At 34.5% G+C, this 72,089-nt stretch overlaps 2 protein-coding genes across 3 annotated transcripts in view; both read left to right on the plus strand.

The window, feature by feature from the left end:
• Positions 1–2,483, plus strand: part of LOC141401462 (uncharacterized) — a 9,687-nt gene extending 7,204 nt beyond the window's left edge. Inside the window, exon 2 of the mRNA XM_073981724.1 lies at positions 2,261–2,483. Coding sequence (XP_073837825.1) covers positions 2,261–2,364 — 104 coding nt within the window. The 3' untranslated portion in view covers positions 2,365–2,483. The remainder of the gene's footprint in view (positions 1–2,260) is intronic.
• A 16,781-nt stretch (positions 2,484–19,264) lies between these two features.
• LOC141401120 (uncharacterized) lies at positions 19,265–51,411 on the plus strand. Of its 2 annotated transcripts, none has more exons than XM_073980988.1 (2): positions 19,265–21,050; positions 50,702–51,411. In XM_073980988.1, the coding sequence occupies exons 1-2, from the start codon at positions 19,304–19,306 to the stop codon at positions 50,803–50,805; spliced, it is 1,851 nt and encodes a 616-aa protein (XP_073837089.1). In that variant the 5' UTR covers positions 19,265–19,303; the 3' UTR covers positions 50,806–51,411. The 2 variants fall into 2 exon arrangements, with proteins under 2 accessions (XP_073837089.1, XP_073837090.1); XM_073980989.1 differs by lacking the exon at positions 19,265–21,050 and adding an exon at positions 44,987–46,745.
• The last annotated feature ends 20,678 nt before the right edge of the window (positions 51,412–72,089 follow it).

Genomic DNA, 72,089 nt, shown 5'->3' on the forward strand with positions numbered 1-72,089 from the left:
AAACATATTTTGCAGCAAACATATACAGTCGAAATCGCTTATAACGTCGGTCAAGGGACCGACGGAAGTTGTCGCTATAACCAATATGTCGTTATAAGCGATAGGGCTATAAAGGGCCCCAGAGATTTGGGACTTTTGGATATAGTCGTTATAACCGATATGACGTTATAAACGACGACGTTATAAGCGATTTCGACTGTATTTGTTTGCAAGCAGTCCCAAACATAACATATGTTTGGGTCCTACAAACAAATATATGTTTGGTGCAACCAATTATATGTTTAGGTGCAAACAAATTATATGTGTAGATGCAAACAAATTATATGTTTGGGTGCAAACAAATTATATGTTTGGGTGCAAACAAATTATATGTTTGGGTGCAAACAAATACAAACGCAAAAGCCACAAAAAAACAAACAGATGCACAGGTGGGCGATTACTGAGAGCAAGGGAACGTAAATTTCAATGTAAAACACACTGAAATGTATGCTCACTTGCTCTCAGTAAGCGCTCACTGGATATCTGCAACATATACACACATTTATAAATAATGTTGGCTGTTTATTTCAACGCATGGAAATAAGCAACAACAGACACATATGTAGGTACCTAAAAAGTTCCAAAGAAATACATAACATACTTTAATAAAAGAAAAACGGAATGAAATAATTTATAAAAAGTTACACTTTTAAAAAGAAATAAATATATAGAAACATCGATGAGCGCTTCTCCTTAGTTGTGAAATAAAACACATATTCCTCAAAGTTGAAATCATCAGTGGGAAATCGGCATCTGGAATTAAATTAAATGTAATAAATAGGTACATCCATATTTCAAACATACGTATGTATGTATATGAAAAATGTATTGATGTAATTGCAATTATAAAATGTATTGGGCATTTAATTTACTAAAAAGCACAATTTCTTTAAGAAAACACAAAACACTGATTTATTTACTCACATTACCGTCATTACTCAACGATTTTATTTAGGCAAATGAAAAAAAGAACAACATAATTAATTTTTTTCTTTTCCTCTTCGCTTGCTACGTTGGTTAACAACAACAAAGCACGAAACACACGTGTTTGGCCAAAGCTTCTGCGTCTCCTATTACACCATACACACAGCGCTTTGTTATTAAACAGCATTCCGCATCCGCGAGAGCCCTGTTGTTACTCTATTTGACAAAAATCCTCTCTCCACCCATAAAAAATATGTTCTAATATAAAAAATATGTTGGTATCCAAACAAATAATATTGAGATATGTTGCAAAATGTTTCAAACATACATTTGTTTGGAAACAAACAAATTATGTTTGGATCCAAACATATATATGTTTGCAACCAGTCCCAAACAAATATTTCTTTGGATCCAAACATATTTCTAACATATATTTTTCTGCGTGCATATGTAGATCGACTCAGAACTTCACCCTGATATATTTATAGGGTCGTTACAAACGAAAAACAAACATAGTATGATATAAAAAACTAAATTCAGCATAATTTTTAACATAAACTGATGAATGTTCGGTTTGGCGATTTCTGACACTTGATTTGGCGATAAGGTAGAAAAAAAGAGAGCGCCAATTTGCGCCATTTTTGTTTGAAGAGAAGTGCAAGTTCTGCTAGTTTTTGGAGTAATTGAAGACTTTTCGGTCACAAAATTGAAAAATAGTACTACACAGCACTATTTGCTAACTAGCTAATGCATAGACCTTATCCGAGAATCGCTTCCGGTTTTGAAGATCTCGACTAATAAATAATCTCCTCATAAGACTAATTATTTACTCCTCGGCCGGTTAATTGCTGTCATAACGTAACACTGTCTGGATGGAAATATGCTGTAGCATATTCTGGAATTGTTTGCGTGGCATCGTCGCCTTCGCTACAATTGTATACAAGAGCTTGCTGAAAAGTGTTCTTTCCATGACCTGAACGCACAATTTCTATCTATTGTCAAATAATCGGGCCTAGTTTGATGTTTCATTGTTTTATAGAATTTTCGGGTTACAGTCAGGCTTCTGCACTTTTTTATAATTTTCTATATACGCCATATAGACTACTGGTATCCTGCAGCTCCCATATAACGGTGACACCAGTTTTCACGTATTATATGCCTTTCCGACGATTTTGCAGCAAATTTGCTGTATTGGGGACTCATTGGAAAGGAAACTTCTGCAGATTTATATTATAACTATTTTTTACTTTTACTTGATTATTACTAAATTTGTTTTTTTTTTTTTATTTTCATTTAGAAATGGCGCTTATTCGTACAAATCCATCTGCAATTCTACTACAGCTGAATAAGAAGACTAGTCATTATCGGGCACGTGGATCTAAATTTACTATGGAAATTTGAATCAAGTGATACGTCTATCACAGTTTTTTTAATTACTTGTTATATTTAGCTGACCTTATTCGGAAAACATATGTAATAAGTTTATAATAATTACAAATATATAAAAATATTAAACAATAGAATATTAAGTTAATTTGAGCTACTGCCTAACTAGCACACCAATTGATTTCAGGTTTCATTAAAATCCAATATCACATACACCAATAAGAACCTTTAAGAAAATGAAAAAAACAAACCACAATGTAAAGTCGAATGAACCCCCATATTTTGCGATTTACGCACCGGCGGATGGCATTATGTAACAGTCTGTTTGAATAATTTTTAATTTTTTTGCATTTTCCACTACGGTTTGGGATGCTTGAGTGGTATTGAAACGGGCTGAGCTCGCCGGATTGGGGGAGGTTCTTACCAAACCAGTAATGTTAAACTGTTCAAAGAGAAAAAAAAAAATAACCACTTCAAGACTTGTTACTAGTACCTGAATTAATATAATTTTTTTGAATCACAGACTGTAAGAGTATGCGAATGATGTTTTCGCTGGGACACCTTTTTAAATTGTTCCCACCCGCTATAAAACATAAGTAACTAGTGTCCATGATATTCTGTTAGCCACTTCCCTAATCATTGATGAGTCCAACTAAACCGCCATGTTATCACTATCAACAATTCCAATAAAAAGGTCTAATTAGTTCATTTTGAATACAACTTACAATTCATTTATTAATAGGAAATTCATTAAGATGCATTGTTTAAATCGATTACACTTTTAGTGTCTTATAAGTAAATGATTTTTTTTTTAAATTATCTCAAATAATGGGTAATTTAAAGATAAAGGTAAAAGTCTATCATAAATTATATAATCTGCATGTTATACGACTACTTACACGAAGTGGTATGAAATTAGGTTAGGATGATGATTTAGGTTTTAATGAACTATTTGTAGGTTATGTTACCTTGGTTTACTGCCGATGGATCGAGCTCAATACATGCGGTGTTGTATAATTCTGCAAATATAAAGAAAACAATTAACACCTATCCAAACCCTAACCTCTTTTCTCAATTTTGATGCAAATTCTTAGATTGATTATACATTTTATTCACGGAGTAAACCGTGCAATAAAAAGAATTTACTTTAATAAACTCTAACATGCAAGTCATATAGAAATTATTTACAAATAATTACATTTTAAGATTAATTAATTAATGAAACATTCACGCAAGTGGAAATCACATGGTTATAAGCAATATTTAACGATCTGTTTCTTAGGTTTTAATTATCATGATAAAATAAATTTAGCGAAGGCTAAGATAATAATTGAAAACAAGTAAAAAAGCGTTAAGTTCGGCCGGGCCGAACTTTTCATACCCTCCACCATAAAATATTCTGAACTAAAATGGAATAATTAGTTTTCATTCCTGTCCCCAACTTCAAGTGGGTACGCTAAAATGTCAGATAATGTACATAAAATGTTTCATTCGGTAGGCCCTTTTTATGGTGCCTATATCTAACTATGTATGTTGACAATTTTTGGTGGGCTAGAAATTGGGAGGTGCCGTTATATAGGGGTTATAATAAAACATGGACCTATAGTGACAGTTTTTGATGGGAGCCTTTAATGTCAAATAACTCCTAATTCAGTTAAAAATTGTAGCCAGAATCCTCAAAATACCGAAAATAGGTATATAACGTGGGAACTTCAAATGTCATTAACAGCTAGTTCGGAGGTATGTGGGCTATAAGAAAATATGAATTTAAATGAACAATTTTTGTTGGTATTTAAATTTCAAATTACAGAAAATTCGTCCAAAAAATAAAGCTAAGGTACGGAAAATCGGGAGGTTTGTTTTGGGGCTATACCAAAACATGGACCTACGTTCGGTTAAACATTTTAAGTAAAATCCTCAAAGTACCGAAAATCGGGAAGTATCATTATATTGGGGCTATGTTGAAAATTGTTGATGTAGATGTGTGGTGACCACTACAACCTTCAAATGTCAAATTACAGTTTGTTCGGTTAAAAATTTTAGCTAAAATTGCCAATTACTGAAAGTTGGGAGGTACCGTTATATGGGAGCTATATCCGAACATGAACCTATGTTGACAATTTTTGATGGAGAGGTGTTGTGACCACTAAGAACTTCAAATGTCAAATTACTGCTAGTTCGGTTTAATATTGTAGTTAAAATCATCAAATTACTGAAAATCGGGAGGTACTTTTATATGGGAGCTTTATCAGTACATCGACCTTTCTTGAAAATTTTTGGTGGTGAGGTGTGGTGACCACTAAGAGTTTCAAATGTTCAAATTACAGATAATTCGGTTAAAACTTGTAAGTAAAATTCTCAAAATACCGAAAATCCGTTATATGGGGATACCGAAATCCGTTATACCGAGGAACCGTTATATGGGGCTATACCAAAACATGGACCTACGTTCATGATTATTTCGAATATAAGTTTTTTGCTCACTAAAAACCCTAAATATCAAATTATAGCTAATTCGGTCTAGAAATGCGACTTAAATCGTCAAAATACCTGAAATCGGGCGGTAACGTTATATGGGGGCTATTCCAAAACATTGATCTATGTCCACTAGTTTGTTATATAAGTTTATTGACACTTAAGAACCCTAAATGTCAACTTATAGCTAAATCGGTCTAAAAATGTAGCTAAAAACGTCAAAATACCGTAAATGGGAGGTACCGTTATATGGGGGCTATACCAAAACGTGGACCTATATCCACAACTTTTGTTATATAAGTTTAGTGACGCCTAAGAGCCCTAAATGTCAAATTAGAGCTAAATCAGTCTGAAAATGTAGCTAAAAACGTCAAAATACCGTAAATCGGGGAGTACCGTTATATGGTGGCTATACCAAAACGTGGACCTATGTCCACAACTTTTGTTATATAAGTTTACTGACGCCTAACTCCAGTGCATTAAAAGTCTTTATTGGAATCAGTCGGTACGAATTGACGTAAGTGGAGAACCCACAAAAGAAATTGCCATATCAAGGGGTGTTAGACAGGGATGCCTTTTATCTCCCCTGTTATTCAACGTGTATTCAGAGAAAATATTCCAAGAAACACTCGAAGGAGAAAACATCGGAATCAGAATTCATGGGAAACTAATCAACAATATAAGGTATGCGGACGATGCTACGTTACTGGCAGGGAGCATATCCGGTCTACAAAAACTAGTAGAGAAACTGGCACGTGTAAGTGAGAAATATGGTCTTAAAATCAACATGAAGAAGACGAAGTACATGATCATTAGCAGAAAAAATCCCCATGCTGAGGTGAACTTAAAAGTACAAGGTACACAAATAGAAAGAGTGAGAACCTTTAAATATCTTGGGATGTTAATAAACGACAAATGGGATCCCTCGAAAGAAATAAAAAGTCGAATAGAGATGGCGCGAGATGCTTTCTGTAAATATAGTAAAACCCTGAAAAGTCATGACATAAATATAACAACAAAAATACGTTTTATAAAATGTTATGTTTGGTCGGTGCTGTTATATGGAACAGAAGTTTGGACGCTCAAATCCTCTGATGAAAGAAAATTGGAATCCTTTGAAATATGGATTTACCGGCGAGTACTGAAAATACCATGGACTGCGAAAATTTCTAATGACGAAGTACTAAGAAGGATAAATATAAGCCGGCAATTAATAACAACTATAAAAAGGCGCAAAATAGCTTATCTGGGACATGTATTAAGGAACAACAAATACATAATTTTACAAGCAATTCTGAAGGGAAAAATTGAAGGAAGGCCAGCTAGAGGAAGGAAAGAAACATCCTGGCTCAAAAATATCATGGACTGGACAGGTTATACCAACGAAACCGATCTGCTGAATGCTGCAAAACACAGAGAGCTGACAACCACTATACAATAAGATAATAATTAAAATGCGATAAATATTAAAAAAAGATGAATTGTACGATCACTTATATCCGGATAACGGATGAGTAAATAAAGAAGAAGACGCCTAAGAGCCCTAAATGTCAAATTAGAGCCAAATCGGCCTCAAAATGTAGCTAAAAACGTAAAAATACCGTAAATCGGGGGTACCGTTATATGGGGGCTATACCAAAACGTGGACCTATGTCCACAACTTTTGTTATATAGGTTTAGTGACGCCTAAGAGCCCTAAATGTCAAATTATAGCTAAATCGGTCTGAAAATGTAGCTAAAAACGTCAAAATACCGTAAATCGGGGGGTACCGTTATATGGGGGCTATACCAAAACGTGGACCTATGTCCACAAGTTTTGTTATATAAGCTTATTGACACTTAAGAACCCTAAATGTCAAATTATAGCTAAATCGGTCTGAAAATGTAGCTAAAATTGTCAAAATACCGTAAATCGGGGGGTACCGTTATATGGGGGCTATCGAACTTGACCTGCCTGCAAACAAAAGACGCTTTTTCCCAAAATTTCAGCGTCCTATCTCCATTTTTGTGGATGCTAGAGTGATTTCCACAGACGGACGGACGGACGGACGTGCACAGATCGACTCAGAATTTTACCCTGATCAAGAATATATATACTTTATAGGGTCGCAAATGAGTATTTCAATGCGTTACAAACGGAAAAACAAACTTAATATACCCTCCATACTATGGTGGAGGGTATAAAAATAGAATCACGTAAAAGCATTACAAAATTCACAATAATACTTATTAAAAGTTGTTTTTTTATATAAATTATTGCTGGCTTTGTTTAGCCGACGGCAAATCATCAAAATCATCGAAAAGCTATCATTATTTAGAAACTGTACATATCATGAACAGCAGAGCTCATTAGAAATTATCATTAACACCATTAATATGTCTCACTCCCTCTTATGGGTTTCCATTGGCAAATTTCTGATGGGCGTTGGTTATGAAAATTCGCTATGTAAGCGAGACGGTATGGAGAACCTGGATGCTTCCACGTTGGATGATGCACTTGTCAAAAAAAAAAAAAAAAAACGGGCAAACTTTTATAATATCGCTGAATTATTAGGCATTAATTAAGCCATGAAAAATACCAGTTTTTTTGTTTTAAATTTCATTTATAATTCTCACGGTACTTTTTAAATTATTTAATGTTCGTGGCAAAAACAGTATTTTGGTTACTTAAATCGTTTATCAAGGTTTATGATTTAATTTCAAAGTTCTTTCAAAGTATATTTTGTTTTTGGTTTCTTATTATACTGTTCCACTAGAAAAATGTTTTAACTTGAGTGGTCAACGATCAGAATAGAAGAGATCGAAACAGAATTATTAAATTCCTCATTACCCTAGCAACATAGCAGGTTTTCTTGTCTTTCTTTTTATTACGATTTCTACCATTACATATTGTTTTTGGCGACTACATTTGCATACAAAAAAAAATTGTCCACTGCTTGTAAAATAGAGCCACATGAAATGCCGTACATTGTACTCGATAGTATAACAGTTGGCTCTTGTAACATTACAATCAAATATAACACTTTTGATTCTGCCATGCATAGCTGAATAAAGGGAATAAATTGGTTTGTTTTGAGAGTGATGAATGCACAACAAGAGTATTTGTGGGTATGGAATATTCCATTAGTATGACAATGCAGATCTGTCCTACCTCTTTATGAATTTGCTTAATCTGCTACAATTATAAAAGGCATGATAGAACTGTTATGAAATAAGACAAGACTTTGGTTTAGTCTAACACATTCTGTTTACAAAACGGATACGCTTACCATGCATCTTGGTGGATGTCAGAATGAACGTGTTTCCCAGCTCATCGTTAAACAAGTTGAGTTTATTAAATACATCGTTTTGACATCCGAACCTAATAAGCCGGACTACTTTTGTGACAATAGAATAAATGATTCCGATGTTGGCAGTGGAGAAAGCTACATTGAGGGTAGTTATACCCTACACCACTATGTGGGGAGGGTATTATGACTTGGTTTTAGCCAAAAAGTTTGTAACGCAACGAAATAATGGTCGTAGACCGTCAGAGTTTTTTGGAGCTTTTAGGTCAATATCTCAGGAAGTATGGACTTCGGCAAGAAAAAAATGTACCGTCATAAAGGGAGCCGCAAGGAAAAATTACTGAAAAAAATTGCAAAACCATCCGAGAGGAGCCCTTAAATTTCACTTTATCCGAAGGTAGGACAGATATAGTTTATATTTAAACCAGAATTATATCTGGAAGGAATAATACGATGTGTAAAGTTTTGACCAAATCGATTGTGCCCTTCGAGAGTTCAGACCATTTTACAGAAAAATTTTGAACTTTTGTGGGGGAGGTACCAGAAGGAGTGGACGGATATGGCCCATCTTCGAACTTAAACTAAGTTTGGACAAAATATTACGATACCCAAAATTTGGTTCGAATCGGTTGAACTGTTCGAGAGTTATCATGCGCACAAGCCAGACAGACAAACATTCTTCGTACCAAAGTGTATATCACCAATATTTTGGAAAATTTAACATAGCTGAAGCCAAGGTTTACCCTTTCAGAACACGCGACTTGTGATTGTATATTATACAAATTAAATATTTTTGGATAAAATGAAATGTTGTTGGACGTGGCAAAACATATTTTCGTTAAAAAGATAATTTGCGTGGAAGCTGTGGCTATATTTATGTTAAAAAATGTGTAAAATGGGTTGAAGCCAACATGTCTTTTTTGTTTTCTCTCGATTTGTGAGTAAACCAAACTTCTCTCGGATTTCCTGTCAAAGTAAAAGTAGAAGCAAACTAAATAAGAATCATCTTACTAATGTATTACTTTTCAAAATTTGAGTTGCTTCTACCATTAAATTATGCTGATATTTGGAAGCCAGATTTACAGTGTTTTTTTTTAATTTTCTTCTAATTTCATTCGGCAAACAGGTTTTTCAAAAAATCGTATATAGAATTGTAGTACTTGCGATTCTGAGTTATTTGATACGTATACGCATACAAAATTTGGAGATTGTATCTGTAACAGTTCTAAAGATATTTGCATACAAAATCTAAATTTTTTGGAGGTACCTCCGGTTTTGATGCTATATCTCCAGATCAACGCGAAATTTCATAAAATGATATAGCCTATTTTCATTCCAGGCCATGTAGCAATGTACCCTAAACATTTCAGTAAGATCTGTTCAGCGGTTTTCGAGTCTATAAGGCACAAACAAACAAACAAACAGACAGACAAACAAATTTCAATTTTATATATAGATTTAATAGATATGGTCTTGCTGTACATGAAAATCACATGCGTATAAAATAATTTTGACAATTACGCGATTTACACGTATTTTAAAATGCATATACATTAAAGTGGATTATTTGGCCTGTATTTTCATTTCAGAAGCTTCGAGATATATCCTCATCAACCCAATTACTTTCCCTAATGGGAAAGCTTTAATACCAATGTCAATAAAGCAAAATCCGTCTATTTTATTGGGAGATTTAAACAAAATGAAGGTAGTATTCCTATAGATTTTTACAATATTTTCTACTACATAATGCATGTGAAAAAATATTTTTTCAAACAAAAAATTATTTTTTTGACCAAAATATGTGCTTATTTTGGCTGGAACATCGAAACTATAACACCAATCTGTATGATTGTAGTCTCATTTGATTCGCCGTGAAGTTTTGATTCACAACAAATTCTTATGTAATTTTATGACCACTAAATGGGCCTTAATTTTGAAAAAAGTTGACTTATATTTAATAATTTATCAATTTTATGTACATTCCGCGAATTCTGTGTAACATGTTGCAAGTATTATGCAATCTACTCGCTGAAGTCACTTTGAGAGAACTTTTTTGTAACAATTGTGCTCATTAAAATAATTAGCGTTTTTATAATATTTTCTTTCTTAGAATGCGATATAAAAGCGCCATAACTTTTGTCCGCAACAACCAAAAATTGGGTCGCGACCAGATTCGTACTGGGAATTTTTTTCTTAACCTACATATTGACGTAGCGCAAAAAAAATTATCCTTTTTTTCTGAAATGGAATATGAAATACTTGACAATATTGCCAAAGAATGTTCTTTCAAACGATGATAAACATTCCCCATTCTATTAGAATTTTCTGTGATTTCTTTTTTAAAAAAAGTTGGGAATCTCTAGTTGGATCATCCCTTTACAACGTATGGTTCGACGTTATAACCGATAGCAAAATTCAAATATTTCACAAACAAACCGACGTTACGGCCGATATGACATTATAAGCGATATTTATTTATGTGAAATATAAAGGGCAGAAATTCGGGACTTTAGGATTTTGTCGTTATAACCGATATGACGTTATAAACGACGACGTTATTAAAATTAAAACGGTCATATCTTTTACGCGCAGCGGTCAAGGTTATTAACAAAAATATATTTGGAATGGGTTTTTTTTCTTAATCTATGTAACAAAAATCATTGATGTAGCATCAATTTTTTTTTTGATTTTTTTTAAAAAGGAAAACTCAATTTTACAAATTTTTGCCCATATGTCTGAAGAAATTTTGTATGTTTTAAAAAATGGGCCAAAATGGCCTAAGCCAATTTATTTTTTTATTAACCGTTTAATACAGTCTTTATTTAAATTAATTAATACCTTATGATTAACATAAAACAAATATTACAACTAATATTTATTTACTACTAGCAGACCCCGGTCCGCGTTGCTGGACAGTCGTAATGAGTTTTAATTCAAAAGGAGGTATTTTCTACCTCACTTCTTCGGTCCATTGTCAAACCGAGAAGGAATTTAAATTTATCTACAGATTTTGTCTGTAACCTTTCTTTTCTCTTACGGACTTTGTCGGATTTTTCGCCAATTTGTGCCTTTTTGTATTTATTATCGTCCATGTCACTGTCTTTATCCTAAAGCGATATAATAATAAAAGTTAAAAAAAAAATGATTAAATCGAATTCTCCCGCTTATTTAGACCTATATGTTTTAGCTTTTTATGGCTGATGGACCGTTGAACCTTACCATTTAAGTACATTTGTAAATATATAGTTTTTCTTGATCGGGGACAACCACCGTTGTCTCGAAAACTAATTTGCAACCTGATACACTCATAAGTTTAACAAATACACCTATTATAAAATAATAGGCCCCGAAATTTGTCTACAAATATATAGCATTTTGGACCACGGGACATTCCTGAATTTTTTAGGTTCAGTAGTTTTGGAAAAATAATGTTTTGAAAAGAGTGGGCGTGGTTATCAGCTTTCAAGATATAACATATTAAAAAAAGTTGGCCTGGTCCGGTCCTAGGGTGCACACAACTTCATTGCCTACCAAAATGTATGCTGAAACCGATATAATCATAAGTTTGGCTTATACATATAGCGTTTAACAGAAAGGCATGGGGAAGGTACCCCACATAACAACGGCAAACATTGAGCTTTTGCTGCAAATTTTATGGAAATCCCTTCAGTAGTATTGGAGTTCTGACATACTAAAACAAACAGGCTTGGTCGAGCCTATAGGCCCCAAGAAGTACCTAGATTGTAGATTAATCCGTAAATTTTTATTCCGATACATACATAATTTTTGCAAATATAACGTTTTTTTAAATATCGTATAGGGGAGGTACCCCGCCCCCTCTGGAATTCAATAAAATATGTAACCTGTTTTCGGGGGCGTGGTAAACTTTTCTTTCCAAAAAACCTAAGTTGGGTTATGACAGCATTTGATTTTTATTCAAGAAAATATGCCTGTACATTCCCTGACATTTTCACGAATATCGGTTCAGTAGTTTTGTAGATGTAACATATTTTAAAAAGTGGGTATGGTCAAGTCTGTGGTTCCTAAAAAAGTAGGTAAGGTCGGAGACACAACCACAATTGTCTCGCAAATTAACTTCCAAATAGATACATTCGTAATTATTATAAATATAACATTTTTAAAAAAGTAGGGTATAGGGGAAGTTCCCCGCCCTTTCCTTTCAACTGAATTTGTAGCCTATTTTAAGCGGGAACCATCTCTGTACATTCCCTGGCAATTTCAGGAAAATCGGTTCAGTAGTTTTTGTAGAAATGATAAAAATAGAAAATTGAAAAAAGTGGGCGTAAAAGTGGGCATGGTCAAATTTTCTTTGCATAAAAACCCATGTCGAAAATCGGTCCAGCCGTTCTCAACTGATGCCATTACCAACGAACGATATTTGATTTTTATTTATAAAGATTTAAAAGTTTAGACAAATCGCGATTTTCTTGAAAATCCCCTGTAGATATAACCTAATTAGAAAGTGAGCGTGGATCTTAAGTCACAAAATAAGTACGTAAGGTTGGAGACACAATCGCCATTGACTCGCAAATAAATTCCCAAACCGATACATTCGTATTTGTTGCAAATATTGCATTTTTACAAAAATAGGGCATAGGGGAGGTACCCGCCCGATCCGAAAGTCAAAAAAATATGTAGCCTATTTTTATCGGGGACCAACCCTGTACATTCGCTGAAAGTTTCAGGAAAATCGATTTAGTAGTTTCGTAGATATAACATATTTAAAAAAGTGGGCGTTGTCCAGTCTTAATGCCCCAAATAAGCACGTAAGGTCGGAGACACAATCGCCATTGACTCGGAAATTAATTTTCAAGGCGACACATTTGTAATTGTTGCAAATATTGCATTTTTACAAAAATAGGGCATAGGGGAGGTACCCCGCCCGATCCGAAATTCAACCAAATATGTAGCCTATTTCAACCGGGGGCCATCACTCTACGTTCCCTGCAAATTTCAGGAAAATCTATTGAGTAGTTCCGTAGATATAACATATTTATAAAAGTGGGCGGAAAAGTGGGCGTGCCCAATTTTTCTTTGCATAAAAACCTAAACTGGACTATGACTAACATTTCCACAAAAAATTATCCAAATCGCTCTAGCCGTTTTCAACTGATTCAATTACCAACAAACGACAATTGAGTTTTATATATAAAGACTAGCAGACCCGGGTCCGCGTTGCTGGCCCATCGTTTTGTTTTTAATGACAACTTTGTATGGGCTTTGCTCTTAACAATTCAAAAAATAGCAATATTCTTTCTCATTTTCGGATCCATTGTCAAACTGAGTTATTCATTGAGGATTTTATAATTATTAACACATTTTATCTATCTTTCTCTAACGGACTTTGTTGGATTTTCCCCCTAACGATGCTGTTTAGAATTTATAATCATCCATAAGTTCATCCCAACGCGATCTCTTCAAAAAATAAAGTCGTATTCTTTCGCTTATTGAGGCCGTATAAGTTATTTAGTTTTTCGTTGCTAATATATAAATCTACGCTTCTTGTGCCGTTGAATTTCAGCATTTAATGTAGTTTCTAAATATATCGTATATAAGGGGATGTTCCGTGCAACCTTCGAAATTCATACCACTACGCCACATCTCAGCAAATTTCATAAAAATCGGTTCGTTACTTAAAAGTGGCTCGAACTAAGAACATTTGATACGTTCATAGGTTTTGCAACTAAATCGACACAACGGCGAACTTCATAATTAGGTTTAGTAGGTTTGGAAGCATAATTATTGAAAAGTGGACGTGTTCATTACTTTTCAAAATATAACTTATTTGAAAATGTTTGGCGTGGTCGGCTTTTTTGCCCCAAATAAGTAACATTTGTCGGAAACACAACCCCAAAATTAATGCTCAAACTGGTATGGTCATAACTTTTACACATACATTAAGGGTTTAAAAGAAGTAGGAAGTAGGGAAAGTACCTCTACCTCCTCAGAAATTCATAAAAATATATATTACATTCGTATAAATATAAATTGCCCCGGCTAAATCATGAGCATTTTCTGCAAATTTTATGTAATTCGTTCGAGCAGTTTGTTGGTCCTAATGAAGTTGTTGGAGTTTGAAATTGTTGCATTTTCCCAAATTACGTTTCCGATACGTCCACAATTTTTCTAAATATAGCGTTTCACCATAGGAAAATTTTCAACATTGTCTACAAATATCATAAAATCCTGTATTTTTGTATATACATATAATATATTGTAAAAAGTGGGCGTAGTTTGGTCTTTAGGTCCTTAAAGGAGTACGTAAGTAGTACACACAACCATCATTGTCCCGCAAATTAATTTTCAAATCGATACACTCATATTCTTTGCAAATACTGCGTTTCGTATAAAATAGGGCTAGGAAAGGTACCACGCCCTCCGAAATTCAACAAAGTTGCCTATTTTCCCAAGGCCCGACATTGTACATTTCCTGAAAATTTCAAGAAAATCGGTTTATCACATTTAAAAAATTGACGTGGTCGGGTCTTTGGGCTCCAAATACGTAGACAAATTAATGTTGAAACCAATACATTTGTAATTTTTTCAAATTTTGCGTCTTTACAAGAATGGGGCATAGGGGAGGTACCCCGACCCCTCCGAAATTCAACAAAATACGAGCCTATTTTCACCGGGAGCCATCCCTGTACGTTCCCTGAAAATATCAGGATGATCTGTTCAGTAGATTCGTAGATATCACATATTTTAAAAAAGTGGGCGTAAAAATGGGTGTGGTCAAATTTTCTTCCCATAAAAACCTAACTTGGGCTATGACTAACATTTACCCAAAAAATTATCCAAATCGGTCCAGCCGTTTTCAACTGATTCAATTACCAACAAACGACAATTGAATTTTATATATAAAGATTACTAAAAAATATTAAAAAAACGTATTTTATTTTAACTTAGTTTTTTTCAGAACCATTTTTGGGCCTAGGCAGTTTTTGCGCTGAGCGCCTCATTTATGCCGGGTTAACCTTTTTTGTGAGGATTTATTTGACACATAACCAATGGGATTGACATTTGAAACCCAGTGAGTTTATTAAATCCAGTTATATATAAACGTGGAGAATAAAAGTTTTCGTATACTCTCTACTTAACAGACTGTTGTTAGGATATCGTAACAACAGAGGTTAACTCCATCTATTAATAATTTCTCACAATTGACTTTTCCTATCTTATTTATTTACATCTTTGTACCATGGTATTACTCCCGTTTACTTAATTTTGGTTTAATTTAGGATTTTGTGTTCCTAGATGTTAAAAAAGCATTTCATCCACAATTTTTCTATATGAGTTCACATCTGGGTATAGCCTTCATATAGCACAACGCGTCGATTTAAAATATTTTGGAGGTCCGGACCACATTTGTGCATAGAATTAAAATTTTGTGTGTTTCAGAAGTTTGAAAACATTTTTATTCAATACTGTCTATATAGGTCAACCTATTGGGGAGCGTGTAACGCGTTAAAAAATGTTGATTTGGGATTCCAGCGGTTAGGAAATACTTTCACAGAAAAATTGTCTATATATGTACGTCTAGGTTTTGGTATATTCCCCATAGAACAAGTAAAAAAGTATCAGTCGGCTTGGTCGACAGAGATATACCCTCAGCCTGTGTATATTGAAACAATTTTTTCCCATAAAACGTATGTATTTAGAGGGTTTTAAACATTTTGAACGCATGAACCGACAAATATGTTGATTAGATTAAAGAGCAGAAGTTTTGCGGTGGAATTACTTAAAAGAATGGATCGAAATTGACCATTATGGAAGTCGATCTCCAGCCACTACATACGTTGCCATAGGGGGGTTTTACTCCCTTTGGGCTGTCTGCTTAAGAAGTGTGGTTTTGCCCCTGAAAAAACTTTTACCATCATAATTGAGGCAGCGAATGGAAGTTACTTCAACAAAAATAAAAGTGATTCGATAGCAGGTCTTAAAGTGAACTTATCCGAAATTTTGTTTGGGAGGTACTGGATGAAGTGGACAAATAAAGTCCATAATTGAACCTGATCTATATCTGGTAGACAAATTAGGATGTGTAAAGTATGGACCACTTCGGCCACTCCCTTCAAAAGTTACGGTACGAACAATTTTTCCGAACATTTTTGAAATTTTGTCGGGGAGGTACCTGAAGGAGTGGACCGATATGGCTTATCTTCGAACTTAAACTATGTTTGAACAAAATATTACTAAGGCCAAATTTTGGACCCAATCGGCAGATCCGTTCGAGAGTTATCTTGCGCTCTAATCACCTCACACGGTGTCATAGGTGTTTTGTGAAACTTTCAAGCTATTTTCTCAGGAAGTTTGGACTTGCCCCTGCTGAAACTTGTACCGTCGTATGGGGGGCAGTGAATACAAGTTGCTAAAACAAAAACCAAAGCGATTCGAGAGCAGGTCCTAAACTGAACTTATCCGAAATTTTGTGTGGGAGGTACCCGAAGGAGTAGACCTATTGAGTCCATATTGGAACCTCATCTAAGTCTGGTACATATTTGACGATGAGCAAAGTATGAACCAAATCGGTTACCCCCTTAAAGAGTTATCGTGCGCACAAATTTTTCGAACTTTTTCGAACTTTTGTGGGGGAGGTACCGGAAGGAGTGGACCGATATAGCCCATCTTCGAACTTGAACTAAGTTTGGGCAAAATATTACGAAAGCCAAAATTTGAACCGAATCGGTTCATCGGTTCGAGAGTTATCGTGCGCTCCAGCCAGCAGGACAGACAGACAGACAGACGGACGGACATGGCTAGATCGACTCCAAATTGTCTGAAACACATTTCGTCCAAACATACTTGGGGTCTAAAACCATTATTTCGATGAGGCACATTTTCATCGTATCAAAGTGTATATGAGGAAAAGTCAAAATTTTTTAGTTTCCATGAAGTCAAGGTTTGCACTATTATAATACGCGAACTATTGTAGTTTAGCAGTAACTATGACTATTGCTGGATTAATTTAGATGTTTTTGTACAAAGCTCAAAAATTTAGCAAAAAAATTTAATTTACGTGGTAGTTACGACCGCGTAAAGGAAAAAACATAGGTAAAAACACGTTGAAGCTAAACAGGTTTTTTACATTGCTATTCGATTTCTGATTAAACCATTCAAATGACGGACATCTGTCCAAAGTAAAAGTTGGAGAATACAAAATGAGGATTACACTTCTAATGTATCACTTTCCAAAATTTCCACTGCATCCACCTTTTATGGATGCTGACATTTTGAAGCCGGATTTCAGGTGTTTTTTGTATTTTTTATGTAACTGGGACGCGCATTCTGATATTTCGAAAAACCAATTATAGGATTAAATAACTCGCGATTTCGCATAATCTGATATGTATATTGAGTATATAGCCCACACAGCAGCAGAGTAATCTACTGCCAAAGGCCAAAATTTAGTGCGATATTTTTTCTAAAAAACCTATTTTTTGGGTACAGTATTTACAATATCGTTTTGAGTGTGCTGGTACCCCGCGATATTTTAGTTTTTCGACGATCCGGATCATATGAATCACAGATCGTAAAAATCCATCTACTAGAACGGCGGAAATGGCTACTGCAAAAATTGAAAAATTTGCGAAAAATGTTTTTCAAAATATCGCTGACTAATTCGCGTTTTATGTGGTTCGTTTCCATTTCAATGAAGAAAGTGAATCATCACTCGCATTTGTGCGAAAACAGCGGTTTGAAAAATTTAGTGGCATGGGATCTGTATCCGATTTATCCAAAAAATACTGTGTGATGCTACATCCACGGTTCTTGATGGATTTTATTGAAATATGTTTAGATCGAGATATTTTTTCACGGTTGATAGTGAAATCGGATGCGCATAAAAAGTGTATGCACTTTGTGCAAATTATAAGCGTTATACAGTTTGTTACACACTAAACTGCAGACGACGCTACATCTTAGCGGCCAAAGTAAATCCTGACAAATGTGTACAAATTAAAAGAGAAGAATTCGCTGTGTTGGTAAATCGCATGCGCATCAAGCGATTTTGAGGATTTCGCAATTTACACGCATTTCAAAATGAACATTACCAGATAGAGTTTTATTTCAAGATTATACCCCATTTAAAGGAACCCAACATTTATTTGAACGATACCCATATCTTCCGCTAGATGTTAGCGTGTATTCGAGAAGTGATTAGAATAAAAAATGTGATTCTTTGCGTGAAAATTAACTAAAATAGAAAAATAACTCTAACCTATTTTTCCTACATTTTCTTCAACTAACTCACAAAATAAATTTTAATAAATATTTTCTCTTAGAAAAATTTTATAAATTTCCTCAATATATTTTTTTTGTTTTTGCTATAATATGAAAACCACTAAACGGATTTGTATAGTTTTGGTTTCATTTGAATCTTCGCGATGTATAGATTACGTACATATTTTTTTATATTTTTTTCAGATGCATAAACAGGTTGAATTTTGTTAAAACAAGTTGCAAAGTACCAATTTTTTTAACTCTTTCTCAATTTCCGCGAAAACTTAAAACTTTTTCACTAATGTTATGGGGCCTCAGTAATCATATATTACGTAGGGAGCCCCTAATTAAGAGAAATTCTCAATATAAGGATTAGAGTCTTTTAAAGATTTTTTTCTTTTTATCAGAATTGAAACCGCCATAACTTTTGCGCGCAACAACCAAAATTAGTATCTCGAACAGATTTAAGAATGGGATTTTTTTCCCAATCTATGTACCAAAAATCTTTCATGTAGCTTAAAAAATTTTTTTTATTTTTTTTTTATGGAAAACTAAAAAATTTTGTCTTTTCTTCATATACCCTCCTTAGCCTAAAGGCTGAGTGTATAATGAAACGAAACCGTCCGATTTTTAGTATTTTTATATTTCAGCTACATTGAATGATTGCTGAAATCTGACTTCAATATAAATAATTGTGGGGTTATATAAAACGTCGTTTTTACTTGTTAATGATATGAAATAATATGACTATATAGTTGTGCTATGTTTGGAATTATATGCGGTTACAATAGTGTGGTTAGTATTAAAAACATTTCTAAAAATTTCTTAAGATATTCAGACTCAGTCAAACAAAATGATTTGCCTTTAAAAAAAGACACAATTATTTTTTATCAGCATCGATACATGGCATAGCGAAGTCTGCGGTAGTCGTTTAAATAATTAATTGTATAGTAATGAATACAATGAGAAAACAAATGCTGTCGCATAAAATTCTTTCGGATTATTACATCTTAAAAAATATTTCGGAATATTTGAGTGTCAAGGATCAGTTAACGCTTTTGGATGTTTGTGAATCGTTTCGCTATGTAATCGTTGAATTAATATGGAAAGTAAAGTTTCGACATTTGCATATTTATGAAACACCCTATGTGAGCATTGTGGTCGAGCGTGCACACATCACTGCCTATGATGCTCTGGCAGGACAGAACAAAGATGATGCCATGGGTTTGCGGAGAATTAGCAAAGAAAAAATTGATTTGAAAACACCACAGTGTAAAAAGTTCTTTCTTGCCAATTCAAGAAACGTCCAATTTCTGAAAATTTGCTCGGAATATTGTGATTTTGTGGCCCGATTTAGTACTCTGGATGTTTTCCAAGCCCACATTTGTGAAAATCTTTTACATTTGTGTTATCATAAGATGGTGGTATCAAACATTCATTTGGCTCTCTTAGGAAAACACTGTCGTAAACTGAAAAGAATCGAATTTTTGGAATGCGTCTGTGCTGACTTGAAACCTTTGCTGCCCGGAGATAATCTCTATATTGAAGGTTTGGCGCAGATAATTCACTTGGAAGCCTTGGTTATACAAACTGAAATAGCAAACGAAGGTGGAAATTATGAGATGGAAAGCCAATTTCTATTGGAATTACTAAAAACACTGAATTTGAAATGTTTGCAGCTTGAAAATCTAAAAATTATTGGAGAGGCTGGTAAGAAGAAAAACTGGTGCAAAGTTCTGCATTTAGATGACTTAAAAATTCTCGACATTGGTTGTATATCAGAACAATTTTGGCCCACCTTTAAGAAAATATTGCAACGCGCCACTAATCTCGAGGAACTCTTAATAAAAGTGGCCAACTGTAATACAGTTATTGATTTGGAGATGATGGAAATTCTGAAAGGTTCCTCATTGAATTTGAAACGTCTCGCCATTGAGAATTGTGACCTACAAATTAAGAATTTTTGTGTGTTGGAAAAACTTGAAGAGATTTCTTTATCCAACTGTGGTGGTTTCACATTTGAAAATCTGCAGGAGATCATGGGAGGCCTGCCCCAGCTGCGGCGTTTTAATTTGATCAATACTTGGGTGTTGGGTGAAATCAATCATATCTACGTCTCACCATCGTTGCAGTACATTACGATCGATACAATTCGATTTCCCATTGTATCGGAGGCTTTTCAAAAGTCTCTTAATAAATTCGAAAACTTGCACCAACTACGCTGGTTAAATGGGGACATTAATGACAATTGGATTATTGAGAAGTGTCCCAATTTAAAGGTGTTGCACATTCCGAATGCCTATTTGCTACGACGTGTGGCCTTTACCGCAAAATTACTACAGGAGTTCACTTTTACATCATGCGAAGGTCTTTCCTGGCGTGTCATTTGGATACTTATCAAGAATTTGAAACTTAGACGTTTGAGTTTACTAACCCATGATCTTATCAATGATCCCAGCGGATTTCCAGAAAGTGGAAAAAATACAAAAACCACCTTGAGATTAATTACCATACCATATGGTATTTTTATGGGAGACCAAGAATTTTGGTTGGATTTGATGGATTATAACCAACACTTGAAAATAATTGTTTATGGTAGTCATGTGGATCTGATGCAGGTGAAATTTATTCATAATTTACTGACGCACAACCATATGCCGAAGCGTTTAAAGAATATACGAATATGTGGATTTAGTATTGGTAAGTTGAAATCTGAGGAAGTTCCGTTTTTATTTCACATTTTCCATCATAATATTGGTGATACATTATTTAATTTGGAATATCGTTGAAAGATTCAGATATATACCCTTAAAAAAGGGGGACAGTTTAATTTTACCCTCAGTTTTTATGCTAACGAGGGTATATACACTTTGATGCGACCAAAAATGTGTCTCATCGAAATAACGGTTTTAGACCACAAGTATGTTTATACGAAATGGGTTTCAGACAATTTGGAGTCGATTTAGCCATATCCCTTTGTCTGTCTGTATGGCTAGCTGGGTGGTGCGCACGATTACTCTCGAACGGATCAACCGATTGGGTCCAAATTATGGCTTTCGTAATATTTTGTAAAAGCTCAGTTTAATTTCGAAAATGGGCCATATCGGTCCACTCCTTTGGCTACCTCCCAACAAAAGTTCAACGTTTTCTGTAAAATGGTGTATACGATAACTCTCGAAGGTAACAATCGATTTGGTCCAAACTTGACACATCATATTAGTCTTTCCCGATATAGATCGGGTTCGAATAACGACTATATCGGTCCACAAAATTCAGAAAATGTGAAGTATAAGAGCTCCTCTCGGATCGTTTTAAATTTTTTTCAGCAATTTATCCTTGCAGCCCCCTTTGTAACGGTACAATTGCTTTCGGGTGCAAGTCCATACTTTTTGATATAATGGCCTAAAAGCTTCAAGAAACCAGGGCGGCAAACTAACTCTCGTAGAGAGTTTCTGATTGGTCATATCTTTACACATCGTATTGCTTCGTCCATTCATATTTCAGGTTGGAATATGGACAATATCGGTCCCGTCGTTAGGTTATCTTCCACACAAAGTTTGGGAAAAGTGTTGTTTGAGGACTCGTCTCGGTTCTATTTGAATTTTTTTCACGGCTGTTTTCACGGTCCCTATTACAACGGTAGAATTTTTTCCGGAGTAAGTCCATACTTTCTGAGATAATGGCCCAAAAGCTCCAAAGCTGCCTGCGCATATTCAAATGGATAGTGTGTAAGATAACTCTCAACATTTTCATCCAAACATAGTTTAACGTAATTTAATATTTCGAGTTCTCTCTAAATTAGAAGGTTTCTTACTAACAATTTTTGGTATATCGTCGGTGTCATGCTTAATTGTTCCATACGCCATTTCTCCGTTTTGAGAAAATCGCATTTTAATGTTTTGCGTCATAAAAGCGTTGAGCTGACTAAAGAAAATATTTATAATTTTGACTTGAATTATTAATAATAGTATATATACCATATTTGCAGAAAAATAGAGGAATATGTATTGAAGTATAAAAGTAATAAGGAATTTTTAGAAAAATATTTTTTGTCGATTTGCTCTATATCAGCACCATATAGAACAAAATGACAAAAAATTATTTCCATCTTTGCCTAAATAAATTAAAAATTTCTAAATGAAAAATTAAAGTTATGATTTTTGAAATCTGTTTTTAAACATGTAAGTTTTTATACCCTCCACCATAGTATGGAGGGTATATTAAGTTTGTCATTCCGTTTGTAACACATCGAACTTATCATTTGCGACCCTATAAAGTATATATATTCTTGATCAGGATAAAATTCTAAGATGATCTAGCCATGTCCGTCTGTCCGTCTGTTGTAATCACTCTAGCGTCCGCAATAATTGAGATAGAGTGCTGAAATTTTGCACCCGAGGGTCTTTTTTCCGTAGGCAGGTCAAGTTCGAAGATGGGCTATATCGGTCCACTCTTTGGTATAGCCCCCATATAATGATACCTCCGGATTTGAGGTATTTTGACGTTCTTCGCCACATTTGCAGACCGAATTAGCTATAATTTGGCACTTAGGGTTCCTGGAGGCCAAGAAACATATCTACAAAAAATTATGTATATAGGTCCAAGTTTTGCTATAGCCCCCATATAACGGTACCTTCCGATTTGAGGTATTTTCACGTTGTTCGCCACCTTTGCAGACCTAATTAGCTATAATTTGGCATTTAGGGTTCCTGGGGGGCAAACCACATATGTACAAAAAATTATGTATATAGGTCCAAGTTTTGATATAGCCCCCATATAACGGTACCTCCGGATTTGAGGTATTTTCACGTTTTTCGCCACATTTGCAGACCGAATTAGCTATAATTTAGCATTTATGGTTCCTGGAGGCCAAGAAACATATCTACAAAAAAGTATGTATATAGGTCCAAGTTTTGATATAGCCCCCATATAACGGTACCTCCCGATTTGAGGTATTTTGAGTTTTTACGCCACATTTGAAGACCGAATTAGATATAATTTGGCATTCAGGATACATGGAGGTCAAAAAACATATCTACAAAAAAATATATATTAAATATATATTAAGTTTGTTTTTCCGTTTGTAACGCATTGAAATAATAATTTGCCACCCTATAAAGTATATATATTGTTGATCAGCGTAAAATTCTGAATTGATCTATGAATGTCCATCCGTCCGTCTTATCCAACAAACATCGTCAATATAGGTCCATGTTTTGGTATAGCCCACATATATCGGTACCTCCCGATTTTCGGTATTTTATGGATTATAGCTGAAATTTTTAACCCAACTAGCTATAATTTGACATATCGTGGGTGTCATGCTTAAGTGTTCCATACGCCATTTGCCCGTTTTGAGATAATCGCATTTTATTGGTTTGCGTAACAACTATGTGGAGCTGGCAAAAGCAAGTATTTATATTTTTGACTTGAAATACTAATAATAATATATAGAACATATATGCAAAAATTTAGAGGAATATGTATTGAAATATAAAAGTTATAGATATTTTTTTAAAAAAAGAATTTTTGTCGATTTGTTCCATATCCGCACTTATGACACAAATGTGAAATATTGTAAGTCACATGGAACAAAGTGACAAAAAATGTTCCATCTTTGCCTCAATAAATTAAATACTTCTAAATCGAAAATTGAAATTCTGATTTTTGAAATGTGTTTTTAAACTCGTAAATTTTTTAAATATTAATTTCATAGCTGAAAAAAGTTTATGCTTTCCCGTCGAGCGTGGATATCTCGGAAACTAGAGCAGATAGGCGAAAGCCGACTAGAAATTCAGAAAGAGCATACCGAAAAACCCTAGAAACCACCTGTATCTCAAAAAGTCAAAAAATGGCGTATGGAACACTTAAGCATGACACCGACGATATGAGGTTCTATGTGGCCACGAAACTTATCCACCAAACATCGTCAATATAGGTCCATGTATTGCTATAGCCCCCATATATCGGTACCTCCGGATTTTCGGTATTTTGTGGATTTTAGCTAAAATTATTAAACGTACTAGCTGTAATTTGACGTATGAGGTTATCTGTGGCCACGAAACTTACCCACCTAAAGTCGTCAATGTTGGTCCATGTTTTGGTATAGCCCCCATATATCGGTACCTCCCGATTTTCGGTATTTTGTGGATTTTAGCAACAATTTTTAACCGAATTAGCTGTAATTTGACATATGAGGTTCTCTGTGGCCACGAAACTTATCCACCGAGCATCCTCAATATAGGTCCATGTTTTGGTATAACCCCCATATATCGGTACCTCCCGATTTTCGGTATTTGGAGGATTTTAGCTACAATTTTTAACCAAACTAGCTGTAATTTGACATTTGAGGTTATCAGTGGTCACGAAACTTATACACCAAATCGACGCCTCCAAACAATAGTATGCTAAGTCGACTTAGCATGTTTTCAAGTTCTTTACATTTTTACATTTTACGTCCTTTAACTTAAATTCTGTCAAATTTTGGTAATGATCGGTCAATCCGAACAGAAGTTATAAACAAATGTTTACTCAGAATAGTAGTGAAGGTCAAAGAAAACTGTAAACTTTGAGAGCTTCTCCTGCAAAACTCACTTTTCAGACTTAGCATACTATTATTTGGAGGTGTCGAAATATCGTCAATATAGCTCCATATTTTGGAATAGCTCCCATATAACGATACCTCCCGTTTTTCCGTATTTTGAGATTTTTAGGTACAATTTTTAACCGAACTAGATATAATTTGACATATGAGGTTCTCTGTGGCCAAGAAACCTCTCGATCAAAAATCGTCAATATATGTAGGTCCATGTTTTGGTATAGCCCACATAAACGGTATGATAAGGTCGACTCCTCAACCTCATCACTAAAAATGCAGCCCAAGAAAAGCTAAGGAAAAAACCCAAGAAAAGAAAACACGCGGGCTGATGTTGTCTGTTCTATGGCTCGAAAGGAACTCAATTTTATTTTACTACTTTGTTACAACTAGACCTTAAATCTCTAATCACTAAACAATACACATGCACTTATTTACTAATGCACGATGTGCCTAAAGGTATATGCACTCCACGCAGTGGAGTTCGGCCCGGCCGAACTTAAGACTTTTTTTACTTGTTAAAATATTAATTTAAGGTTTAATCTTTCGCGTCGAAGGGTAGATATCTCGGAAACTAGAGCAGGTAGGAGAAAGCTGACCAAAAATTCAGAAAGAATATACCGGAAAACCGTAGACACCACATGTATCTCAAAAACTCAAAAATTACGTATGGAACACTTAAGCATGACACCGACGATATGTTAATGATCTGGTATAGCCCCACATTACCATACCAACAGATTCCACGTATTTTGAAGCAAACTCGTGATACAAAATGAATATATTTTATATACGGCATAACTATTTTGTTTGCTTCTTTATTTGGTCATAGGCTGAGGGTATATCTCCCAGCACAGCTGACTGATACTTTCTTACTTGTTGGGTAATTTACATTCACTGTTTTTTGACCGTACTAGATTTATTGATCTTTTTCGATTACCATTTAGCACTCTTGGTATCACTTTAACAATAATCATAATTTCAAATTTTAGGATTCCAGCGCATCCGTTCACCCAAATATAAATTGTAGCAAATTGAGTGCCATTTAGTACTTTTCGTACCCATAAGTACGAATATCCAAAACTACCTTAATCCTACACTCCAACTGGAATTTTAATTTAAAATTTCAGGATTCCAGCGCTATCCGTTCAGCCAATTCTAAATTGTAACAAATGTTGTACCATTTAGTACTTTTCTTGCACATAAGTACGAATTTCCAAAACGTACTAAATCCTACACTCCAACTGTAATCTTAATTTCAAATTTCAGGATTCCAGCGCTACCCGATCACCCAAACTTAATTGTACCAAATTTAGTACCATTAAGTATTTGTCGTACCCAAACCTTCCTCAATCCTACTCTCCAACTGTAATCATAATTTAAAATTTTAGGATTCCAGCGCTATCCGTTCACCCAAATCTAAAATGTACCGTATTTAGTACCATTTACTACTTCTCATACCCATAAGTACGAATTTTCAAAACTTCCTCAACGCTACACTCCAACAGTAATCTTAATTCCAAATTTCAGAAGTCCAGTAGTGGAATTCTGTAACTCATTTTTTGAGTTACCGACAAAAATCGGGGCTACCCCAGGCTACGTCGGTACCCCCAAGGAAGACTTAATACCGGATATCAGTTATTTCGGTGGGATATTGAGGCCAAAACCTTGAAAATGCCGGAAATCGGGAGGTCTATAAATAAATATCAGGTGGAATGTGGTCTACCCCCAACGAACACTAAATACCAAATTTCAGCTATTTCGGTGTGATAATTAGGCTAAAACCTTCAAAATAGCGAAAATAGGGAGGTACCGTTCTGGGGGCTACATAAAAAAGGTGAACCAATATTTGCAATAATAGAAATTTCTACACCGATTTATTCTTTCTTTCTTTTAGACGTACGGACGGACATTGTTATATCGAATTTTATGCTGATCAAAATTATATGGGGATTTCTGAGTGAAGTCAGACACTTATTCAAAATGATATCCTTTATATTTTGCTCTGTTTGTCATAAGCAAAACATTTCAGTATATTTTTAGATTTTTTTGGCTAACGGGAGATATCGCGCCTTGAAAAAGTCGAATTCTGTAAAAACTATGTACAAAGAAATACTCATAACTTCTTTAATATTGGTCCAAATAGAATTTTTTTTGTATTTTCTGTTGTTTTATCTGCTATCTAAAAAAATGCACCATGGGCTTGGATGCAATTTTCGCGATTTAATATTTAAAATCAATTTTTAATTTGTATTAAACTACTAATAATTACTAACATTTAAGTCCTATTTCGTAGTGGGATTCGATTGAATACTATTTTTTTCTTAATTTTTAAAGATTTGTCAATACAAATTGTCTTTTATACCAGTGTGAAACATTTATTATTTTATTACATTTATACATTTTTTTACAAATTTTTTGTTGTTGTTTTATTTAGGAATTTATCTTAAAATTCTTAAAAACTGCGTAATTTTTCGATTTTGAAAATGGCTCAGCAATTATTGTACCAGCAGGACAATAAACTAAGTAAATTGATGATCAAATAACTAGAGCTCGGGAGTTTTAAGAATGGGCATCCGAGCCGAATAATCTAGTAAATATTAAAGTGATATTTCCTTCAGAAGGTTATTATATAAATAAAAAAGAGGATTTGAATTTGAGATATGCAATGGCTAAACCTATCGCGGGTACACAAAAACTTCATTCAGTAATAACCACTAATGCTTGTACACTTATTACTAAACCATTCGTAAAATCGCAAAATGAAGAAGTTTTTAAGATGTTTAAGATAAATTCGTAAATAAAACATCATAACAGATCTATATAAATGTAACTTAACTTATTTTTTGGTAAAATAACAAATGTTTTACAAAGGAAAATTTGTATCGACAAATTTTAAAAAATTAAGAAAAATAGTAATCATTCGAATCCCACAACCAAATAGAACTTAATTTTTTTGTATTAATCTTAGTTTAAAACAAAAAGATTTCAAGAGAATCGAAGAGTACAATCATTGTTAAAAATTGATTTTAAATATCAAATCGCGAAAATTGCCTCCAAGCCCACTGAGCAATATTTTTCTATATTTTATTCAATAGCAATAAAACTACAAAAAATAGAAAAAAGATTTTTTCAAATTGGACCAACATTAAAGAAGTTTGAGTATTTCTATGCATATAGATTTTACAGAATTCGACTTTTTAAAGGTACAATACTTGTGGAACCGTTAGTCAAAAAAAAAAAAAAATCTGAAAATATACTAAAATATTTTGCTGATGAGCAGCATCACCACAGCAAAAAACTAAAAGAAATCATCTCATTTTGAAAAAGGGTTTTACAGAATTCGACTTTTTTAAGGTGCGATATCTCTGGAACTGTTAGTAAAAAAAATTTGAAAATATACTAAAATATTTTGCTGATGAGCAGCATCACCACAGCAAAAAATGAAGGAAATCAAAAATCTCATTTTTAAAAAAAAGGCCTCTCTAACATATGTCCCAAACATATTTTGAAGCAAATATATATTTGTTTGCAACCAGTCCCAAACATAACATATGTTTGTGTCCTGCAAACAAATATGTGTTTGGGTGCAAGCAAATATATGGATGGGTGCAAACAAATATATGGATGGGTGCAAACAAATATATGTTTGGGTACAAACAAATATTTGTTTGTGTGCTAAACAAATATTTGTTTGTGTGCTAACATATATTTGTTTGGATGTAATATAAATACAAACCTAAAAGCCACAAAAAACAGACACATACATATACATTTATAAATGGTGTTGTTTTTTATTTTATTGAAATGTATAGCAACACCAAATACAAAAGCAACAACAGACGCGTAGGTATATACACAAAATTCGACATCTCACAAGAAAAACATAATAGACTTTAATGAAAGAACAACGGGATAGAATAATTTGTAAAAAATAAATAATAATGTAGTGTCACACTTTTAAAGAGAAGAAAACAAACATATAGAAACATCGTTGTACACTTCTCGTTAGTTGTGAAATAAAACACATTCTCCTGTCAAAGTTAAAATCATCAGCGGGAAATCGGTATCTGGAATCCAGTGATTATATAACGTAATAAATAGCTACATCCATATTTCAAATACATATATGTATGTATCGGCCGATTTGAAGTATTTGCGCACCAAACACGGTATGTACATTAGGGTTATTACTTTTTGACCTTTGGATGCACTTTTGCCTATTAATGCCAAAAGTAACGTTCATTCCATTTAATTATTAAAAAGATCAAGCACAAACGACTTTAATTTTTTTTAAATAAAGTATAATCTCAAAATGGGCACCACGGTGGTGCAATGGTATGTATCCCCGCCTTGCACACTGAAGGTCGTGGTTCGATTCCCCGGCCAGGCAACATCAGAAATTTTTCAGCGGTGGCAAAATGTCCCATATCATTGAGCTAATATGAATCGGGGGCACTCATTGATATGAGAGAAGTCTCCCTTGTCTCTTCAGGGATGTTTGCGGAACAATTATACCAGTTACCAGTGATTTAAACATACAAAATTATATGTTTTTGTTACTACTCGGTAATTCAAACACCGCCAAAACATGTGGTGTCCGGATTATTGAGATTATAATTACCGAGTAGTAACAAAACATATAATTTTGTATGTTTAAATCACTGGTAACGGACGTTTACTAGATAATACCAAACGAATATAAAGCAAATATTGTTGGTTGTGACCATTTTCAAAATGGGAGCAGCTTTCATGACTACCATAGGTAGTTCTTTTATTAATTCAGCGTAACTTAGGTGACATTTCCTGAGAATTTTTGTGGTCCAAAACTTCTCCACAATTGGTGTATATTTATTCACTGTTTTTGTAAAGGATATAAACTTCGTAGCCCATGTACATACATACATATATTAATTCCCCGTTTCCATGGAACATGAGCCTCCTACTACTCGCGATAGAACTTCAAAATTCAAATGCACTCATTCCATTACGGTAAATATAATTTAATTTACGTTAGAAATAAGCAAAGAAGAAGTAACCTCTTCGTAGAAACCAAATTGTTTTATCAAAATTTTATAGGCTTTCTATTGATTTTTATTTTAGAACTACGAATAAGGCAAAATGGAATTTAAATCCGTATTTACTGGTGCTTTTGAATGTCAAAGAAAGAATACACGGTGCGACACGAAAATTATTAACCATATTCTGACACCACTTTCGCGGTTATGGGCCCCTAAAAACCTGAGGCCTTGATGTCAAAAGGGATCATTTTGTCAGGCACATATATTCTAAACCACTAAGAATTTGGGTTAACTCGTAGAAGAAATGTTGTAGCTCTCGTCTTAAAGAATAATAATTGTGAACACATAAAATCCATTCACATAAATTGTGAACACATAAAATCCTTTAAGGTTAAAATCGTCAAGGTCAAATTTCCCCTTTAATTTTTTCTCGGATTTTAGTCTACAGATATCAAACCGATCAAAATTGAAGCAAACAACCAACTAGAAAAATGTACCTTAGATCTTAGTAAACAAGAACACACGAACTCTGTAGAAACGGTTCTTAATAGTCAAAATAGCAAATCAAATGCGATGCCCCCATAGAACGGTACCTCCCGATTTCCGATATTTTAAAGGTTGTGCCTTAACATTACAGCGAAAGGGCTGACATTTTGTATTAAGTCTTCATTGGGAGTATAAAACTTTCCACCTGAAATTTGTCAGAATAGGTCCACGTCTTCATATAGCCCCCATAGAATGGTACCTCCGGATTTCTGGTATTTTGAAGGTTGTAGCCTCAATATCCTTCCGAAATGGCTGACATTTGGTATAAAGTCTTCCCTAGGGGTATAAAACATTCCACCTGAAATGTGTCGGTATAGGTCCACGTCTTCTTATAGCCCCCATAGAACGGTACCTCCCGTTTTCCGGTATTTTGAAAGTTGTGGCCTCAATATCCCGCCAAAACGGCTGAAATTTGGTATTAAGTATTCCTCGGTGGTAAAAAACTTTCCACCTAAAATTTGTCGGTTTAGGGTCAGGTCTTCATATAGCCCCCATAGAACAATACCTCCCGATTTTAGGAATTTTGAAGGTTGTGGCTGTGGTTATATATTTCTCTATTTTATTGATTTGTCTGAAAATAATTTTTAACAGAAAATTTTTACACACAAACATGTTTGTACCTATTATTGAAATATTTGTTGCATATGAAATGCATAAATTTTGCATATGTCATACGTTTCGATTGCAATTTAATCAGAAGCCAAAATTTGACCTGAATCGCACCAAAAATAGGGGTTTCATAAAGTTCCGCTGTCTAATAATAAATAAACTGTTAACAAATATGTATATTAATAATGTTGCCTATAATAATAAAACACCGTTTCGTTTAAAAGTCTGTGATATTTTTTTATTTTGTATGTACGTAAATAAAAACACAAAATTTATATCTATTGGATCGATGGAATGAGTTCAAATGCTAACGAAAAGATCGGATCTTTCACGACTTCCTTTGAACCAATGCAAAAGTTGACATGAAATTACGTCATCGCATAGAATCCTTCAAATTTTGCTGGGAACCAAACTATTAATCCCTACGCTTAAGTGTTTTAAACATTTCTTGATAAAATATACTTGGAATACAGTACATGCTCCCTAGAGACTTTCTCACCAATCGGGAAAGAACACGCAATGTGGAATTTCAGGGAATTAGACTACCCAACACTAGGATTTGAAAACTGTTGCTTATTATGAAGTATAGTCAGCCAACAATGCTTGAACGGTGGAAAAGTCATTCGACAGATTCAGATAGTTTCTTATTGACATCTTCTAGTGTCCGGATTACCGCGTTGACCGGATTGATGCGACTATACTGTACTATGAAATGAAAAAAAAAAAATATTTCCTGTTGCACGAGCGAATGACCTGTTGCCTATTAATAACTAAAATAACTTTTATTTCATTTAAATATTGAAAGAAGTCACGCACCACTCACGTTCACTTGATATGATATATGGAATAATGTTATACATGATGTAAAATGATATGATGAACCTTGATTATCCGGGAACCTCCATTATCCGGGATAGAAAAGAAATGCTGGTCTTTTTTCCATTTCCTATATTTTTCGTTATAAACTTTATTATCCGGGAGTAAAAGCACACTTTCCAATAAATTTAATTAAGCAAACAAAAGGTAAACAAAAGAAAACTGGAAATTCTCCCATATTACACAATTTGTATATTAATGGTATCACAAAAACCATGGGACAAAGTCAATTCAGATGAATCTGATGATGGTATTATGTATCCTTCTAAAATTTTGTAGATTTCCTTAAGAAATATAACAAAAATTACTGACTCTATTATTATTGTAAAATACTATGCCATTTTTACTTAAAAACATGTTCAAAAACTGCATAAAAACATTGCTTCCATTATCCGTGAAAATCGATTAACCGTAATGCCTCCGGTCCCGGTCATCACGGATAATCGAGGTCCGACTATGTATATCGCCTTAAACCAAAAGTTATGTCATTTTAGTTATGTCGTGTGGCTTTCAGAGCTCCGAAATACCCATTTGAATTCTACTCGGGAGTGAGGTGGGCATGTTGTGGGTTGGGAAGTTTTGTTTGTACCGTACCTAACATGAAAATTACACTACGATAAGGTACCGTACATGTACACAAACTATAAAAAATATTTTAGCGTTTATGTATGTACGTTTACCCAACGATAATCGTAGCGTATGTCAAACACACCGTGGTGCAATGGTATACACGCCCGCCTTACACGCAGAATGTCGGTGGTTCGATTCCCCGGCCAGGCAACACCAAACATTTTTCAACGCTGGCAAAACACCCCTCAGTAATGTTGGCGACATTTCCTGAGTAAAAAACTTCTCTACAAGTGGTGTCTTAAGACACGCCGTTCGGACTCGGCGATAAACAGTAGGTCCCATATCATTGAGCTAATTATGAATCGGGATGCACTCATTGATATGAGAGAAGTCTCCCTTGTCCCGTATGGGATGTTGTGGAACAATGTTTTTTATGTCAAACACACACGTATGTCAAACACACACGTAGCGTATGTCAAACACACCGTGGTGCAATGGTATACACGCCCGCCTTACACGCAGAATTTCGGTGGTTCGATTCCCCGGCCAGGCAACACCAAACATTTTTCAAAGCTGGCAAAAAAACCCCTCAGTAATGTTGGCGACATTTCCTGAGTAAAAAACTTCTCTACAAGTGGTGTCTTAAGACATGCCGTTCTGACTCGGCGATAAACAGTAGGTCCCATATCATTGAGCTAATTATGAATCGGGATGCACTCATTGATATGAGAGAAGTCTCCCTTGTCCCGTATGGGATGTTGTGGAACAATGTTTTTTTATGTCAAACACACATTTTTGGTACGCAACCACCATCGCAATGTAACATCTACGTACCCAACCGAAATGGTTGCTTACGTAGGTTATAAAGGTTGCGCGTACATTAAAAAAGCACGTAGTGTACATCATTATGTAAATTAAAAAAACAAATAGGGATAGTGTACACCTGAGTGGTTTTTATATAAATACAACAATAAAAATAAGAGTGATTAAAAACATGAAAACCTTTACTTATTTTATAAAAAAATTAACGAATATATAAAAGATTAACATGTGTAACATATTATATAAAATACTGATGGGTACCCAGCAAAAATCCTCATTACAAATCTCCTTTCCCACCCATTATTTTAACAAGGGCATGTCGCGCGAAATATCTGGTTATTTTGTAACCACTGAACAAAGTAGTGGTTACCATCACTGAAATAAGTAGATACTGAGTCGATTCTGACTACTTATTTCAGTGGTTACAAAATAAGGAAAGGATGTTTGTAATGAGGATTTTTGCTGGGTAATTACACGATATGTTTTTTACATATGAGTTGTCACTTTTCCAATACAAAATGTATATGCAAAGTGACATCTAATAAGTAAAAAACATATCGTGTAAAGTACCCATAAAGAAATTAGGATATGACAGGAGAAAACTCAACTTTCATATCCCTATCGAAATCCCTATCGAATTTTATTATTAATATACATATGTTTAGAGATGGCATTTACCGGGTATTTACTCGGGTATTTACTATATTGAATCGCCAATACAACATCTTACACCCTATTTCTGGGTTTAGATTGTGAAATCGTCTCAAAATGGATAGTTTAACAATACTTCAAACAAGTGGGTAAATACTTGGGTAAATACCCGAGTATTTACCCAAACTCTTTATCTGCCGAACCACTTGACGTAGGCTGACGAAATTTGGCTCAAAACTTTCCTATATCAATAGTATTAAAAGTATTGAAAATGGAGTCCGTGGGTCCATGTTTTGATATAGCCCTCATTTAGCCGTACCTCCCTATTTAAAGTATTTTTCACATATTAGCCACATTATATAACCAAATTGGCTGTAATTTGGCGCAGTGAGTCCTCAATGAGTATAATATATCCTTGCAAAAATGTGTCAACGTAGGTCCACGATTTTTTATAGCCCCCATATAAGGGTACCCCGATTTCGAGTATTTACCCAAAAGTGGGTAAAAACTCTTTAATTGTCGAACCACTTGACGTAGGCTGACAAAATTTGGCTCAAAACTTTCTTATATCAATAGTATTAAAGGTATTGAAAATGGAGTCCTTGGGTCCATGTTTTGGTATATCCCCCATATAGCCTTACCTCCCGATTTAAGGTATTTTTCATCTATTAGCCACATTTTATAACCAAATTGGCTGTAATTTGGCGCAGTGAGTCCTCAATGAGTATAATATATCCTTGCAAAAATGTGTCAACGTAGGTCCACGTTTTCTTGCAGCCCCCATATAAGGGTACCCCGATTTCGAGTATTTATCAAAAAGTGGGTAAAAACTCTTTAACTGTCGAACCACTTGACGTAGGCTAACAGAATTGGAGTGAAATCTTTGTTTTATCAAATAACTTCTGGTACTGAACATGGGATCTTTGGGTCCACGTTTTGATATAGCCCCCATATAACCGTACCTCCCGATTTCAGAAACCCATATATCTGGACTTACGTCGACAATTGTTTGCAAGGATATTTTACACATATTGGGAACTCACTGTACCAAATTGCAGCCAATTTGGTTGTATAATAGGTGAAAAATACCTTAAATCCTACCAAAAATAAAAATAAATAAATACAAAAATAGCAATCTCGCTGACGATAGTTTTTCGAGAGTTCCAAAATGCTGTTATATTTTCATTTAGTGGCAATATTGATTGTTTTTCATAATTGGCAAAATCAATTTATACATGGTATAGATTGGATGAACTCCGATTTTTTGTGGTAGGATCTATAATTTGCAGACAATCGGAAAAAGAGATTTGGTTGCATGTGGTCTGCTTGGTGATGGGGTTTCCTCTTATGACTTCAGATAGATAAGATCAGGTACTTTATGGCTTTAGTGGGAAATATTACTTATACAAATACTTTCACCTACTTTTCGATGATTTTCTGACTTTTCAAAAACAAAAAATTGATAATTCTACCTGTAGAATAAACCCAAAAAAATAGATAAGACCCAAAGAACGGATGTTGAATTCATCGCTTGGTATCATTCCTTGAGTACCTCAACCTCAATTCATAATTTGGAAAAACACAAAAAAGTACTTCTTTGCTCAGTTCCAGAACCTGCAAGAAGCTACCATTTTTTACTACGATAACATTTTTTTCCTTTATGTTATCGCAAAAAATATTAAAAACAAGTAAAAAAGTATCAGTAGGCTTAGCCGACAGAGATATACCCTCAGCCAGTTTAATTTGAATTAAAGTTCAAAATTATTGCGGAGTAGGTACTTAAAGGAATGGACCGACATAGTCCATTATGGAAGTGGATCTTATTTAGGGAGTCATATACATATTTTCGATAGATATCGCGCCAACTAGTCATTTCAGTTGGTCATCGCATAACTTTTGCACCAGTATTCCAGGAAGCATGGACTTGTCCACGGAAAACATAATATCCCTAAGGAGAAACAAATTTAGACAAAATATTGGGATATCCAATTTTGTTGCTCCGTTCAAGAGATATCGTTCACACCATTTTAGTGACATTCTTTAAATATTGGGGGAAAGTACAGGAAGTTGTGGTATTACCCATCCTCAAACTGAAACTAAGTTTGTACAAAATATGATAAAGGCCAAATTTTGGACCAAATTGGTTGATCAGTCCGAAAGTTATCGTGCTCTCCAGCCACTACATATGGTGCCATAGGGGTTTTTTACACCTTTCGGGCTGTTTTCTCAAGAACTATAGACTTGCCCCTGAAAAAACTTTTACCCTCGTAATTGAGGCAGCGAATGCAAGTTCGAACCGATTTGGTCCAAAATTTGGCTGTCGCAATATTTTTTCTAAACTTAGTTTAAGTTCAAAGATGGGTTATATCGGTCCACTCCTTCCGGTACCTCCCCCACAAAAGTTCGAAAATGTTCGGAAAATTTGTGCGCATGATAACTCTTGAAGGGAGTAACCGATTTGGTCCATACTTTGCACAACGTGAAACTTCTACCAAACTTAGATGAGGTTTCAATATGGACTCAATCGGTCCACTTCTTCGGGTACCTTACACACAAAATTTCGGAAAAGTTCAGTTTAGGGCCTGCTCTCGAATCGCTTTGATTTTTGTTGTAGCAACTTATATTCACTGCCCCCCATACGCCGGTACAACTTTCATCAGGGGCAAGTCCATAGTTACTGAGAAATTAGCCTGAAAGGTGCAAAAAAACCCCTACGACACCGTGTGTATTGGTTGGAGCGTAAGATAACTCTCGAACGGATCTGCCGTTTCGGTCTAAAATGTGGCCTTCGTAATATTTTGTACAAACTTAGTTTATGTTCCAAGATAAGCCATATCGGTTCACTCCTTCAGGTACCTCAGGGTTTTAATGTACGCGTTTATGTACGCAACCATTTCGGTTGGTACGTGGTTGTTACATTACGATGGTGGTTGCTTTTGACGAATTTTTCGATTCTCGTTGGGTACACGTACACAAACGCTAAAATGGATTTTTAAAGTTTGTGTACACGTACATAAACTTTATAAATATTTTAGTGTTTGTGTAACATGTACGGTACCTTATGTTAAGGTACTGTTTGTTCCGAACCCTGGAAAACATATGAATTAGAAGGAATCTGAATTTTGGTGTTGAAACAAGTAGTTTTTGTGTATGAGGTTTTAAATTTTAGATAATCCGAATTTTTGTTTTTTTTTTCTCCAAAAATTAATATGTTATAATATGCGCAGATGTTTAAAAATTTAAAGTAACGGTCGTTACAAAAATTATTATTATATTTTCAGGGGTGTAATAAACTTGGCTACACTTTTGTTTGAATGTAAGTACTGTTCATATGATGTTTACAGTTATACAAACATGTAGTACTAGTTCATCACTTTTGAGAAGTAAATTTTAAAACAAGTAATAAAGTGTCAGTCGGTTTAAGACACAAATGTTGAACCTTTGTGGGGGAGGTACCCTTAGGGAGGACCGATATGAGCCATTTTAGAAGTTAAACTAAATTTTGACAAAATATTTGGAGATCCAAAGTTTGGACTAAATTGGTTGCCCCATTCAAGTGATATCGTCCTAGCATTTTAGTGACATTTTTAAATATTGGGGAGAAGTACCGGAAGTTGTGGACCGGTATTGCCCCATGAAACTAAGTTTGGATATAATATGACGAAGACCAAATGTTGGACCAAATCGGTTGAACAGTTCGAGAGTTATCGTGCTCTCCGACAGCCACCTATGGTGACATAGGGATTTTTTACACCTTTCGGGCTGTTTTCCTAAGAAATATGGACTTGCCCCAGAAAAAACTTTTACCGTCGTAATGGAGGTAGCGATTGCAAATCGCTTCAACAAAAATCAAAGTGATTCGAAAGCAGGTCTTAAAGTGAACTTATCCGAAATTGTGTATGAGAGGTACCAGAAGGAGTAGACAAATATAGTCCATATTCCAACCTGATCTATATCTGGTAGATATATTAGGATGTGCAAAGTATGGTTTACATCGGTCACTTTTGTGGGGGATGTACCTGAAGGAGTGGTCTGATATGGCTTATCTTCGAATTTAAACTATGTTTGGACAAAATATTACGAAGGCCAAATTTTGAACCGAATCTGCAGATCCGTTCGAGAGTTATCTTGCGCTCCAACCACTACACACGGTGCCATAGGGGCTTTTTGCAACTTTTACGCTATTTTCTCAGGAAGTATGGACTTGCCCCTGATGAAACTTGTACCGTCGTATGGGGGCAGTGAATACAGGTTGTTGCAACAAAAATCAAAACGATTCGAGAGCAGGTCCTAAAGTGAACTTTTCCGAAATTTTGTGTGGGAAGTACCCGAAGGCGTGGACCGATTCAGTCCATATTGGAACCTCATCTAAGTTTGGTAGAAATATCACGATGTGCAAAGTATGGACCAAGTCGGTTATTCCCTTCAAGAGTTATCGTGCGCACAAATTTTCCGAATATTTCTGAACTTTTGTGGGGGAGGTACCGGAACTAAACTAAGTTTGAACAAAATATTGCGATAGCCAACTTTTGGACCAAATCGGTTCATCCGTTCGAGAGTTATCCAGACAGATAGCCGTCCGTCATTGCTAAATCGACTCCAAATTGTCTGAAACACATTTCGTCCAAACATTCTTTAGGTCTAAAACAAATATTTCGATGAGGCACAATTTGGCCCGTAGAGTGCGAAAAATTTTGTATAAAAGTGTATATCGAAATTATTTGTTGTTGGAGTTGTGAAAAGAGAGTACTTCCAATGTATGAAGCAGCCAGCTCCACATATTTGCACACGAACATGTTATTTATCGTGACCACCATTATAGTCCGGTCAAAATAGACATTGAAATAGCAAAAATTCCCACAGAGCTGAATTTTGGCGGAGAGCTAGAGTTTGCCATTAGAAGCAACGTCCTAAAAGGCCCCATCGATCCCATGTGTGCAAAAAAATTATTCGGGGTCAAAGGTCAAATTTTAAGGGTTTTTAGGTTTTCGGATTTATTTTTTGATAACGGTTGATCTAATCAAAAAAAGACTAAAGTAAATATTGTAGACAGAAAAATTATCTACAAGTTTGACCTTTATATTTTTTTTCCTAGAAGGAACCATTCTTGAGATATAGCTGTTCTAAAAAACACATGATTTTTATGCACTTATAAGGGAAATATGCACATATTCAGACGAACCAGCTAAAATAAGCGAAGTAATCGGGTCTGTCCCCAAAAAAAATATATATTTTCTTGAAGAGCGAAATTATAGCTATCTTCTAAAAAAATTCCAACAAAATCGGATCGTGTTTAGAAGAGTTATTCAATGTTAGAGTCATTTTATGCAAAAATAGCCCATTTAACCCACATGTATAATCGAAAGCCCAACGGGAACGACCCCAACGAAAACTCTCAGATTTTTTTCAAGTTTTGTCCGATGGTTTGTTGCGCTGATTACGGAAATGTATAATTTTCAAGGGTTGCGGATCCGATTCGCCGGTTATTCGACCCGAAAGGCCAAATTTAAAAACCGGGTTAGACCCGGTTCTACTGAACCGATTACTGCAAAGTGGATATCGTTTGAAAGCTTACGGAAGTATCTAACAAACAGTGTCATTACTTTAACCGGTTCATAATGTACTTACGCGGCTAATTTTTTATTTGACCTTTAGATCGCGATATTTCGAAAATGGTAAGTATATTTAAGAATCATAAAGACCACTCTTGTAGACAATTATTGAATCTACAACTTTTACTTTAGCGGGCTTTTTCTAAGTATTACCGTCTTTGAGAAAAATTAAAAAAACTGAATAATGCCTCCAAAAATGACCTTTGACCCCGAATAACTTGTGTTGCACACATGGGATCGATGGGGACTTTTAGGACGTTGCTTCTAATGGCCAACCCTAGTTCTCCACCAAAATTCAGCTTTGTGGGAATTTTTGCTATTTCCCCCTTATACGCATGTCTATTTTGACCGGACTATTAAGGCCGCGGCACATACAGTCCCTTGAGCGTAGCTTAACAACAACCATATGAAAACTTCAGGAACAAACTTGGCATCACTTACACATTTTTCATGTGGTTATTGTTTTCAACGTGCAACGCGACACACAACGGACCCATTGGGAGTTACCTCTTTTTATATAAATGTTTTGCGGTGTCCAGTAAACCTCAAAAACGAATGGACTGATCCTCACATATTTTTGTGGGCTTATTAAGTACCTAATAATTGCTTTTGGAAGAGAGACTTTTAAAAATATAAATTAAAAACATGGTGAAAACCAAAGTCAAAATTAGTTTTTTTTTTATAAAAAATGGGATAGTCGGCCAAAAAATGTGTTTAGATAAAAATTCTCATTTTTAAAGGCAAGGGTATAAAATAAGCCCACAAAAAATATGAAGACTGACCACCAAATTTCAGTCATTTTGCGTGGATATTGAGGCCATAACCTCCAAAATACCGAAAATGGGGAGGTACGGTTCTGTGGGGGCAATATGAAGACGAGGACCTACACCAACAGATTTCAGGTGGAAAGTTATATACAGCCAACGAAGACTAAATACCAATTTTCAGCCATTTCAGTGTGGTAATAGGCTAAAAAATTACTAAAAAAACAAGTAAGCAAAGGCTATAGTCGGACGGGGCCGACCATGTGATACCCTACACCACAACCTCTAGGAATTAGCTATGTGCAACAACTTTGCACGCTGAATGTCCGGGTTCGATTCCCAAGCCTGGACATATCAAATTTTCAACGGTGGCATAATACCCCTTAGTAATGTTGGCGAAAATTCCTGAGTATTTTAGCCATGAAAAACTTCTCTACAAGTGGGAACTTAGGACACGCCTTTCGGATTCGGCGATAAAAACTACGTCACATATCAATGACATAACATGAATCCATTGATATAAGATAAGCCCCACATGTCACTACTGGGATATTTGTGGAACAATTATATAAATTATACATTTCTAAACAATATGCCATGAATTGTGAATTTTCACATTGATTAGCATCTCCTGCTACATCTTAAAATTGTCTTTAAATAGCAGGTTTCTATTTGAAATGCACCTAATATAAATCTTCTAATATATAAAAGGCAATGTGTGTATGTTAGTATGTTTGTTTGTTTGTATGTTTGTATGTTCCGAATAGACTCAAAAACGGCTGAATAGATTTTCTTGAAAATTTCAGATAATGTACTGGGAACACCGGTGGTGAAAATAGGCTATATATTTTTTTGAATGGTCGTCGCGGAAGTGAAATATCGCGGTCATCCCAAATTATTCAAAAATGTATTATTTCAAATAATATACCTAATTTCAGTAAGCGTGACTACAAAACCGCTATAACACTGGCTTCAATATGTGGGATAACGCGGTCAACGCCATATTCTGGAATACAGTAAAATCCCGATAACTTGAGATGTCACTATATAGAAATTCCGAAAAATCGATTGGGAAATCTTATGAAATTTTGTATGTGGAGTTTTTAGGTCTGAGTGTAGGTCGTAATCTATTTTTTTATCCCGCTAAGTGTAGTGGCCGGTGGTCCTCCCCACAATTTTTTTAAGAAAACCGCGAAATTCAAGATACTTTTAATATATTGTTTACAAATTGTTTGCAATGCTATGGCACTTACAGTCTTGACCTTGAATGAAGTCCATGATATTTTTGAACTTATTGTTTACAGATTGTTTGCAATACTACTACTGTAATTACTGTCTTGACCCTGAATGGTCTTCGCGGAAGTGATATATCGCGAAAAGTGAAATATCGCGGTCATCACAAAATTTGCAAACATTTATTATTTCAGATAATATACATAATTTTGTAAGCGTGCCTAAAAAACGCTATAAACGCTGAACACTAAACAATAAGTGGGATAGCGCGATCAACTCCACATTTTGGAATACAGTAAAATCCCGATAACTTGAGATGTCACAAGATCGAAATTCCAGAAAGATCGATTGAAAATCAGACAAAGTTATTGATATACAATACAATATCATCATTGGAATCAGAATACCGCGATCGTGTTCGATTTTTGAAAATATTATAATTACGGATAAAATCTCAAAATGTGGGAAGTGAAACTTCATGAGCATTGATTGCAATCCTTGGAATAGCTAGATAAAGATACATTTTTAAATACAGCAAAATCTCGATAATAACGACTACAATTTATAGAAGTAATTTTTTTATGAATTATATAAATGTTGCCATACATATCCCGAAGGAACATACATTTCGCTGAGTGGTATTTTACCACTATTGCATAAAGAGCGCGAAGAAAAAAGGCGTTACGTTCGATCGGGCTAAATGAGGTTAAATCCACCAAAAATAGCGAAAATCAGGCGCCACCGTTCTATGGGAGCTATATCAAAACGAGGACGTATACTGAAAATTCTCTGCAAGACTGTTTACGACCCCAACAGTGGCTATATCTCTGAACTATTGAAAATCTGGAGGTACTGTTTTATGGAAGCTATATCAAAACGTGAACCTATAACTGTTACATACCGAGCGCAAATAAAAAGGCGTGTCTTTCGGTCGATCCGAATATTTTTATTAAAACCAGATTTCAGCCATTTCGGTGTGGTAATGATGTTAAATCCTCAAAAATAGCGAAAATCAGCCGGTACCGTTCTATGGGAGCTATATCAAAACGTGGACCTGTACTAACAATTCTCTGCAGTAATAATTACGACCCCAACCGAGACCAACAATCCAATATATAGCAATGTTAATTGACGTGCACCGACCATTACATGGAATTTATGTCAAAACATTGATTTATATTATGAAGTTTCTAGAGGGATGCCTAATTATGGGTGTATCAATACTGTATAGATAACTAAAGTTTACACGGAGAACCCAAACAACGGGCCAGCAACGCGGACCGGGTCAGCTAGTATATATATATATATATATATATATATATATATATATATATATATATATAATGCACTTTGCCATATCTCTGATATCTGTCAGTAAGAGAGACAGATGAACGGACAGGACTAAATCGACTCCAAATTTTCTGAAACTAATTTCGTCCAACTATACTTGGGGTCTAAAACCATTATTTCGATGAGGTACATCTTTGGTCATATTTTGTATATATTCCCTTTATGCTAAAGGCTGAGGGTGTAAAAGAAGTGGCGAAGCGACCCCATGCTGCAATATTTGTATAAAAATTCAATTCGACAACTGAACTGAAAATTTATCTCTCATGATAGAGACAATTTTTAGTATGGGAGGAAATTGTGGTTCTCTACACAAAACCCATTATATATTAGGCAGTAGGTCCGTTATCTAGCAGACACATTATTGCAATTTACATCAGGGGAAATGCCAGTAGTTATTTTTCCATATGTAGGCTACCTTGCCGTTATATGCCATCCAGGAATTAAAATATGGACCAAAAATAACATTTTTATCTTTTTCATAAAAAAGTAATGGTTCATTTAACTCTTACATCCTGCAAAATTACGTGACTATTGAGCTATAATTGCGACGTCTAGCGTGATTATGATTACATTACAAACAAATAACTGGATATATTAGGCTGTAACTCTGTTATCTGAGCACGTAAATCAACATAATTGACATCAATGGAAAGGTCAAAAGATCGTCTTCCGATCGTAGCTTACTTGCCCGGAATGTCTCTTCCAGGAATAAAGATATAAGCTGTATATTACAAATTTTCACAAATTTCACACAAAAGTTTTGGTCCATTTAACCCTCTAAATAATATCTGATCGCCATCTCAATCTCATCTCAGTTTCTTCTTTTTCATATAATCTTACCTTATTTAAAATTTTGAGGCGATCGGACTATTATTGCGACCTACAGAGCAGCTACAAAATCGGATAAAAATTATGTTTTTGGTCCATTTCACCCGCTAAATATTTCACGATCATCACCAATTAAAATAGCGATATATTCTGATGTGAAACCGACCTCCATACCAAATTTCGTGACGATCGGTCCATAATTGCGACCTGGAGTTTGATTACAATTTATAATGGACAGACGGACACACGGACGGACGGACACACATCTCAAAATCGCTTTATCTCGCCGATATATGAAGATTGGTATACCACATTGAATTTTTACCAAAACAAACTTATAATACCCTTTCCACATAGTGGTGTAGGCTATAATGACGCTAAAAATCGGGAGGTACCGTTCTGTGGGTGCTATACGAAGGCGTGGACCTATACCGACCAATTTCAAGGATAAAGTTGTATACCCTCATTGAAGACTAAATACCAAATTTCAGCAATTTCGGTTAAAATCTTCAAAATACCGAAAATAGGAAGTTACCGTTCTATGGGGGATATATCAAAACGTAAACCTACACTCACAATTCTCTGTTAGAATGTTTCATACCTCTGCATCAGATTAAACACCTAATTTTAGTCACTTCGGTTGGTCATTTTCAAAATACCGAAAATCGGGGGTACGGTTCTATGGAGCCTACATCAAAACGTGGACCGACTATCCCAGTTTTTTGTCTTCGTGATTGTATGTCAACAATAAATACATGTACCAAAACTGATGCACCTATGATACCCCTTCTATTTTTGGCCACATTTAACATGGACTCGCGACATAGTGCCACGTTGTAAAAAAATCATAACCCTTATGTACATATGTTTAAAAAAAGCTCAAATCATATTTAAATCGTGGTGTTGTGTTCATTTACTTAAATACGAAGGGAAGACTAAAAAAACCTATGAATTAATCACATTTTAATATTCTAAAGTAATCTGACTTTATAGTTGTGCTATGTCTGGATTTATATGCGGTTACAATACTGCGGTTAGTGTTACAATTATTTTTATAAATGTCTTAAGATGAGCAAGTCCAGTCTAACAAAATTATCTGCCTTTGAAAAAAAAGACACAATTACTTTTTTAATCGAATCGATCGGTATATGACATAACAAAGTCCGCGGAAGTCGTTCAAACAACTAATTGTACAACAATGTATACAATTCTCTCGAATTATTGTATATTAAAAAATATTTCGGAATATTTAAGTGTCAAAGATCAGTTAACGCTTTTGGATGTTTGTAAATCGTTCCGCTATGTAATCATTGAATTAATATGGAAAGTAAAGTTTCGACATTTGCATATTTATGAAACACCCTATGTGAGCATCGTAGTCAAGCGTGCACGCATCTCTGCCTATGATGCTCTGGCTGGACAGGACAAAGATGATACCATGGGTTTGCGGAGAATAAGCGAAGAAAAAATTTATTTAAAAACAAAGCAGTGCAAAAAGTTTTTTCTTGCCAATTCCAAAAACGTCCAATTTCTCACAATTTGTTTGGAATATTGTGACTTTGTGGCCCGGCTTAGTGCTCTAGATACTTTCCAAGCCCACATTTGTGAACATCTTTTACATCTGTGTTTCGATAAGATGGTGGTAACAAATACATATGTGGCTCTGTTAGGAAAACACTGTCGTAAACTGAAAAGAATCGAATTTTTGGAATGTGTTTGTGCTGACTTGAAGCCTTTGCTGCCCGGAGATAACCTCTATATTGAAGGTTTGGCGCAGATAATTCAATTGGAAGCTTTGGTTATACTAACAGAAATAACAAATGAAGGTGGCAAATATGAGATGGAAAGCCAATTTCTTTTGGAGTTATTAAATAAATTGAATTTGAAATGTTTGCAGCTTGAAAATCTAAAGATTATTGGCGAGGTTGGTAAGAAGAAAACCCCACGCATAGATCGGCATTTAGATGACCTAAAAATTCTAGACATTGGTTGTATATCAGAACAATTTTGGCCTACCTTTAAGAAAATATTGCAATGCGCCACTAATCTCGAGGAGCTCTCAATAAAAGTGGCCAACTGTAATACTGTTATCGATTTGGAGATTATGGAAATTCTGAAAAGTCCCTCATTGAATTTGAAGCGTCTAGCCATTGAGAATTGTGACCTTCAAATTAAGAATTTTTGTGTGTTGGAACAACTTCAAGAGATTTCTTTATCCAACTGTGGTGGTTTTACATTTACAAATCTGCAAGAGATCATGGGAGGCCTGCCACTGTTGCGGCGTTTTAATTTGATCAATACTTGGGTGTTGGGTGAAATCAATCATCTCTACGTCTCACCATCGTTGCAGTACATTACGATCGATACAATTCGTTTCCCCATTGTATCGGAGGCTTTTCAAAAGTCTCTTAATAAATTCGAAAACTTGCACCAACTACGCTGGTTAAATGGGGACATTAATGACAATTGGATTATTGAGAAGTGTCCCAATTTAAGGGTGTTGCACATTCCGAATGCCTATTTGCTGCGACGTGTGGCCTTTACCGCAAAATTACTACAGGTGTTCACTTTTACATCATGTGAAGGTCTTTCGTGGCCTGTAATTTTAACTCTTCTCAAGAACCTGAAACTCACACGTCTGAATTTACTAATCCATGGTCTGGTTAATGATCCCAGCGGATTTCCGGAAAGTGGAAAGAATACAAAAACCACCCTGAGAACGATTACTATACCATATGTAATTTTTATGGCAGCCCAAGAATTTTGGTTGGATTTGATGAATAATAATGATTATCTGAAGATAATTATTTATGGTAGTCATGTGGATCTGATGCAGGTGAAATTTTTTCAACATTTACTGAAGCAAAAGAGTAGGCCGAAGCGTCTAAAAAAATTTCGTATTTGTGGATTTAGGGTTGGTAAGTTGAAAATTGAGGAAGTTGATTTCTTTAACATTTTCCAACATAATATTGAGGAAAAATTATTTGTTTTGTATTTTTTTGATATTGACGTCTCATCGCAATAAAAGGGGACCAGATTAAGTTAATAATTCCATTCATAAGATTTGCAAATATAAAACGAAAGTAGTTCTGATTTAGCTGCAAAACGTTTAAGATTCAATTTGATTTTTTTGCTGGTAGTTGCCACATATATATTAGGGCTATGACTTTTTGACATGATGATTTCCTGTAGTGATAATGAATGAACTTTTGCCTATTAATGCCTTAAATAAATTTATTATAAAAAAGGTTCCGCACAAACCATTTCTTCTCAAAAAATATTTCCTCTTGCAGGAACGAATGTTTTTTGCCTATTAATGACTAAAATATTTTTTATTTCATTCAAATTTAAAAAAAAGGTCCCGCACAAACCTCATTTAATTTTTATGATATATGAAATAAAGTTATATAATATAAAATGATATATATGTCTTAATACGATGATAAAATAAGGGGAAACAAACGGTTATGTCATGTACAGTGACTTCAAAAAATTTTCAAAAGTTCTGAAAATAAAAACCGCCCAGCAAAAATTTGGTAGGCACATGTCATTACTTTCTGCATTACCAGGTAATGAGTACTCATTACCCTCCGCATTATCACACAGTACATATATAACAGTTAACACATAACTAGTTACATCCTTACTTACTACTTACTTACTAAGTAATGAGTATGGTGGCACAGAGCAAGTGCGTCCGACTACAAATTCTAGAGTTGTGTGTTCAAAGCTCAGCGTCGGCATGTGTGTTTTTTGTTTACAAAATTACAAAAACATGTTGATGTACATGGATGAGTTTAACCAACCCTTGCCACGGTGCTGTTGAAACAATTTTAAATGGAAGGTGCTTACACCTCGGAAATTTTTGCGGATTCTGAAACTACAATGTTTATAGATGAGAACAATCAAAAAACAAAAAAAATCGCCGGAGCGCTTTTTAAATAAATCGCGATTTAAGTTGACATTTTTAGGGGTTGTTTAGGTTTTCGCGATTTAGCTTAGAAACCACATTTCCTATCAAAATGGGACTAAAACAAATGTTGTAGATATGAAAATTCTCTACAAGATTAACCTTTACTATATTCTCGTCGGTTTTACCGTTTTTGAGATATAGAAGTTCAAATTGGGACAATTCAAATTCAATTCAATTCTGTATCGCCCCCTTATAAAACAATGTCATGACTGCAAATTCCCAACTTAAACTTATATATCTAAAAAATGTTACAACTAAGGATAAGTTACTTAAGCCAGTCTTGTAGAGAATTTTCACAGCTTTAAGATTTTCTCAGGTCACATGTCGATACGACTTACCGTATTCAAGCAAATTCGCGAAACCCTAACAAAAAAAAAACTAAAAATGTAAACTGAGCTTCCTTATCTCAAAAATGGTACAAGCTGGGAACAAATGATAAAGTCAATCCTCTAGAGAATTTTGACAGCTACAACATTTTCTTTAGCTCCATTTCGATTGGACTTGTGGTTTTCAAGCAAAAACGTAAAAACCTAAAAAACACCTAAAAATGTGAATTTTGACCGCGATTTATTTAAAAATCCCTACAGCGATTTTTTCTTGTTTTTGGATTTTTCTCATCTACGAACACTGCTGATTCAGAATTCACAAAAACTTTCCCTGTGTAAGCGGTTTTCATCAAAAGTTAGTTAAGGCGCACCCTACATGACATTGTTTTAAAAGGGGGCGATACAGTCAGTGCATTGTCCCAAGTTGAACTTCTATATCTCAAAAATGGTAAAAACTACGAAAATACCATAAAGGTCGATCTTGTAGAGAATTTTCATAGCTACAATATTTGTTTTAGTCCCATTTTGATAGGAAATGCGGTTTCTAAGCAAAATTGCGAAAACCTAAACAACCCCTAAAAATGTCAACTTATATCGCGATTTATTTAAAAAGCGCTCCGGCGATTTTTTTTGTTTTTTGATTGTTCTCATCTATGAACATTGTAGTTTCAGAATCCGCAAAAACTTCCGAGGTGTAAGCACTAGGGTTATGACTTTTTTACAACCTCATATCCCTGTATCATAGCGTGATGAGTTTTGCCATAAGATTACATAAAATCTTAATTATAAGGTGATTCAGTGAAAAAACCTCACGCACAAAATGATTTTAAAATTTGAACTTATCAAAATTAAGGACAATTTTTTGAAGTCACTGAAAACAGATATATAATTGAAAATAAACTTTAGAGCCACATGAGATAATTAAAATTACATAAAATTTATTTCTCACTATTTTTCTTCAATTCTGAGAATCGTAAAAATGTCGTAAACGCTTTTATACAAAAATATAATTTTTTAACAAAAAACAAAACATTTTAAATTTTTTCAAAGTGACTTTTTCGCGACTTTTTTAATATTTGAATGAAATAAACGTTATTATAGTTATAAGTAGGCTTATAATTATTCATTCGTGCAACAAAAAATAATTTTTTGAACAATTTTTTTTTTCATTTCATATATTTTTTCACAAAATTATTTTTTTAAAATCGATTTGTGCGTGAACTTTTTTTATATGTCAATGGAATAAACGATAGCATAGTGATTAGTAGGCAAAAGTTCATTCATCCCTGCTACAGGAAATCATTTTTGAGGAAAAATGTCAAAAAGTCATAACCCTAGTAAGCACCTTCCATTTAAAATTGTTTCAAGAGCACCGTGTTGCTGTTCGAGCAAGTGGCCTAGTGTGTAGTGTGTTTGACTACAAATCAGAAGTTCGTGTGTTCAAAACTAGCATGTATCTAAGGAAAAAAAAAAACAAAAAATATGTAGTGTTGAATTTGAATATAATTTCACCTCAATTTTTTCTAAAAATAGAACTATGCTTTTTAACTTCTTTTCGACTGCCGGTATGTGGTTAAGTATGTACTTAAAAAACATATTTAAGGAAGTACTTCCGCCCGATGACATCCCCATGTAAAAATAATGACTTTTACGGTATATTTGTAAGTAGTTACTACTGCCAAATTTTACTGAATAAAGTCATTACTTAGTAATGACTTTTTTTGCTGGGCGTAAAAGCTTTTTGTGCGGAAGCTTTTTTCATCGCATCACTTTATAATTAAGATTTTATGCAATCTTAGGTAAAACCTCATCAAAATATCATACGGGGATACGAAGTTGTAAAAAAGTCATAACCCTAATATATATGTATATTAGGGTTATGACTTTTTGACATTTTTCCTCAAAAATGATTTCCTGTAGCAGGGATGAATGAACTTTTGCCTATTAATCACTATGCTATCATTTATTCCATTGAAATATGTATAAAAAAGTTCACGCACAAATCGATTTTAAAAAAATAATTTTTTGAAAAAATGTATGAAATGAAAAAAAAAAAAAATGTTAAAAAATTATTTTTTGTTGCACGAATGAATAAATATAAGCCTACTAATAACTATAATAACGTTTATTTCATTCTAATATTAAAAAAGTCGCGAAAAAAGTCACTTTGAAAAAATTTTTAAATTTTTTGTTTTTTGTTAAAAAATTATATTTTTGAATAAAAGCGTTTTACGATTCTCAGAATTGAAGGAAAATAGTGAGAAATAAATTTTATGTCATTTTAATTATCTCATGTGACTCTAAAGTTTATTTTCAATTATATATCTGTTTTCAGTGACTTCAAAAAATTGTCCATAATTTTGATAAATTCAAATTTTAAAATTATTTTGTGCGTGAGGTTTTTTCACCGAATCACCTTATAAATAAGATTTATGTAATCTTATGGCAAAACTCATCACGCTATGATACAGGGATATGAGGTTGTAAAAAAGTCATAACCCTAATGTATATACCACCAGTTAGAAAATAAATAAATTTAAATATAACTGAACCCCTTTCTTTTTTATATTTTTAGATTTTCAGGACCTACGTCTTAATTTTATGAAGATTATGCAGCAATTGAATCTAATTGTCAGCCATTATCGTTCCCGGAATGTGCCTTTTACGATGGAGATATAATGAAGATACCTATACATATGTACCTATATTTCACTCTAGTTCAAATAATTTGAAATTTTCTACATTAAGTTAAATATGTCAATTCGATTACTTATAATTTATTCTGTACATTAATATAGATTTATTAATCACTTATGTATTTTATTATGATTAATTAGTTTCAGAAAAAATATATATTGTTACGAATGTAACTAATAGGTTTGAATTGTAACGTAGATTTCTATTGAGCAGTTACTTTGTTGAATTCGTGTTTCAAAAACAGCTACTGAATATAATTCTCTGCATCATTCTAGTTCTTACTTTACATGTTATCGATGTGCTTTTGTTTCCATTTGTTTCGCCATAATCATGCAATTATCGCTTAGTTTGATATTTATTGTATTTGTTATGCTGTTGTTTTTCATGTTTGTTTTGATAGTTCAGTGAATCTATTGTGTTTGTATTCCGTATATTTGTGTGTTGTTTTTGTTCGCCTAATGCGAGAGTGCGTCTGTGTGTTCGTTGCTTAGTTGGTTTCTGGAAGTTGCCAGATGTCCTAGAAACTTCAACAACGAATATCGACGGGATATAAATACCAGGAGATTGGGAATCAGCGAGTTAGTTGTGTTTGAGACGTCAAATTGAATAAAAGTAATAAAGTAAATAAATTATTGTAGAATCGTAATCTAAAACGAACCCTGTTTTATTTGGTACAAATCGTACTGGGGAATAAAACCACGTCTTCACGTTGCTGGCCCGACGTAATGAGTTTTAATGACAACTTTTTATGGACTTTATACTTGACAATTCAAAAATAGGTATTTTCTACCTCACTTCTTCGGTCCATTGTCAAACCGAGGAGAATTTTAAACTTATCAACAGATTTTGTTTGTAACCTTTCTTTTCTCTTATTGACTTTATCAGATTTTTCGCCCATTGATGCTGTTTAGGATTTATTATCGTCCATGTCGCCTGTTTTTATCCTAAAGCAATCTAATTATAAAAGTTAAAAAAATAGTTATGTCGAATTCTCCCGCTTTTTGCGACTTGTATGTTTTTAGTTTTTCATGGCTCACCATTTAGGGAAATTTCTAAATATATGTATAGTTTTTCTTGATCGGTGGCGCAGCCATCGTTGTCTCGAAAATTAATTTGCAAGCCGATAGCGATTAACAAACAATAGGCCCCCGAAATTCGTCTGCATATATATAGCATTTTGGACCACGGGACATTCCTGAACATTTTCTAAAAATTGGATGAAAGTAGGTTCAATAGTTTTGGAAAAAAATATTGAAAAGAGTGGGCGTGGTCATCAGTTTTTATAACCCATTGTATGAAGGGTATATTAAGTTTGATTTTCCGTTTGTAATGCATTGAATTAATCATTTGTGACCCTATAAAGTATATATATTTTAGATCAGGATAAAATTCTGAGTAGAACTAGACATGTCAGTCTGCCCGTCTGTTTTAATCACTCTAGCGTCCGCAAAAATGGAGCTAGGGGGCTAGAATTTTCCATAGACAGGTCAAGTTCGAAGATGAGCTATATCGGTCCATTTTTGGTATAGTTCCCATATAACCGTAACTCCCGATTTTCGGTATTTTGAGGGTTTTAGCGACAATTTTTAACCGAACTGGCTGTAATTTGACGTTTGAGGTTCTTAGGTGTCACAACACTACGCCACCAAAACAAAGGTTCATGTTTAGATATAGCCCCCATATAACGGTACTTCCCGATTTTCGGTATATTTAGGGTTTTAGCTAAAATTTTTAATCCTTCTGGCTGTAATTTGACATTTAAGGTTACTATGGGTCATAACACTACTCCAACAAAAACTATCAATATAGGTCCATGTTTAGGTATAGCCCCCATATAACGGTACCTCCCGATTTGCAGTATTTTAAGGGTGTTAGGCACAATTTTTAACAAAATTAGCTGTAATTTGACATTTAAGGTTCCTAGGGGTTATGTTTAGCCCCTAAATATCGTTAACATAGGTCAAGGTTTTGGTATAGCCCCCATATAACAGTACCTCCGGTATTTTGAGGATTTTATCTACATTTTTTGACGGAACTACCTGTAATTTGACAGTTGAGGTTCCTAGTGATCACAAAACATCTCCACCAAAAATTGTCAACATAGGTCCACATTTTGATCTAGGCCCATATAAAGGTGCCGACCGATTGAAGACATTTTTATATGCATTGTTTACCTTATTTCACAAAATATATCCGTCTAAAATTAGGGACAGGAAAGAAAATAATTACTGTGTTTTAGTTCAGAATATTTTATGGTGGAGGGTATAAAAATTTCGGCCAGAGTTAAGATATAACATATTAAAAAATGGGCGTGGTTCGGTATTTTGGCTCCAAATGTGTACCTAGGGCAAACACCACCCCATTGCCTCCCAAAATTTATGCTGAAACCGATATAATCATAAGTTTGGGTTAGACATATAGCGTTTAAAAAAGGCGTGGGGAAGGTACCCCACTTCCTCCGAAATTCATAAAATATTTTCACGGGGGCCATCCCTGTACATTTCCTAACAATTTCAGAAAAACAAGTCCATTTAATTTTGCATGAAGAACTACAGATGAAAAAGCTTTCTGCAAGATGGGTGCCGCATTTGTTAACAGTCGATCAAAACGCATAAGAATGAACATTTCTCAAGCTTGTTTGGATCGTTTTAAGCGAAATAAAATGGATTTTAAGCGTCGTTTCATATCAGTTGATGAGACGTGGATCCACCACTATACTCCAGAGACAAAAAAACAATCCAAACAATGGAATTAAGCTGGAGGAAGTGCCCCAAAGAAGGCAAAAACAATTCAATCGGCTGGTAAGGTTATGGCTACGCTTTTTTGGGACTTCAAAGGTATTGTATTGATTGACTATCTGCAAAAGGGTAAAACAATAAATTCAGAGTACTATTGCAACCTTTTGGATCAATTAAATGTACAAATTCGAGAAAAACGTCCTGGCTTACAACACAAAAAAATAATTTTTCATCAAGACAACGCACCAGCGCACAAGAGTGTTTTTTAACAATGGCTAAAATCAACGAATTAAAGTACGAGTTGCTTGACCACCCACCTTATTCTCCTGATTTAGCTCCCAGTGACTTTTACTTGTTCCCAAATCTAAAAAAATTCCTTGCTGGCAAGCGTTTTACCTCAAATGAAGATGCAATTACAGTTGTAAACCACTACTTTGAAGACCTTGAGGAAAACTATTTTAATCAAGGGATAGAATTGCTAGAAAAGCGTTGGACTAAGTGTATCAAAGTTTCTGGAGATTATATTGAAAAATAAAAATATTTTTGAAAAACTAACTATTCTCTTTCATTGATAGGCTAAGACGTTTCCGAACTGCCCTCGTATTGTGCAATTTCTTTTGAAATTTGCATCTCGTATAACCTTTTCCAGTAGAATGTTGAATAGATCACACGAAAGACTGTGTCCTTGTTTGAAACCTTTTTTGGTACTGAATTGTTCGGAGAGGTTCTTTCCGATTTTAATTGAGGACGGAGTATTGGTTAAAGTCATCTTACAAAGCCCATAGAGCTTTGCGGGGACACCAAATTCAGACATGGCTTGGAATATTTTATTTGTATAAATGAAATATATTTTTTTCATTGTATAAATGAAACGGATTTCATTGGTGTAATGAAACTTTTTATTTCATTAAATTTATATGAGTATTGAAACTATGCTAAATAGTATGTGTTAGAAAAACTAGTACGCAAACATCTTTTAAGAAAATGGCGGAAAATTTGATATATTTGATGTTTTTGGTTGGCTCCAAAAATTAATGATATAGTTCTATTAAATAAATTAAATAAATGAAACAATTTCATTAAATAAATGAAATATTTTGATTTTTCAAAATAGTCTGGCTTAATCCCTTTTGTTGTTTTAATATTTAAAACAACAAGTTTATTAGTGGAGAAGGTTTGGCATTGTTCGCCAAGGGGTAAGGCAAGGAAGACTAGTTTCGATCCACGCCACTGGATCTCATCAGTTCCCTTTGTTTCTTGTTTGTGGATATTCTCCACCGAAGTTATTTTTCAATAACTTCTTCAACAAGGAACTTTTTATACCCAAACATCAATCGTCAGCTCGAAGTATAAACGTAAACAAAGAAAACCCTTCAATGAGAAGTTTTTCTTTGGTAACCTAACACAACTCTGACGAAAGTGTTTACGAAACAAAGCAAACCTTCTTCCACTCGTATGTGTCGTTGATTTTTCAACAAATGCACATACCCAAATGCTGTTTGGTAGCTTATATACCAACAACACACAAAACCGTGCCAGTGTTTCTCAAATAGAACATTGGTGGCGTTTATTTAATTGGGATAGCTGTTACAATTTTGATTACATAAATGAAACATTATTTTGCGGAATGAAAATAAAGTCTGTTACAATCAAGTAATATCCATATTATCTATCACCCTTATATTATCATTTTTCTTCTAATTATTTTTTCTTTATTAAACAAATGCTTTAAATTTTCCACAATCATAAACAGAACCCACTCATAAATTTGCCACATACACATATGGAGTCACATACACACATATGTATGCATGAATATTTGCAAAACCTAGCAGAAGCGTCACTAACAGCGTAATTGTACAATAGGGTTATGACTTTTTGACATTTTTCCTCAAAAATGATTTCCTGTAGCAGGGATGAATGAACTTTTGCCTACTAATCACTATGCTATCGTTTATTCCATTGACATATAAAAAAAGTTCACGCACAAATCGATTTTAAAAAAATAATTTTGTGAAAAAATATATGAAATGAAAAAAAAAATTGTTCAAAAAATTATTTTTTGTTGCACGAATGAATAATTATAAGCCTACTTATAACTATAATAACGTTTATTTCATTCAAATATTAAAAAAGTCGCGAAAAAGTCACTTTGAAAAAATTTAAAATGTTTTGTTTTTTGTTAAAAAATTATATTTTTGTATAAAAGCGTTTACGACATTTTTACGATTCTCAGAATTGAAGAAAAATAGTGAGAAATAAATTTTATGTAATTTTAATTATCTCATGTGGCTCTAAAGTTTATTTTCAATTATATATCTGTTTTCAGTGACTTCAAAAAATTGTCCTTAATTTTGATAAGTTCAAATTTTAAAATCATTTTGTGCGTGAGGTTTTTTCACTGAATCACCTTATAATTAAGATTTTATGTAATCTTATGGCAAAACTCATCACGCTATGATACAGGGATATGAGGTTGTAAAAAAGTCATAACCCTATTGTACAAAAATTCTTTATTGTCAGCGATTGGCTTTGATATACATACATATTCATTCTCATTAATATATGTTTGTCTAATTTCTTCTACTCGTGTATCCCCTGCCAGCATTTGGAAGTGAGTTTCGCACTCCCTCGCCTAAGAGGTGACACCGGAGACACGCCAAGGAAGATCGTTGGTGAATTACACAAACAATTTCTATAGCCTTATTGTGATTACGTTTTATCGCGTATGCCGACACTTCGGAGTGACTTCCAAGGCGATTGTTTACATTTGCATTCTGAAGGTCGCCTCCCAAGTCAGGCAACAAAACATCACAGTTTTAAGATGACAAAATTAATGTATGCGGAAATTGCAAAGAATAATTTCTCTAAAAGAGAAGAAAAAATAAATAAATTAAAAAACTAAATAAAAATAAATAGAAAAAAATATATATTTTTTTTCAATTTCTAGAACTATCGCGGAAATTATCTTCGAGAAGTGTCGCTGGAGTTACTTCCAAGACGACACACCGGCATGGTTCATTTCTTCACAATGGAGGTCACTTCAGGGTGACTTCTGCGACTATCGCCGCAACTGTTTTCATCGCCCTGGGCGACACGCCTAAGTCACTTCCGCGATAGTTTTTGCTTGCAGGGTCAAGACTTATTCACTCGGTATGTTATTCTCAGTTGTTCTTTGTTATTTATTTCATTGTTCCCTGCAAACATTTGGAAGATTGTTGGACGATTTTTTGATCAGATTATTCTTTTGCACTTCTTTCCGGCGACCTTTTAGCGAATTTTTATATAAAATTCACCACACACCAATTATTGTTTATTATCAATCGCCACAACGAATCTTCTGCTATGCATCTCGGCGATCTTTCCGCGAACTTGTATTACACTGTGCAACATTTTTAAGGTGATCTTGTGCAAACAATTCGAACTGAGGATTTTTTGAAAGTACAGACCTAAACGACAAGAAACCCTAGTTGGGATTTGTTGTGTCAGATACAGTTCGGATATTATGGCCCCATCTAAACATGGTTAAATATTGATTTTTTTAAGAAATTCGGGGTTATATCTCTGAAACCAATGCGAATCTACTTCTGACCTCTGAAGCAAATGTGTAGATAAGGACAAGAATAAAATATTTGGAGAAATGATGAACTCGAAAAACTACCCTTATTGCCTCAAATTTCAAAATATATGCAAAAATTCCACAATTTTTATACATTTCGCACCGTATCTCCAAAACCGTTAATTTTTTCTGAAAAATTTCTGTTGGAAAAATATTCCCAGGAATGTAATACACAACTCTTCAGAACATGTCATTGTTGTAAAATGCCTCTATGCCGTTATTTTCAGTACATTTTTCAACGACGATTTAATAAAAATGTCAATAATGTAGTGAAATCCGAAATGCGAGAATAAACTGTTGGTGTGAACTGTGTTTGAAATACGTGCTGTAAAAGATATGATGCAAAATACCGCTGAAACAACATGAAATAAGCATTTAAGAGTTTCAGAATGTTCTAAAGAATTGTTGAGAACTTTATTTGGAAGATTTTTGATAAAGGTTACTTGGTTCAACTCCCAATAGTTTAGCCCATACTGACCAGAATTTCAGTAATTATGTAAAATTTTCTATATTTTATTGATTTTGATGCCCAAGATGGAGTTTTTCTTATGTGGTTTTTAGGGCTATACTACTGCTAAAGAAAGAAAGGTCAAATTCATATTCGTTTCTGAGATAAAGGCCTGGTAAATGCAAAAAGTGTAGATTTAGCCTGGTTTAGATGTTGCCATAAAATCCGAACTGGATCTGACAGGACAAAACCCTACTAGGGTTTTTGTAGTCTAAATATGTACTTTCAAAAAATGCATACTAGAAGTTGTTTTCATTTTCAGTGTTGCATAGTATTATGTTTCGCTTGTTGTTAGTGCAGGCGAATAATATATTATTATTCCGAACCTCAATCACGGATTGTTACTAAAATTTTTGATTTGGTTCCATATAATTCGCATATACACATTCTACATAACTTTGATAAGAATGACACGTATAATATTATGAGTATTGACAAACACAACACCTGTCCGGGTTTTGCCAAGTTAAATGAAGAAAGTGAATGGAACCAGTATACAACCAATACAAGATAAGGAATAATTAAATATTATAACAAATCAGAGAAGAAAACAAAAATGGTAAAAATCAAAGACAACAAATGAAAGAAACAAAAAACAAAGAAGAATGTAAAACAAATTCCCTTAAAGTTTTTCTTTATATTTTCTTCTTCTTAAGGTCTTCCATATGATTCGTTAGAGAATCTTGGTCGCGACTCGCATTGCATAAACACTTACTTTAGGTTGCAAATTCGCGGAAGATTTTTTGGCGATATCGCCTGCGACTAATTGATATTCCAGGAGAATCGCGAATTATTCTTACGCAATAGAAAATGTTTGCAGGGTTGCTAAGAAGTAAATTCCAGCTGTGTGGTGTGAATGTGCGTGTGTGCGTTTAACAAGCAGCATGGCACAATTAACAGGTAGATGCATCAGCCAACAACTACAACAAAAACCAGTTCAGTACTGTGAAATGTCAAAAATGTTTTCCAAAATTAAAGCGATTCACACAATTTTTTCGACAAAATTTTGTTAGGCAGATATTAATAAACGCATTGTTACAAAAATCCAACAAAAATTCACAATTTTTCGTTCTTTAATTTTGTGTGTTTCAATTACAACATCTTTTTGACAGCTCGCAGTACATCAGCTGAGCTGATGCGGGTACCTGTATGATTGTGCCATGACAAGCAGATAACACGATTAGGCAAAACAACCCTTCTCTCTGTCACAACCATGGTGGAATAATAAGGTGTAACGCCAAAAACAGCTGATCTTCATACCAGTTGTCAAAATGCATTATTGTGAATAAAATCACATACAAAATGTAAACAAGCAATTCACAGTTATGCATTATTGTGAGCAAATTTGACGTTTGACATGATTTAATGTAACACCTTCTTATTCCGCCATGGTCACAACAATAAGCGCTGGCTTATGTTAATCAGCAAATTTTCAACAACATTGTTTTAGTTGACATAATAACACCGCCAAGTGCGGATGAATAACAATTTTACGATTCGTGTTTTTAACTTAGGAAAGTAAGTATGTAAATATTGGTCAAACTATTCCTGGTAAGTTTTATGTGTTCTTTGTTTATTTAAGTGAATTTTCATTTATTTGGTTTTTTCATTGTAATATATACAAACAATAGAACATCTAAAGAAGAGTGGAATGACGGAGAAAATGCCAGAGTTTGGTTCCAGCGTCAAAAGACAAATAAATTACTAACATTTTTTATAATTTTCAATTTTACTTACTGGTGACAATGGCCAATAAGACCATAAACATCGTTGAAAGTAGGTATGAAGTGTTTAATGTGAAAAGAAAATACAAATATTAAACTGAAGCTCTTTCATGTAGTTGTTATGTGTACAGTTGTTTTATGTGAATTTTGTATGTTGGATCCCAACATCATGGACGTACACAGGCGATGACTCAGCGGCAAAATATTAAGGTAAGTTATTTTGTAGAAACCCGGTTATTTTGTTAACAAATTGTTAATTCTTTAAATTTTACTTAATACCTGAGGATTTAAAAATGACGTGTTGTATCCATGGTCAAAACTAATTGCAATAAAATGAATTAAACATATTTAGCATTGAATTATTTTTTTTATTCATTAAGTGAGTATGAAATAATTTTATAACATAAATGAAATCTTACGTTAGATCAATTAAATGTATCATTGATTTTGAACCAACGTAAGGCTTCATTGCATTAATGAAAGTATTTCATTACATTAATGAAAGAATTTCATTACAATAATAAAAGTATTTCATTAATCTAACGACAATTCCATTAATGAAAGTATTTCATTGCATTAATGAAGAAGTTTCATTGCTCTAATGAAGATGTTTCTTTGCATTAAGGAAGAGGTTTCATTGAATCAATGAAGAAGTGTCATTGCATCAATGAAGAAGTTTCATTGCATTAATAAACAAATTCGTTAATTTTACTTCAATGAAACTTTCTTCGTTTATTCAATGAAGCTCTACGTTGGTTCAAAATCAATGACAAATTTCATTGATGGAACGTAAGATTTTGTTTATATTATGAAGCTTTTTCTTTCAGTGTATAATCGACAAAAAGATGATAAGTGTCGATCTGCATCTCTTTGGTCTTTTCTAAGATTTGTTGCAGGGTAAATTTCTGGTCAATGGTGGTGGTCAATTGGCAGGTCTTAAGCCGTATTGATGTGGCCCAATTATTTCGTTGACCATAGGCTTTGGTTATTCGCACAATATCCCTGACGCTATCTTATGCACAATAGGGAGCAGTCTTATCTCCTTTCCAATCCCTCTTATCTCCTTTCTTGTTGATGAGACACATGATGCTCAGATTCCAATCGTCGGGTACATGTTCTTCGTGCCAGATGGTGCTAACGAGCTAATGCATACACCTTCAGAGTGTCGTCTCCGGGTTTGTACGGCTCGGCTCTTCAGTCGGTTAATTGCTGCTTTTATCTCATCTTGGTCGGGCAGTATACATTCACTACAATTTTTTGGGATTGAATCTGAGGTATCTACGTCGTATTCGCTGATTGGATACCAACTTCATTCTGGCTCCTGTTTTCTTTTCATTTCTCTCTTTTTTCTGTGGAAAAGACGTTTCTTCTCTCCCCCTTCTCACGATACGCTTTTTTCTTATCGGTGGAGGTCTCTTTTTTCTAAGTATGGATTTTGAGGCTGTTTGCATGGAGTGGCCAATACTTATCCACGGTTCTGACAAGTTATCGGGACGAGGAGTGATTTGATTAAGCAATTGCGGCAGTTAAGTGGAATATGCTGTGCCTATCTGTTGTGATTGCAGCTTACCGATGTCTAATTTTCGTGTTGTGTCTGTTCGTATTTTATTTCCTACGTTTAATCTGGTACGTACCTTTCCTGCAACAAGGTGGTGGTCCGAGTCTATGTTTGCTCTTCGGAACGAACGTACCTTCCACACACTCGATGAATGTCTTACATCTATCACAACGTGATTAATTTGATTTCTTGTTTTTTTTTGGTCTGGAGGCAGCCAGGTGCCCTTATGAATGTCTAGATGCCTTAATCTGGTTTGGCTACTAACTACCATGTTTTTTGTGAAGTCTATCGATATCTTTCAATTGTCAGATGTTGGGCCAAAGATATTCACCTTTACAATTTTGACACTAAAACTGCCACTATGTGGAAAGGTTATTATAAGTTTGTTTTGCGAAAAACTCACGTAACACCACGAAATATCGGTCCTAGACCCCCAATATGGTATGCCAATCTTCATATCTCGACGAGATAAAGCGATTTTTAGATGTGTGTCCGTCCGTCCGTCTGTCCATTATAAATTGTAATCAAACTCCAGGCCGCAATTATGGACCGATCGTCACGAAATTTTGCATGGAGGTCGGGTTCAGACCAGAATAGACACAAATTGTTATTGGTAATGATCGTGAAATATTTGGCGTGTGAAATGGACCAAAAACATACTTTTTATACGATTTTGTAGCTGCTCTGTAGGTCGCAATAATAGTCCCATCGCCTCGAAATTTTAACTAAGGTAAGAGTATGTTTGAAATATTAATTTTGGCGAAGACTCCTCCTCCCCCTCCCCCTCATAAATATGAATACTTTTGGGAGTCATAAATCTGTTTGCATGCAAATTATTTGAAATTCTAGTCATTATTAATTGTTTTTTACCGGTTAAAATATATTTTTGATATCACAATATACATATATCCACAATGAACTATTTTCGAAATACCCTAAAAAGCACAAAATCGCGTACAATTCAAAGCATATGTGTGGTACCTTTTTGACGATAGATCTTGAATAAACTCACAATGTTCCCTTTGAAAATTTGTATATAGCATTTGTAGCGTTCAATAAAATTGGTGCTTTGTCCGTCTGTCGAAAATTTCACGGTCAGATATGGCAAATTGCATTGTAATTGGGTATATTTGCAGCGGCTTATATATTTATTTATATTATTTCCAAAAAGGAACCTGATATTCAAAGAAAATTTATGGACGTATCAAAAGGGGCTACCAATGTCTATTTTCCAATTTTGGAACTTTTATTAGAAATATATAATGATATACATAATTGTTCCACAAACATCCCAGTAGGCAAAAGGTAGGCTTCTCTCATATGAATGAGTGCATCCCGATTCATACCAGCTCAATGATAAGGGACCGACTGTTTATCGCCTATTCCGAACAACGCTGAAATGCTCAGAAAATGTCAACATCATTACTGAGGGGTATTTTGCCACCGTTGAAAATTTCATGTGGCCTGGCCTAGAAACCGAACCCGGGCATTCAGCGTGAAAGGCGGGTGTCCATACCATTGGACCACGGTGGCACCCTATTAGATATGTCAAAACATGGACATTTAAAATTTTTTTGATTTTTGAAGAATATACCTCGGAGCATATTCCACTCAACTAGCCCAATTGCTTAATCAAAGCACTCCTCATCCCGATAACATATCAGCGCAATGGCAAAGCATTGCCCACTCCATGCAAACAGCCGCAAAATCCATACTTGGATACCAGAGGCCTCCACCAAGGAATCCATGGTATGATCAGGAGTGTCGTGCTGCCACCGAAGAGAAAAATGCGGCATATAGGGCTACTTTATAATCCGTAGCAACGCGTAGCGCACGAGAGAGATACAGGGAGAAAAGGAGAGAGGAGAAACGTCTTTTCCGCAGGAAAAAGAGATAGAGATGGAAAACCTGGAGTGTGAAAAACTCGAGATGTACAGGAGCCAGAATGAAGTCCGAAAATTCTACCAAAGAGTCAAGCATCAAACTGATGGCTTTGGTACAGGCACATCCTCCTGTAGAGACCAGCAAGGTAATTTGGTAACTGATACAGATAGTGTACTCAGGATATGGAAAGAACATTTTTCAAAACTGTTGGTATCCAATAGCAGCGAAGACGACGAAGATACCACAGTCCCAATACCAGAAGATGGTATTGAATGCACCATCTGGCAGGAAGAACGAGTAACCGACGATTTTAACCTGAGTATCCTGTGCCCCGTCCACAAGAAGGGAGATAAGACTGTATGCTCTAACTATAGGGGCATAAGTCTACTCCCTATTGCCTACAAGATCGTGTCAGGGATATTGTGCGAACAACTAAAGCCAATGGTCAACGAGATAATTGGACCATACCAATGCGGCTTTAGACCTGGCAAGTCCACCATTGACCAGATATTTACCCTGCGGCAAATCCTGGAGAAGACCCAAGAGATGCAGATCGACACCTACCACCTTTTTGTCGATTATAAAGCAGCCTTCGACAGCCCGCTGCGTTCAAAGGTATTCCAAGCCATGTCTGAATTTGGTATCCCCGTAAAGCTCATCCGACTTTGTAAAATGACTTTAACTGAAACGAGGTCCTCAGTTAAAATAGGAAAGAACCTCTCCGAAGCGTTTGGTACCAAAAGAGGTTTCAGACAAGGAGACAGCCTTTCGTGTGATCTCTTCAACATCCTGCTGGAAAAGGTTATACGAGAGGCAAACGTCAAAAGAAGTGGCACAATCTATACCAATAGTCACATGTTACTTGCTTATGCTCATGATATAGACATCATAGGCCGATCAGTAAAAGAAGTAACTGATACCTTTATGAAGGTCGAAGGAGAATCTGCTAAAGTGGGTCTGGCGGTAAACGGTGAAAAGACCAAGTTGATGGTGTCGACGCGCAATGCGTCCATTGAGCTCGGACCGACTGTGGAAGTTGGTTCCTATAATATTGAGGTAGTAAAAGACTTCGTCTACCTCGGCACCTCCGTAAACACAACAAACGAGATCAGTTGTGAAATACAAAGGAGAATTGTATTGGCCAACAGATGCTACTTTGGTTTAAGTAAGCAGTTTAAAAACAAAGCCACATCTCGTCAAACAAAAATAACGCTCTACAAAACACTGATACTACCCGTGCTGATGTATGGCTCCGAAGCCTGGGTACTTGCGCAAGCAGACATGGCAGTGCTTGGTGTGTTTGAGAGAAAAATTCTTCGAAAGATCTACGGACCAATCTGCGTTGACGGTGAATATCGACGTCGCATGAACCACGAGCTGTATCTGCTGTACAACGACATCAATATTGTTAAACGTATCGAGATGCAGCGATTGCGTTGGCTAGGCCATATCATAAGAATGAGCGATGATGACCCCGCTAAAAAGGTGTATAAACACGGACCGCTTGGCGGTGCACGCAGAATTGGCAGGCCAAGGAAAAGATGGCGCAAACAAGTGGATGATGAGATGAAAAGGAGCGGTATTCCAGAAAGCGAAGCAACAAATAGAGAGAATTGGAGATTTTTTCTTAGTTCGGCCTATAGAACAAATGATCTGTAATGGGCCAGCTAAGTAAGTAAGTATACCTCGGAGACATTTAATATTCTCAAAGCAAAAAAATCATAATCATGGAGCTATATTTCAACTTCAGATCCGCATTGTACTCAGAATGTCGTGGGTTGACCAAATACACCTCAGTAATGTTGGCGACATTTTGCGAGTATTTCAGCCATAAAAAACTTCTCTAAAAGTGGTGTCTTAGGACACGCCGTTCGGACTTGGCGATAAACTGTAGGTCCTAAGCTTAATGTGATAAGGTGGCAGAATCGACAAAGTTATTTCTTACATAAAGCTTATTTGTTCCATAAAGGAATTTTGATTTGCTGAAAGCTATTTCCCAGGGGCAGTGGTGTAGGGTACCACATGGTCGGCCCGTCCGATTATAACCTTTGCTTACTTGTCTTAATGTCATGGGCAGGATAACGCTCATATGTTTCTTCTAAGCGTTCGTTAAATATATCTTTGGTCTGTTCTTCCTTGTCTTCAGTGGGAGAAATTAAACTGATGTGTCGGAATTTTGCTTTTATCCGTATTGTAACATATATTTTATTCACTGGGGTAAAGCTGGAGACTTCACTTGTAGAGAATTTTCACTGCTACATCATTATACCCTACTCCACAATGTGGGAAGGGTATTATAAGTTTGATTTTTAAGTTTTTGCCTTTTTAGGGGCGAAGGCCATTATTAGTGAGCTTTTATTAATTTAATTAATAGAGCTTTTTATGACCTAAGAGAAGTTTGTTTTGCTAAAAATTCATGTAACACCACGAAATATTCGTCGGCATAGAACGACAATGCCCGATAGCGGTATTTTTGGAGTTCATCATCAAAAAATGTTCATATTGGTCTACCAAACATTTCATACAGAAAAAAAATCGTAAAGATCCATGTTTTGAATCACCAAACACGACAAATTTAACACAGCGCTATGGGTATTCTTGATCACCTATATACCATTGATTGCCGTAATTACGAATCTTCTGACTCGCGGTACTGGAATATGATAGAAAATATAACACAACCACATAAAAGACATGTTTGTCGTTACTTACGGTCACAAAATGTAAAAAATTTACTTTCCTTAATAACACTGTGCAACACTGGAAATGCAAACAAGTTCTAATGGGCATTTTTTGAAAGTACATATTAAGACTACAAAAACCTTAATTGGGTTTTGTGTTCTTAGATCGGGTTTAGATTTTATGGCCTCATCTAAACCGACCTAAAATGAGGCCCTTTTCCAGTGATTGGACCTTTATCTCCGAAACTAATAAGAATTTTGCTTTGCAGTCTTCAGCAATATTGTAGCCCTAAAGTAGTAGAACTTATGTGTCAAACAGATGAACTTGGAAAAGCTGCATCTAGCGCATCAAACTCGTTAAAATATAGAAAAGTTTACATAATTTCTGAAATTCTGGTCAGTAACAACTAAACTGTTGGGAGTTGAAACAAGTAACCATTCTAAAATTCTTAAAATAATGTGACCATCAATTCTTCAGAACATTCTGAAAATCTAAAATGCTTATTTCACGTTGTTTAAGGGGTATTTCATAACATACCTTTAACAAAACTTATTTCAAACAATGTTCACACAGGCTGTTTATTCTCATGTTGGGGATTTCAACTAATTATTGAAATATTTACCAAATTGTTGTTGAAACATTTGCTATATACAAGGCGATAGAGGCATTTTACAACAATATAATGTTCTGAAGAATTGTGTATTACATTCCAGAGAATATTTTCCCAAAAGGTAACATTAAGAAGAATTTAACATTTTGGTGAGATACGCTGCGAAATATACACAAATTATAGAATTTTTAGATATATTATAAAATTTGAGGCAATAAATGCAGTTTTTCGAGTTCACTATTCCTCCAAATATTTTCTTCTTGCTCTTATCTACAAGTTTGCTGCAGATGTCAAAACAAGATTCGTATTGGTTTTAGAGAACGAAATTGCCCAACTCTAATGTTTAGATGAGGCCATAAATACCGAACCCGATCTAAGAAAAGAAAACCCAAATATGGTTTTTGCCTATTGGTCCTCTACTTTCATAAAATTCTGGACAGAAGTTGTTTGCACGCGATTGGCTCAAAAATGTTGCACAGTGTAATAAACCAAAAATATTTGCATCACTCGAAACCACTAATAATCGTTGACAATTTGGATCTCTTTAATTTATTTTAAATATTTTATTGACGTAAATAAAATAATTTTTGAGAACTTTCAAATATTGATAAAACCAAAACATAAAATGTAACCTACAGTTTGTTGGAAATAAATAAGTCGACAACAAAAGCCTCCAACGAAATGTGAGGAAACAATTAACTTTCTTCAAAATATATTTTTGCGGATATCTAAAAAATAAAATAAAATATGTTGGATAAATATAAACATTTTAAGACAAACGCGAAACAAATAGGTTGTAAATTGGTCGATTTTTTTATTAACGTACGAACGTCACGAGTGCCACCGTGGTGCAATGGTATGCACACCCGCCTTGCACGTTAAAGGTCGTGGGTTCGATTCCCCGGCCAAGCCACATCAAACAACTTTCAACGGTTGCAAAATACCCCTCAGCAATGTTGGCGACATTTCCTGAGTATTTCAGCCATGTAAAACTTCTCTACAAGTGGTGTCTTAAGACACGCCGTTCGGACTCGGCAATAAACAGTAGGTCCCATATCATTGAGGTAATATGAATCGGGGTGCACTCATTGATATGAGAGAAGTCTCCCCTGTCCCATCTGGGATGTTTGTGGAACAATTATTATTATTATTATAATAGATAGAAGAGATAGAAATTCCAACTATCGATAATTACCTGTATTTCTGTCCACAACAAATGTTTATAACTTTAAAAAATATGCAACACTTACCTTTGATAACATAATAAAATAAAGTATTAAAAATATTACATTTTATTTAAACACACAAATATATTTATTTTTAACCATTTCTTTTTGTTTGTTTGTTTCTTGCTTTTTTCTTTCTTATCGCTAAAGTTATAATTTTGAGGGCTGGGCAATTAATTGCAATTGCCCAGTGAATAACTCTCGCCTCTATACTAGTTTCATATCTAAATAAATACTACATTCAGTGGTATACGTTTGTTGTGGGAAATTTACATTTATTTTTTGTTATTTTCTTGTTTTCTTATTGCTGTTTGCTGCTTCAGAAATAAACACATATAAAATTTGAACATTTATACACATTTAGTCAAAAAACATTTAAGATAAAAAATCTTTCAAAATTATTGGCGAGATTTTGTTTTGCTTGTTTTGCTTGCTTTGTATATTTTGTATTCTTTTTTGCTGTTGTGGTTTTGATTCTGGTTGTAAAGAGTTTTTGGTATACAAACATACATACATACAAATTCATGTACATAGTTATTATGTATGAATGTATATAATCATTGTTTTAATTTTGCATTTAATTTTTCTTTGTACAGCCATGAATGTATATATAAAATGTGTTATTTTTATTATTGGGATCATCATAAGTTCATTGCCATCTAAAAATAACTTTTCTTAAAACTGCTGGGTATATTAATGACTACCTTAAGGGCCGTTGCTGCACTGAATAAGCTTTTGTTATTGTTTGGATTTCAAAAGACAAATTAAAAAGAAATTGCAAGTTTTGGATCATTGTAAACATAATCGAAAAAAAGCAATACCAAAAGATAATTTGTAATAACTACCGAGAGATGTTTTTTGCTATTTTCTATTATAAATAAACGTATTTGTCTAAACTTAATACCAAGAGTGAAACAAAATGAATGAGTGTTTTCAGATGCATGGTATTTATTAAACTTGATGTACATATTTTTAGATTCATAACAGATTATTATTACTAATTCGTTATTTCTCCTTACTCCAATACATTTAGTCATAGATAGCTAATTTCATATTATCAACAAGTAAGAACCCCTCCGAATACATAAACTTGGGTAATACCGGTTAATGGAGGTTTTTTTTTGACATTTTTCCTCAAAAATGATTTCCTGTAGCATGGATGAATGAACTTTTGCCTATTAATAACTATGCTACCGTTTATTCCATTGAAATATAAAATAAGTTCACGCACAAATCGATTTTAAAAAAATAATTTTTTGAAAAAATATATGAAACGAAAAAAAATTTGTTTCAAAAAATTATTTTTTGTTGCACGAATGAATAAATATAAGCCTACTAATAACTATAATAACTTTTATTTCATTCAAATATTAAAGAAGTCGCGAAAAAAGTCACTTTGAAAAAAATTTTAAATTTTTTGTTTTTTGTTAAAAACTTATATTCTCAGAATTGAAGGAAAATAGTGAGAAATAAATTTTATGTCATTTAAATTATCTCATGTGGCTCTAAAGTTTATTTTCAATTATATATCTGTTTTCAGTGACTTCAAAAAATTGTCCATAATTTTGATAAATTCAAATTTTAAAATCATTTTGTACGTGAGGTTTTTTCACCGAATCACCTTATAAATAAGATTTTATGTAATCTTATGGCAAAACTCATCACGCTATGATACAAGGATATGAGGTTGTAAAAAAGTCATAACCCTAATGTATATGGATAATTTTTTACGAGTAAGTTTTCTATCTTCTGGGAAAGCAAAACTCCAATTAACAAGCAATTCCGTAGGAAAATGTGACTAAAATCTTCAATAAAAAACCCTAAACTGTGTGATACCCTTAAATGGAGCCTTCGGCAAAAAGCGGGTGTATGCTGCTTGCTTTTTGCAAGGGATGTTCTGTACATGTTATAAAGTTTTGTGCCCTTTCAAAATATCGAAAATCGGTGAGTGCAGTTCTATGAGGGCTATATGGAGACCTAAACCGACAAATTTCTGTTGGAATGTTTTATACCCCCAAAGTAGACTAAGTACGAAATTTCAGCCATTTCGGTGTGATATTGAGATAACAACCTTCCAAATACCGAAAATCGGGAGGTACCGCTCTAAGGCAAAATTTCAAATGAAAAGTTTTATACCCCCAAAGTAGACTAAGTACGAAATTTCAGCCATTTCGGTGGTATATTGAAGTCACAACCTTCAAAATACGGAAATTCCGGATGTGCCACTCTATGGGGGCTATATAAAGGAGTGAGCCTATACCGACAAATCTTAGGTGGAAAGTTGTATACCCTCAATGAAGACTAAATACCAAATTTCAGCCATTTCTATTTGACAACACTGTGCGACACGAAAATTATTAACCATATTCTGACACCGCAGCGTGATAGAAGACCAAAAATAAGAAGACACGTGTCCCGGCGTTTTTCCCTATCACTTCAACTTTTGCGGTTATGGTCCACAAAGACCTGAGGCCTTGATGTCAAAAGGTATCATTTTGTCAGGCACATATCTTCTAAACCGCTAATAATTTGGGTTTACTTGTGGAAGAAAAATTGTAGCTCTCGCCTTTAAGAATAATAATTGTGAACCCATAACATCCTTTAAGGTCAAAATCGTCAAGGTAAAATTTCCCTTTTAATTATTTCTCGGATTTTAGTCTACAGATATCAAACCGATCAAAATTGATGCAAACAACCAACTGAAAAAATATACCTTAGATCTTAGTAAACAACTTTCTAGAACATACGAACTCTGTAGAACGGTTCTTAATGGTCAAAATAGCAAATCAAATGCGATTTTTTCCTCTTTTCTCGGTTCCTGCTTCATAGATACTAAACTGTTCAAAATTCAAGAAAACAATGGACCACAATAATGTAGCAAAGATATCAGCAAACCCTTTCTAGAATCTTTTGATGTTCTAGAAAGTTGTTTATTGAAATCTTAGGTACATTTTTGTAGTTGGTTGTATCCTTAATTTTTGGGCGGTACGGTATCTGTGGATCGGAATCGGAGAAAAAAGTATAAAAATCGAATATTTTCAAGAGTTTTTGGCTATGTTCACATTTAAGAACCAGTCATAGACATTTCGTATGTTCCAGAAAGTTGCTTGCTGATATCTTTGCTACATTATTGTGGTCCATTGTTTTCTTGAATTGTGAACGGTCTAGTATCTATGAAGCAGGAACCGAGAAAAGAGGATAAAAATTCTTAGCGGTTTAGAAGATATGTGCCTGACAAAATGATCCCTTTTGACATCAAGGTCTCAGGTCTTCGGGGGCCCATAACCGCGAAAATTTCTCGCTGCTGAAAAATTAGCTATGCAACGATTAAACCCACTGCATCATTTGTGTCAACGGACGACTGTTTCCTTCTCTAACACTCTTTTAATTACAGTACACATTCCCTTCTGCAAAATGCTGTCTTAAAAAACAGGTTCCACTACTCAGCAGCACAAACCTGCCACCGCATTTACCCGCCTGTACAGAGGCTAAAACCTTAAAGATACCGAACATCGCTAGGTACCGTTCTATGGTGGCTTTATGAAGACGTGGAGCTTTTCCGAAAATTTTCAGGTGAAAAGTTTTATACCTCCAACGAAGAATAACTATCAAATTTCAAGCATTTCGGTGTTATTATGAGGCTGAATCCTTCAAAATACTATATGAAGACGTGGACCTTTACCGACAATTTTAAAGTGGAACATTTTATACCTCCAACGAAGACTAACCACCATTTCGGTTTTATATTCAGGCTAAATCTTTCAAAAAACAAAAAAAAAAAAATAGGCAGGTACTACCGTTCTATGGGGGCTATATGAAGACGTGAACCTATATCGACGTGGAAAGTTTTTTACCACCAAATTTCAGCCATCTCGGTGGGATATTGAAGCTAAGACCTTCAAAACACCGAAAATCGGGAGGTACCGTTCTATCAAAACGTGGACCGATATAGACCATTTTCAATACCAAACATCCTAGTAGTAATAGAAATTTTTAAACCAAATTATAAACCTCTATCTTAAAAATTGCGAGCTGTATCTTGATTTTAGCAGGCGGACGGAGGTCAGACGTACCTACATAGAATTGTATGCTGATCAAACATATATGTATATATTAGGGTTATAACCAAAAAATACCACTCAATTGTATAATTGAAAATTGTACTAATAACGAAAACGGGGCTTTAAAGTCATTACTACAGCCCTTTTGATATTATTTCTATTAAAAATTTAAATTTGCTTGGATTGAATAAATATTTATGGAAACAAATACGATTTTCACAGGCAAAGTAATTAAAAATAGTCTGTAACTTTCGCGAGTTTTTGCAAGTGACCACATGTTCTCTTGTTCGATATGTACAATAAATATAAACGTAAAATTCGTAAGTTTATAAAGAAAAAGAAAAAAATGCAATATTGTCAAAGGTGCATTTTATGATCTGAAACGTCGCGATTTGATAATTAATTTGGTCCAGAAGGGTTCGATATTGATTTTAAATTAGATTAAAATTAAAAATAAGTTATTACGAAAAGCGTATGTGTCATTATAACAAATAAAATTAAATAATGCGTTACTGATCTTCAATGCATTTGGTGAGGAAACTATTTTCGCGATAGAAAAAAATGTTATAGTAGTTTTTTATGCTCCACACGGCTATGCGGTGGTATTATTGATATTTGCAAAAATTGCAAAAAAAAGTTATAACCTTAATATATAC

The sequence above is a fragment of the Musca autumnalis genome, unplaced genomic scaffold (genome assembly GCF_047663935.1).
Source record: "Musca autumnalis isolate F117 unplaced genomic scaffold, ASM4766393v1 scaffold_4, whole genome shotgun sequence".
In the NCBI taxonomy this organism is placed as follows: Eukaryota; Metazoa; Arthropoda; class Insecta; order Diptera; family Muscidae; genus Musca; species Musca autumnalis.

Bases quoted from the DNA above. Each gene is read 5' to 3' on its own strand.
- LOC141401120 (XM_073980988.1), top strand. From the start codon at position 19,304: ATGAATACAATGAGAAAACAAATGCTGTCGCATAAAATTCTTTCGGAT. The intron at 21,051-50,701 runs GTAAGTTGAAAT...TTATATTTTTAG, and splicing joins AATATGTGGATTTAGTATTG to ATTTTCAGGACCTACGTCTT.